Genomic DNA, 72089 nt, shown 5'->3' on the forward strand with positions numbered 1-72089 from the left:
ATTTCTAAAATATATTAAATCCTATTTAAGACTTTATTCTAATATTCTAATTCTAATTTGACAACTAATTAAAATGGTTTCCAAATTCTAAAATTAATTTCTAATTGTCCTAAACAAACTCTAATCCTAATTTTCCTAATTAATTTCTACAGTTATTGTATTTCTAAAAAACATTTCTAATACTAATCCACCTAATTAACTCTGAAGTTAATCCTAATACTAATGTATTCAATGTAACAGTCCTAAGATTAATTTCTAATTATTATTTAATTCTAATTCTGATTCTACAATTACTCAAGCAATATTCTAAAATCATTATTAAAAAAACTATTCCTAGCATTACTCTAACTATATCCTATCAATCCTACTTATTACTAATTATTCTAAATAACACCTAATCCTCTAATTACGCTAGTTACAAACTTAATTAACCTAATTATATACTAATTGATACTCTAATTAAACCAAAAACAGTTAGAATTCAACAAAAAAACTTGGAAGAAAACCTGAATTGGACTTTTGATCTGTGGGGGTGTAGTAGGAAAACGCTCGGGCCTTGGACTCAAACGGCCACAGTTGAATGGAGAGAGTCCGTGTACAACCTTCACGTAAGCTCAAATTGGACAGGGGAAAAGCACTTATTCAGAGAAGCTCTTGTGACGCGTTTGGATTCTTGGATTCCGGCGCCTTCAACCACTGCGTTCACGAGGATTTAGCACAAGCCGGGAGAAACGATCAACTCCAACACAACAATGCGTTATCCTTCTCACAGAATTGACTTCAACGATTATTACGATTTAAGGATTCAAGAACTCGCGGTGTTAAGCAATCCACCATGGTTCGCGATGTTCGATCTTTATTGATAGTTCAGATACTCGAAGATCCGCGATTCATCTCACTCCATTATCGTATGTGCGGATGGAAGAAAAACCACATCGAAATCGGATCGGAAAAACTTACCAGATTAAAGCTCCAATTACAATTAGGTACGAATCTTCCTCTTTCTCTGTTTCGGTTCCTTCTACTGCTTCTTCAATTATCGGTTTCTTTCTGATTGTAGCTTCTCACCAATTCCGTTACGAGTTGCGAGCTTCTACGGATTTTGTTGAAGATTCTTGGTGGATGATGAAGGCCTCGCTCGCATCTCCGCTTTGAGATGAAGACGAAGACGTAATACCGGTATTGCCAATCGAAATGAAGAAGAAGTCTCTTGGATCGTGAGTTTCCGATTATTCCGATCTCTTCTGGATTTCTCTTTTTTATTATTTCTTCTTTTTTCTTCTGCTTATCACTTCCGAGAAAGGAGATAATTGCTGCAGAATTGTTGCAGGATCTTTGGCGGTTCGGTTGTGATGATGATAAATTAATGTGGAAGAATTGAAGAGTGAAGATTGGAAGCGGTTGAAGGTTTCGGTGAACGGAGATTACGGTTACGGTTACGGATTCGTAGTGGTTGAAGGCTTGGCTATGGAGTTTTGGAGTTTTTGATGAAGGTGATTGTGAATTGAAAAAAAACGGTTACGGTTACGGTGGTTGAAGGTTTTGGTTGAAGGATTGGAAGAGTTTGTGATGAAGTTTGGAAGAAGAAGATTGGGAGAGAGGAAGAAATGAGATTGAGTCTGTTATGTGGAAAAATCTGGAAGTGTAGTGAGGTGAAGGTTTTGATTTTTTTTAGAGTTATGAGATTAAGATTAGAAGAAAATTCTGTTATTTGGTTGTGAAATTTTTCTGTTATTATGCAGGTATGGAATTGCATTCCCAGCTTGGCTTGTGCACTTTTTCTTATGTTGGCTCGCTCGGAGCAGCTTTTTGCTTGTGTATTTTGCAGGTTTTTTGTATCGGCTTATACGGCTTGAAATCTCATTTGCTGTTATGTTTTGCAGTTTGAATAGCAGCTTGAAGTGTAGCTTGGTTTTGATGCCTTGGCTTGGCTTGGCAGTTATTGTGCAGGATTTTGTTTTTGGATTTATGCAGAATTTTATAGCAGAATTTTTATATGCATTTTATGCAGAATTTTTGATGTGTTGCTGAATTTTGATGTGTTGCTGTTAAATGCAATGCAGAATTTTTAATGCAGAATTTTGTTCATTTGTAATGCAGAATTTTTAATGCATTTTAGTTTTATACAAATGGATATGGGTATGATTGGATAATGGCAATTGATTTTATTAATTGGAATAATAAAATGAAATATGGGTGAATTGGAAGATGATTTGGATGAATAAACTTGGATATTAACAATGAAATTGAATTGGATTTGAAATGGATATTGAAAATGGGTAATGAATGGGGATTTGAAAATTGTTTAGAAACATGGGTTAATTTGGAAAATGATTAATGGGCCAAACTTATGGACTTAACAAAAAAAATGAATGGGCTCAATGCAATCACGATTAAGTTTCCACAACCAAATCAACTTTTCCGTAATCAACTAGGATCATCCAACTCAACTTGAATTTCCAAGATTAATTCGAGAAAAGAACAAAATGATTTCTAACCTCAAATTCTTCAAGATAAGTATTTGTAATGACAAATGAACTTCTTTGGGACATGAAGGAAGCGTCTCAAACCATCTCTCGACCTCCTAGCCCTTAGTTGACTTACAATTGACTTGTATGGACCTCAGATGACTTGGTCACGCACTGTGGACTTTGAGCCTTCAACACTTGGCCAAAATGCATAAGAAAGAACCTTGGATCACGTAAGCCCTCTAGAACACCCACAAACCTTTTCCATCATGAAAATCCCTTGCTCTCTTGCACAGATGACTTCTTCTGATCAGTCTTGCCTGATAAAATGCAATATGCTATGCAATGCTAAGGCAACGTTAATGACCTAAAAAATGAAATGAATGTACAAATGGGAGGTGCAAATTTGAGGTGCTACACGGTGTATTCGTCACTTTATGGTTTATTGATTAAACCAAAAGTAAAGTATACAAAGAATCAAGTCGCCACCGCACTTTTATTTATCCAAAGGAATGGCTAAAAAGCGAACAAAAGCCTAAGAAGTTTTACACATAGAAAACCAATGAAAAGATCAGAGAACTGGGTAAGGGGTAAATTACGCAATGGGAAGGTGTTAGGCACCCAAAATGTCCTAGGTACTCCTAGGGAGCCCTTTTCACACTTGTTGTACGAAAGGTTATTTGTTTATGAAATATTTATTGTGCAAACATGGATGGAAGAGATGAGAAAAGAATACACAAGTTATTATTTTTGTGTTTGGATGGATAACCATTGCCTACGTACCTTTACAGGATCAAAACCTCGTAGTTCGGCTAAAAGATTTCCAAAATATCAGTGGGTTCATTTTAAACAAAAGCCCTAAGGTCTTTCATTATCCACGGGAGAAAACTCAACCTTATACAAACAACAAGTCCACCATGTGAGAAAAGCTTCAACTTGCTAGTGAGGGGTTAACCCTATAATAAGCAAGGAAGTCTTACAATTCAATCACTAAGGACAAAAGGTGAGATTAACATCAACCACTAAGATAATTGAGATCTATGGCTAATGTATGAAAACTTATCAAGAATGGACAAAGCCACAAAACAAATGAATGAGTGAAATTAACCAATTAGGATTATTCACAAAAGATGGTCAAAGTATGATTAGGATTCAATTCAAAAGAAGTATTATAAAAATGAAGTTTGAAAATCAAAGGCTTAAGGCCTAGGTTTCTAATTTGAAATCATGTCAAAATGTTTGCACAATATTTTCTGGTTTGGGTTAACATGCAAAGATGGAGGTTTAAAGAAACAAAAGGGTGGAGGGTGAGGAATGCAAAACTTCTTAGATGTTCACCTCTTGAGATCATATGTAGATGATTCAAGTGATTCCTTTGGAATAGGCAATGAGCAATAACAAATAAACAAAGCAAATGGACACCGGATGCCAATCAATGGACTTACACCAATCTTACAAAGCAAAGATGGATACCGGATACCAATCAATGGATTTACACCAATCTCCTAAAACAAACAGGGATACTGGATGCCAATCAATGGACTTATTCCAATCTCCTAAAACAAAAGAAACAATGATACCAGATGCCAATCAGTGGACTTATACTAGTCTCACAGGAATGATCATAGGAAACAAATGCCAATAAATGGACTTACAATTAACTCCTCACATACAACAAGCAAAGTAAATGCAATAAGCAAGAGGAAACAAATTGCCAATAAATGGTCTTACACTCGACTCCTTCCACATCATAGGAAACAATGGCCAATAAATGGACTTACAATTGATTCCTCAATGGACAAACAAAAGTGTCACAAAGATATGAGCAATGATCATGCAATGATGTACAATTAATGATGATAAATGCACAAAGGCACACATAAGCAATCATGCACAGATGAATCAAGCACTCAGACAAACAAGTCAATTAGCACACACTATACACAAGCAATAGGGCTCAAGCAAGGTTAGACTTTAAAGTCAACTGAAATGGGGTAATATGAGCTCTTAACCCTAACATTGAGAGTTAGGGTGAAGCAGATGAAATGGAGATGAGGGTTATGCCTCATAGCTCTTATCCCTGGTCAGGGAGAGCTTTGAATAATAGAAGGTGTGGGAGTTCAGAAAGTTGGAACTCTTCTCCACAAATGATTGACTCTATAGATCTTGGGTTAATATCCACAATGCATCAACATGTTATGTGAGCAAAGGGATGACACACTGAATAACAGGAGATGGATTACACATCTCTTTTATTTGCCAATTGCCTCATAAGAGGACTTTTCCTGCTTGGCACAAAAGATAAACAATCACAAGCATTGCCTCTTAAGGAGGACTTCAGACAGGTGCCTACCAATAACAGTAGGTCTTCCAGACTACATGGAGAAGAGAGGTTATACCTAAGTGGTTAAGCAACCAAGCAAAAGCAAGTTCAAAATGAACTTAAGCAACTAATGTACCTGTTGAAACATCAAACAAATCAGTATACTATACAGACAAACAACCAACAGTCAATATCAACAGTCAAACCCAAAAAGCAAAGGCATAAGCCACAAGTCAAGCTCAAATGAGTTAACAACCCTACAAAACCCACAATGTTAGTAGTCAAAGGCAAACATCAAATGCTCAAATGATGGAGCATCATGAACCATATAACTTGGATGTTCAACCTGAAATCAAAGCTCAAACATGAGAGGCAAACCACTAGGTCAAAGCCTAGGGTCAAAGATAGAGAAAAAAATTTGAAAAAGAAGCTGAAAATTAACATGAATCAACTTCAAACAAATCTTAAAACAATCCAAAAGGTCTCACATCAATATTGTAGCACCTCAAATTTGCACCTATCATTGTACATACATTTTCATATTAGGTCATAGCATATCATGGTCCATTGCATAGCATTTGCATAACCCTCAGTTGCCTCAAGAGCAAGCAAGCAAGAATTAGGTCAAACTGATCAGGAGATCAGTCAGTCAAGCAAGCAAGCACAATTCTCATTGAGCCAAGGCCCTAGGGTTTGTCCAACAAGTTCACATGACTTGGAGGTCCATTTGAAGTGTTCAAGTCAAGGGTTGAAGGCTCAGAGGTCATCAGTTCATACACAGACAGTCAAAAACCCTAGACAGTCAACAGTCAGTCAAAGCAGTGGATGGTGGCCATTCTTGTGGAATTTGGACACCATGCTCATTAATCAAGAGTTCATACAACTTGGGACATCATTTGAAGTCAAATTCTCAAGGAATTAAGGTTTGGAAGTCATCAGTCAATGAGCAGTCATCCAAAACCCTAGAAAAGTCAACTGTTGGTCAACTGTCCATTTAATCAGTGATTTGATGATTGGATTTGGTTTGTGAGAGCCCATTCATGGCCAAATAGTCCTCATATATCATGTCAAACACCATCATGGAAGAATTTGAAGCCAGATCAGAAATTTCCAAAAATGGAAACTGGGCCTGTAACTGAAAATTGCCAAAAATGGAAAGTCTTGATCCTCAAACTTACATCATGATACAAGCCTCAAATGAATTTTTGCCCAACATGAAAGTTGAAGATCTTGTTCTCCCATTTCCAAAAAGTCCAAGAACTCTCAATTCCCATGTGTGGTTGGCAAGTTATGATCGAATCGATTTCAGAAAATCTTGAACTTCAAAGGGCCATATCTCCCAAACCGTTTGGCCAATTTTGGTGGGGTTTTTTCCTACAAGTCACATTTGATCCCCTCTTTCCAAAAATATAAATTTCATGAGCCCAAACTTCACCAATCAAAATGGCATTTTTTGGCCTATCACATTTAAATGCAAGTTTGACCAATGTTTGACTTTTTGAAATAAACATTTTTCTAACATTTGGCCAATTGGAACAGCTCAGAAAAGTCATTTAAAACATGTTTGCAAGCTCAATTATGCAGTACATGGAGCCATTCTTTAAATTGCTTGAAATTTGGCAAAAGGACAATTTCACTCATTCTATCCATACTCTCTACCATGCCATGCTTTGTACTTCATCAAGACAGGACTTTAGAAGTACATTTGCTGTCATTTTGAACACATTTTAGCAGCCTAAACCAACAGAAGAACCATCCCTTGCTTGCTTGGATTGAGGGAAGGAAGTACATGTTCTCACCAAATGCATCTCATGAACCATACTTGTACCACATCACATAGCAGAATTTTTCCCTCATTTTCTGTCATGAACAAACATTATTGACTACACACATCATTGATTTTCTCAAGTAACATTCACTTGGCTTTTGGGCAATTTCCAACTTTCTGTAAAAACTGTCAAGAGACAAGGATTGCACAATACCAAATACCATTTTTCCTCACCATTTCCTGTCATCAAAATGAACCAGCAGCAGCATCAATTGCATTGATGACACAGAAATTCATTCACACATAAAACACTTTGGCCATATTTATCAAAACCTGTCAAACTCCACACCACAAGAAAAACTGGCTAGCAGCAGATTTTGATACACCATACTTCCTGCCATGTTTGGTACTGCACACAGCAGCTTTGTTCACTTAACTTTTCATCATTTGCCAAGCCTTGCCAACATAACCAACTGCATACAGCATTCTCAAATCTGACCTGGCTATTTGCTTTGCATTTTCTGTCCAAACCTGTCCTTGCCTTGCTTGATAACAGGACTGCCACACCATTTTCCTGCCAGGAAAAGAACTTCTAACAGCATACAACCCTCACTCTCAAAAATTGACCTGGCCATTGGCAAATTGGAAAAAAGCTGTTTTCTAACAGCAGGGCTTTTTTCCATCTCCTTTTTTGGCTGTCATTTTGAAACACAATTAACACAATCAAACACACTTGCAGCAAAGAGATCACTCATCCTAACTGCATTCATTGTGCCTTGCATTTTCCAAAACTCACAATGAACAAAACCATGCTCTTACCTTGCTTGGCATTTCTACTCTTCTGTCCAAACTTCCAATGAACAAACCTTGGCCTTGCTTGCAACAAGAAAAGCTTCATTTTCCTGTCATGAGGAACTAGCAGACCAAGCACTTACCCTCTTATTTCCCTCAAGCCTCAATCCTGGCATTTTCAGAAAAACAGTCAAAACTTCCTAAAGAATTGAAGCCTAGCATTGTTTCTTCACCACCATTTTCATCATGTTGAGCCACAAGACAACAAGCCAACAGAAAAAGCCTTGTGCTCTCACTCTCTCAAAAGAAGCACATTTTGGCCATTACCATTTTCTGTCAATAAACCAACCCTAAGCTAGCAGCCACAAAACACAAACCAACAGAACTGATCTCTCTCACTCATCCTAAAAAACCCTGCATTTAAACCTTGCTTTGCACTTCAAAAGAAACCTGTCCAAGAATTTCCAAAAGTCACCAAGCCTAGCCTTGCTTTGTATTCTCACCATCCATTCATCAAAAGACAAACATTACTAATTGCAGCAAAAGGATCACCCTCTCATTTGGCATTTTCCATTCTCAAAATCAAGCAAAACCAGTTCAGTGGCCAACTTCATTTCCAGCTTGATTCAAGTTCAAGTAAGGTGTCAAACAGCTTGCCTTGGACTCTTTGAAGCTATTTGGATACCTGTCAAGCATTGAAAGCATCTCCAGCATCACATTCAACATTGCCCTGTCCAGGTTAGCAACTTGCCTTCGAAATGCTTGATAGAATGATTTTCATGTCTTAATGTGTGAATGAGAAATGCTATATTCAACCCCCTGAACATGATTGAATGCCTATTTTCATCCAATTTTGCTTGTGTGTGATTTTGAGTTTTGCTGCTAGGGGGTTAGGGTTTCTGTGTTCATCATGATGTATCTCTATGCACAGTGCACCATTTTGAATTTCATGGCCATGGTTGTGTTAAGCACATGAAATAGATGAATTTTGGTTTTTGTTTCATTTGATTTCATGCACTGTAGAGGAAGATACATGTTGTTGAAGTTTGAAAAAAAATATGTTTGAGTTTGGGAAGAAGATGGAGCCAGGGCGCGCGAAGCTTTAAGTTTAAAAATTGTGCTTGGCTTATTTTGATTGGAAGCGAAATTGTGTCACCAATTGACACACAGCCCAGTGGTGGGCGCGCTGAGTTGAATTACCAGGGGGAGGGGTTCGAATCCCACCTTCCCCATTTGTGTTTCTTGCCTTTTAAAAAATGTATTTTTTTTATGCTTTCTTTTAAAATTTCCATTTTTGATTTTTATTCTTGTCTTTTATTTAACATGAAATAAATATGTGAACATGAAAAAATGACAAAAAATATGAATGTTTGACTTTGCTGACTTTTTAGGCCATTTTGTGAATTTATCCTGATTTTATGAGTTCTATCGATTAAATATCATCTTGTGTGGTTATTTTGATCTTTCAGACCTGGGATTTTTGTGTGAAATCAATTTAGGGTAGGAGCATGTCCCCTTAGACACTTAGGATAATTTTTCACACAATGCTCGATTTAATTTTGACAAAGTCCCGATTAAATGTTTTTGACCTCCTAAACTTGTCCAAATGAGATGAAATTTGACATGCTTACCATGCTGTGGGTTGTGATTGGTCATGATTTATTTGGTGATTTTTGGAAATGTTTAAGATTGCTTTTGAGTTAAGTCTTGCTGTTGACTTCTATGAGCTTCTGTTTGCCATACTTTGACCTAAATGGTTCATGAAATGATGATGATGATTGATATGCATGTGAACCCAATTGGTTGTGTTTCTTGAATGTTTAAACTTGACTTTGATTGGATATCCCTTGCTGTTTTGGCTTTCTTATTCATTTTTGACCCTAGGCTTGCCCTAGTGGTCCTGCTACTCACTTTTGAGCTTGTGATTTCAGGTTGAACATCAAATGGCCATTGAGACCAATTCTTTTGATTGAGCTTGCTTAAATACCATTGTCTAACTTGTTTGTTTTGTAGGTGGCTTGGCTCACATACCCTAAGCCTTGTGCCTTGCACATCCATGTGCCTCTAATTGACTGTTGGTGTCTGTTTCTGCTTGTTTTGTTTGAAGTTGTATACTAACATCTGTTTGACTGTTTCAGGTGCTTTAGTTGCTTAGTTCCTTGTGAACTTTTTGCTTTGCTTTGCTTGTATAAGCAATTTGCATTGAGGTATGTCTCTTTTACTTCATGTAGTCTGGAAGACCTGGCCTGTTACTTGGCCAGGCAACTGTCTGAAGTCCTCCTTAAGAGGCAATGTTTGTGACTGTTTACTTTTGTCCTTGCATAGAGTCAAAGTCCTCCTAAGTGAAGAGGCAATTGGTGGAAGGTAGGGATATGCAATCTATCCCCCACTATTCAGTGTGTCATCTGCTTTGCTCACACCACTGTGTTGATGCATTACAGATAAAAACCCAAGATCTTGTGCAATTGTACAGTTGAGTCAGTATTAAATGTGTAGAAGGGTTCCCACTTTCTGAACCCACACATTCTTGTCAAATGCTCTCCCAGGCCAGGGATAGAAGCAATGAGGCACACCCCTCATCACCTTTCATCTGCTTCACCTTAGCCCCTCAATGGCAAGGTTAAGAGCACATTCACCCCATTCCAGAGGTTTGTTTGTTGAGGTTGATATGACCCCTCGACTAAAACCTAACCCTTGTTTGAGCCACTTGCTTGTGTATAGTGTGTGCTATCTGTGTTTGTAGGATTGTTTGACTTGCTTCCTGTGCAAGTTAGGATTGTTTGACTTGCTTCCCGTGCAAGTTAGGATTGTTTGACTTGCTTCCTGTGCAAGTTAGGATTAGTTTAGACTTGCTTCCTGTGCAAGTAGGTTTTGCTTGGCTTGCTTCCTGTGCAAGTTAAGTGTGTGTGTGGATTGCTTCCAGTGTGAGCCATGCTTAGGATAGGTTGGCCCTTGTGCCATTTAGCTAGAAACCTTAACTTAGGGTTGATTTTGCATGACAACATCTAGGCTCGAGTCGTAGTCTCCCTAGAGTTGTGTCTCCCTCTGTTATCTGGTTAGGCTAGTCCTTTATCCCTCTGTAGGGGAACTACATCGCCCTGATCTTCATACCAGATGAAGTATGTAGGCAGGAGATTGAGCTGATCTCTCCGGGCGCCCTTTTTCTTTTTTGTGTGTGTTGTTTGACAGTTGCTAGGCTCGAGTGCCTGACTCCTTAGCAATTTGTTGTCTGTCTGTTTGAGTGTGTGCTTGACAGTTATAGGCTCGAGTCCCCGACTCCCTATTAACTTATTGTCTTGTTGTGTGCTTGGAAGCTGATGTAAGTCCATCGAGTGGCATTTGGGTTCCAGTGTGCGTGTGTTTTGGTTCGGATGCTGATGTAAGCCCAGCTATTGGCATTCAGGCTCCACGTTTGCCTCTTTGTGTGTGTTTTGGTTCGGATGCTGACATAAGTCCAGTGATTGGCGTTCAGGCTCCACGTTTGCCTTTGCCTGTGTTTTGTTTGTGTGCGTGTCAGCCGAGCTACGAATGCTCTGATTCTTCTCTCGTCCGAGAAGATACGTATGCATAGGATGCGATGTCCTAGCGAGCATGTGTCGTTTCCCCAGTCCGAACTACTTCGACTCTGATGTCTATGCCTGATAGACTAAGTAGGCCCAGGATGCGACATCCTGCCGAGTCAGTTTCAGTCAGTTTCTTGCGTTTCTTTCAGCCAGTGTGTGTGAGTATTTGAGCAGTGTTTAGCAACCATTTTCCTTCCTATTGTGCGTGGATCCCGTCGAGTACGACGGATGCGTAGGGGTGCTAATACCTTCCCTTCGCATAACCGACTCCCGAACCCATCCTCTTTGGTCGCGAGACCATGTTCTTTCCCAGGTTTACTCTGAGCGTTTCCTTTCCCTATTTTGGGATAAATAACGCACGGTGGCGGCTCTGTTGTTCTTCTTTTCCCGCCGGTTTTTCGCGTGATGCGACAGCTGGCGACTCTGCTGGGGAAATAGAGAAGTTGACCTATGCTGGTCCATCTTCCCTGAGCGAGTCTCTCCTAGCGCTCTCTAGGTTAGGGCTTTGGTTGCTTTGCACTGTTTTATTGCATTCTTTGTATATATTTGCATTTACTGTTTGCATTTATTGTTTGCATTAATGTTTGCATTCATTCATATTCATCTGTTCATCTGGCTGTGTTTCTCTGTTTGAGGGGTGGGAGTCACTTGAGGTAAAAGGTCCAACACCCAGACCATGAGTGAAATCTAGGATACCTAGGAATAGAGTGATTCATGGGAAGCGGGTGGTATGGCGCCACTTAGCGGAACATTGATATCACGAGCAGTTCAGACCCTGGTGGGGTATCGTCGTTACATACTTCGGGTGTGTATATGATGGTATTCTGCGAAAGGTTATTTATGCTGCGTTTCTCTCTCAGCCTTTACCCTGGCCTAGACTACACCCGTGAGTGGGGGGGATTGATCATTTTAACAGGTACAGTTGGTGACTCTCGGTACTGACGGTGACTGTGAATTATGGACATTTATTTCTGGGACGCCGGAGTTCTGTCCGTGGTTTATCAGCGGGTTCCGTTTATTTCGGATCCCCGGGTTGAATTTGAGAGTACCTGTTCAGAGGAGCTGGCTGTCATCCGTTCAGTGGATGATCCTGTGATGATAGTAATGTAATCTCCAGTTCCGTTTATTTCGGAACTCCACAAGTCGGGTTTATGGTGACTCGGTTCTCCAGATTTGGGTTCAGATGCCAGTTGATCAGATTGACTTTGGGTTTCAGATGTTTGTGATCAGAGTTCAAGCCGAAGCATTGACCCTGTGCCTTGAGACGCACAGCTTGACCAGTCATGTTGCATCATTTGCATCATAGCATGTTTATCTTCCAAAAAAATAGTAATGCATGAAAATGAAAAAAGTTAACTCGCATACACATATCCTTTTCAGGATCATTCATGATAAAATAGCATTCGCATCATATGCATATCATGTACATATCATCCTTGCATTACAGACATGTTTGGGGACGTGACTTCTCACTTTGGGTTTCAACTGAGACAGGATAGCTGATCGAAGACCGCATCGGTACTCAACCAGACTCAATCAACAGAAGAGTATGGACCAGGTTCAAGCTGAGTTGGCTGAGATGAGGGCAAACATGGCCCAGTTCATGACAATGATGCAAGGAGTTGTTCAGGGGCAAGAGGAGCTGCGTGCCTTAGCCCAGAGACTGGAAGCCGTGATTCCACCAGTCCACCGTGCTCCACCAGTGGATGTACCCGTTCATGAGAATGTTGCTGTCACTATTCTCGTCGATGATTATGCCGTGGGTGATGAATTGAAGGGGATCAGAATCAGTGAACAGCCTCTTGCTGCAGAGACTGTTAATGTCAGAGCAACCCTCGCTCCGGTTCGCCATCCTGGCTCTTCAAGTTCTTCCGGTTCTAAGAAGCCATCCTCTGGGGCACCCAAAAGGGGAGAAAGTGAAACAAATGCTGTGCACCGTCGGAGGAGTGCAAACAGAGGACAGAACCGTCATGCTGCTGCTGTGACTATTCCAGTTACTCAACAGCAACAGAGAAGACCCACTCAGCAGCATCAGCGTCAGCAACATCGTCCTCAGCAGCAGGCTTCTCAGCCTCACAATGGTAATCAAGCTGGTGCAAGTAATGAGAGGAAGAAGATCACTTTTGATCCAATCCCCATGTCCTACGCCGAGCTGTATCCCACTCTGATAGAGCGGAACTTGATTACTCCCAGAGACCCGCCGCCCATACCCGTCAACCCTCGGTGGTGGTATAGGCCTGAACAACATTGTGTGTATCATTCGGGTGCTCCTGGTCATGATGTGGATAGCTGCTTTCAGCTGAAGATGAAGGTTCAAGACCTTGTGAGGTCAGGTATTCTGATCTTGGAGGATTTAGGTCCCTGTGTTAATCAAGCATGAAGATAACAAGTCCTGGGCTGGCGCCGACTTTTTCTTCAGAAGGGTTGTTCAGAAAGCAGAAGCTGCTAATGCAAGAGATATCGACAGTTGTCATTCCTGGTGGTGTCTGTCACAATTGGGTCACTGTGGGCGTTCTTACAGTTGTTCATAAGTCAGAGTAACAATCACTTTGTTTAAAAACCCTTCTCCCATGCCAAAAGGAGAAGTGATGACATTGATGGCAACATTTTGTGCAATGATATTTTCATTCAATTAATTCATGTTAAAACATTTGTTTTCCATTTGTTTTCCCTTTTTGCTTTTTTGCATGAAATTGGTGATCACAAAAAAACCCTAAAAAACAAGAATAAAAGAAATCTTTTCATCTGCATAACGATTGTCTTGTTTGATTTTCAAAGAGCTTTTCATATCAAAATCTTTATGCAGGTTGTTTCTCAAACCCATTGAACATAATGATCGGACGTCATCTCCCAATTTTGAACTCCCTGTATTCGAAGTGGACGAAGATGATGTTGAAGGGATTCCTGACGAGATTTCCCGACTTCTTGAGCAAGAAAAGAAGATCACTCAGCTGCATCTCGAGAATCAGCAGAACAGCCAACTGGGGCACGTATCAAAAAAAGAGAGAAAAAGAAAAAGAAAGAGGAGGGTGCAAAGTCAAAAAAAAAAGGAAGTCAATCAAAATCAAAAGAAATCAAAAGAAATCAAAAGAAAGAAAAAGAAAGAAATCAAAAGAAAACAAAAGAACAAAAGCACCCTCAAAGTCCCAAGTTGACTGATGCTGAATGGATTCAGAGTCACTACGACCAAGTGAATCCGATCGAAAGAAAGAGATCAACTGCCATGTGTCATGGTCAGTCATATCAGCAGAGAGTGAAAAAGCATTCGACAAGAAGATCAAGCCTCGTGTGTTCCGAGGAACCTTGTGCTCAAGAAAGTCTTGTCTTTTATACCCGATTCCAGGGGCAAGTGAACCCCAAATTATGGATGTCCATATGTTGTCAAGAGAGCCTTTTCAGGCAGTGCTTTAACACTTACTACAATGGATGAAGAAGTTCACTCGTCCTGTGAATTCCGATGCAGTCAAGAAATACTTCGCCTAAAAAAAAAAAAAAAAAAAAAAGCAAAACAGCTCGCTAAGTTGAACACCCCAAAGGGCGACTTAGGCAAAAAGGAGCGTCTCGGTGGATTAAAAACCCGAAAGGGCGATCCAGGCAAAAGTTAGAGACATTGAAAAAAGAATTTGCATCCCGCTAGATTGGACACCTCACACTGGGGCAATCTAGGCAAAAATTAGGGATTTGGCAAGTAACTGCATCGACAAGACTATGCTCTATATCTGTCATCCGTCAGGGATTCTCGATTCGTCGTCGACTGAAGCTTTGAATACATCGCAAATTCAGAATGGTAGAGGAAAGGTCATTATGTTCGATGTAGCCCTCTCCAATATATATCACCGATTTCAAACTTATACAGATCTATGGAGTCTTGCCCTTTGCAGACTACCATTCCATCACATCAATTTGAGCTTTTCATCCAATTATTTGCACTCTTATTTGTTTCAACTCAACAAACGTTTTGCATGTTTTAATTGATAAAGTATCATTGTTTTCAAAATAAACAAATTTTTCAAAAAAATTGTTCTTAAACAAAGTGAACGTTCACAATGATGGAAGGATACTTAGGAGACCCACGGTGCTCTCCCGGGGGTGGTATGATCACCAACAGGTAAGACAATTGTTCGTATCTCGAGCGTGACTGTATCTTTGTCCTGCAGAACCTCGTATGGTCTCTCCTCAGTGAATTTGCTCAGTGCAGTGTTGGTTGAAGTTGTTTATCTTCATGTTCCCGGCAGTACAACATTCTTCCTCCAGGTCCCTGTTAGCCCTATTGTGGGGCATCTCCAATATAGGTTTGTTTGAGCCCTACCGTGGGGCATTCCCAGCAAGGTTGCTGTTGAAATATTTTTGTGGGGCAGTTCCCCAAGCAGAGTGTTTGCTGAAGACGTTAGCGTTCCTCTCTCCAGCAGAGCAGTCTTCTCCTCTCCCCGGCAGGCCTATGCTTGCAGATTTCCCCAGTTGAGAATCCCCGCTGAGCGCCTGGCAGTTATTTTCCCCGGGAGTCCCCTAGTGGAGTTTATCAGTAGACTGTTGGTGTGTTCCCCAACAATTGGTTTTGTGATGCTATTATCTCCAGTATGGCCGTGAGTGCCTATCCCAAGCAGGTTTGTGGGAATTCATCTCCAGTATGATATGACGTGTTGTCATCCTCAACAGAGTTGTTACTCTCACCACTATGGTTGATCTCTCCACTAGGATCGTTCTCCTCAGCAGAATGGTGTGTTTTTTCCTCGGCAAGTTCCCCGAGTGGAGCGGGTCTCATGAAATACATCTCCAGCAGTGATTCTCCTACATATGGATTGGTTGGGTCGTCCCTAATGGAGTAACATTTATTTCTCCAGCAGAGTTCATCCTACCAGTGGATTGGACGGGTTTTTGTAATAGACTGATATCTGCATCCTCAGCTGAGTTGAGTCTACCTGTAGATCGCGTGGGTTATCCCTAGCGGAGTAACAGACATTCTCCAAAGCAGGGTTTATCCTATCCGAAGATTGGTTGAGTCTTCCTCCCAGTGAAGCCGCTTTACCATTCCCCAGCACAGTTCCTGGAATTCCCCGGTGTTGTCTCTGAAGGAGACGTGTGTTTATGCATTCATCATTTAGATAAGTATAGCATATTGCATCATTAGTACATAGCATTTCCATGATCATGGGGCATTGTGTAAAGCAAGAAAAAACTCATGCATCAACGTTGCAAGCATATCCATTAGCCCTAGGCCGTGGTGACCAGCCGAGGTTGGGTTGTTGGAAAGAGTTTAGCATCGCGCCATTGGATCGGCTTCAGGATTGGGTTCATCAGCATGGTTGAGAGGTTGGTGTTTTCCTAACAAGTGATTCCTCAGTCGAGCGGGTATCCTCAGCAGTGTTACTCCCCAATTGTTAGCGTCTTGCCAGCTTGGGTCTTTTTCCTTAAGCAGATATGGGTGTGTCTGATCTCTCCATGTAGAGTCTACCCCTTAAGCAGAAAGTGTCAATCTTTTCCTGCCATTTCCCCACTGAGATACATCCTCGTGGATGACGGTTGCTTCCGTTCCCTCCCTAATGGGATGGGTTTTCCCTATTGAGTTCTTTCCTCATTAGGATGAGTCTTGATTCAGTCTGCCTTTTTGGATCGATCCCAAATTGGCTTCTTGTTGACTATCTCTTGTGCTGCCCTGGGGCATAAATGAATAGTCGCTCACTAACCGGCACTCATTCATTTCATCCTCAGCGGAGTTTGTTGTTGGCTTCTACCTACAAACCGGTAGTTGTAAGTCCTATCTTTGTGATTTTCTACCCACAAGCTGGTAGTTGTAAAATCCCACTTTCATCCCCTTGGTGGAGTTAACCCTTTGTGCTCATCCCGATGATGACTGGTTACTTTTCCATTGGCTTCTACCTACAAACCGGTAGTTGTAAGTCCTATCTTTGTGGTTTTCTACCCACTAGCTGGTAGTTGTAAAATCCCACTTTTCATCCCATTGGTGGAGTTAACCCTTTGTGCTCATCCCGATGATGACTGGTTACTTTTCCATTGGCCTCTACCTACGAACCGGTAGCTGTAAGTCCTATCTTTGTGGTTTTCTACCCACTAGCTGGTAGTTGTAAAATCCCACTTTCACCCCTTTGGTGGAGTTAACCCTGTGTGTTCATCCTATGCATGACTGGTTACTTTTCCGTGGTTTTCTGCCTACAAACCGGTAGATGTAATCCCCTCTTTGTGGTATTAATGGTCTTGTCCCCTCTGGATACTTGCCTTGATCAAGCAGTATTTTCCCCATTGGGTCCTCACTTTCTTTTTTGGATACTCGCTCCGAGTTAGCAACTTTATCCTCTTTTGATTGGTCATCTTTGCATACCCAGCCTGGTCCCCCGATGCCTTTCTGTTCGGTCGTTTATCCATCTCACAACCTACAACCCGGTTATGGATAATCTTCCATGCGAGTGTATTATCTACGTTTTGACGGCTATAGATAATATGTACTTATAATTTTCCGGTATTCAGACCGAAGGAGTTTCCGACGATCAGGTCGATGTACTCATGGCACAAGGCCAATTTCCCGGTATTCAGACCGAAGGAGTTTCCGACGATCAGGTCGATGTACTCATGGCACAAGGCCAATTTTCCGGTATTCAGACCGAAGGAGTTTCCGACGATCAGGTCGATGTACTCATGGCACAAGGCCAATTTTCCGGTATTCAGACCGAAGAAGTATTCTCCTCTCCGTTGGTGTCGATAAACGTCGAGTTTTTCCCGATCATCCGTTGATGATTTGGTTGTGTCCTCCTTCCCAAGTGAAGTATCCTCCTCTCCGTTGGTGTCGATAAACGTCGAGTTTTTCCCGATCATCCGTTGATGATTTGGTTGTGTCCTCCTTCCCAAGTGAAGTATCCTCCTCTCCGTTGGTGTCGATAAACGTCGAGTTTTTTCCCGATCATCCGTTGATGATTTGGTTGTGTTCACTCTCTCCAGTAGAGTTTACTCCTCTCCGTTGGTGTCGATAAACGTCGAGTTTTTCCTAGTCATCCGGTGATGTCTAGTTGTACCCTCCCCATGTGGACTTACCTCTCCGTTGGTTTCGATAAACGACGAGTTTTTCCCAGTCGTCCGTTGACGTCTGGTTGTGTTTCTCTCATTCCCATTCATCTGTAAATGTCAGGTCGATCTTTTTGGTGTCCGTAAACATCATCTTTCGATGTCTGTAAACGTCGAGTCTTCCCATTCATTAGTAAATGTCTGGTCGATCTTTTTGGTGTCTGTAAACATCATCTTCCGATGTCTGTAAACGTCGAGTCTTCCCATTCATCAGTAAATGTCTGGTCGATCTTTTTGGTGTCTGTAAACATCATCTTTCGATGTCTGTAAACGTCGAGTTTTCTCCCATTCATCCGTTGATGTCTGGTCGAGTCCCCCCAGTCATTCATTAATGTCTGGTTACCTCTCCGTTGGTTTCGATAAACGTCGAGTTTTTCCTGGTCGTCCCCAGTTAGTTACCTCTCCGTTGGTTTCGATAAACGTCGAGTTTTTCCTGGTCGTCCCCAGTTGGTTACCTCTCCGTTGGTCTTGGTAAACGTTGAGTTTTTCCCATTTCGTCCGTTGACGTATGGTTGTATCCCTTCCATTCATTCATTAATGTTTGGTTACCTCTCCGTTGGTCTTGGTAAACGTTGAGTTTTTCCCATTTCGTCCGTTGATGTATGGTTGTATCCCTCCCAGTTATTCAATAGCGTCTGGTTACCTCTCCGTTGGTCCCGATAAACGTCGAGTTTTTCCTAGTTGTCCGTTGGCATCTAGTTGTGATTGTTGTTCCCATTCACCGTCGTTGTGATGTCTGGATGTGGCCATACCCTTTGACAACCCAAAAAAAAAACAAAAACAAAATACCCAGTAATAAATATCAAACCCCAGTGGACGTTTCCATTGGTGGATCCCTGTATTGTGCAAATTCTACGGTTCTTGGTATTCAATCCCTGTTTACCCTGAAAGTCTGACAGCCGTTGCTCTCATCCATTTGGGTTCCCAGCTGATTGAATAGGGGCAGCTGTAGCACCTCAAATTTGCACCTATCATTGTACATACATTTTCATATTAGGTCATAGCATATCATGGTCCATTGCATAGCATTTGCATAACCCTCAGTTGCCTCAAGAGCAAGCAAGCAAGAATTAGGTCAAACTGATCAGGAGATCAGTCAGTCAAGCAAGCAAGCACAATTCTCATTGAGCCAAGGCCCTAGGGTTTGTCCAACAAGTTCACATGACTTGGAGGTCCATTTGAAGTGTTCAAGTCAAGGGTTGAAGGCTCAGAGGTCATCAGTTCATACACAGACAGTCAAAAACCCTAGACAGTCAACAGTCAGTCAAAGCAGTGGATGGTGGCCATTCTTGTGGAATTTGGACACCATGCTCATTAATCAAGAGTTCATACAACTTGGGACATCATTTGAAGTCAAATTCTCAAGGAATTAAGGTTTGGAAGTCATCAGTCAATGAGCAGTCATCCAAAACCCTAGAAAAGTCAACTGTTGGTCAACTGTCCATTTAATCAGTGATTTGATGATTGGATTTGGTTTGTGAGAGCCCATTCATGGCCAAATAGTCCTCATATATCATGTCAAACACCATCATGGAAGAATTTGAAGCCAGATCAGAAATTTCCAAAAATGGAAACTGGGCCTGTAACTGAAAATTGCCAAAAATGGAAAGTCTTGATCCTCAAACTTACATCATGATACAAGCCTCAAATGAATTTTTGCCCAACATGAAAGTTGAAGATCTTGTTCTCCCATTTCCAAAAAGTCCAAGAACTCTCAATTCCCATGTGTGGTTGGCAAGTTATGATCGAATCGATTTCAGAAAATCTTGAACTTCAAAGGGCCATATCTCCCAAACCGTTTGGCCAATTTTGGTGGGGTTTTTTCCTACAAGTCACATTTGATCCCCTCTTTCCAAAAATATAAATTTCATGAGCCCAAACTTCACCAATCAAAATGGCATTTTTTGGCCTATCACATTTAAATGCAAGTTTGACCAATGTTTGACTTTTTGAAATAAACATTTTTCTAACATTTGGCCAATTGGAACAGCTCAGAAAAGTCATTTAAAACATGTTTGCAAGCTCAATTATGCAGTACATGGAGCCATTCTTTAAATTGCTTGAAATTTGGCAAAAGGACAATTTCACTCATTCTATCCATACTCTCTACCATGCCATGCTTTGTACTTCATCAAGACAGGACTTTAGAAGTACATTTGCTGTCATTTTGAACACATTTTAGCAGCCTAAACCAACAGAAGAACCATCCCTTGCTTGCTTGGATTGAGGGAAGGAAGTACATGTTCTCACCAAATGCATCTCATGAACCATACTTGTACCACATCACATAGCAGAATTTTTCCCTCATTTTCTGTCATGAACAAACATTATTGACTACACACATCATTGATTTTCTCAAGTAACATTCACTTGGCTTTTGGGCAATTTCCAACTTTCTGTAAAAACTGTCAAGAGACAAGGATTGCACAATACCAAATACCATTTTTCCTCACCATTTCCTGTCATCAAAATGAACCAGCAGCAGCATCAATTGCATTGATGACACAGAAATTCATTCACACATAAAACACTTTGGCCATATTTATCAAAACCTGTCAAACTCCACACCACAAGAAAAACTGGCTAGCAGCAGATTTTGATACACCATACTTCCTGCCATGTTTGGTACTGCACACAACAGCTTTGTTCACTCAACTTTTCATCATTTGCCAAGCCTTGCCAACATAACCAACTGCATACAGCATTCTCAAATCTGACCTGGCTATTTGCTTTGCATTTTCTGTCCAAACCTGTCCTTGCCTTGCTTGATAACAGGACTGCCACACCATTTTCCTGCCAGGAAAAGAACTTCTAACAGCATACAACCCTCACTCTCAAAAATTGACCTGGCCATTGGCAAATTGGAAAAAAGCTGTTTTCTAACAGCAGGGCTTTTTTCCATCTCCTTTTTTGGCTGTCATTTTGAAACACAATTAACACAATCAAACACACTTGCAGCAAAGAGATCACTCATCCTAACTGCATTCATTGTGCCTTGCATTTTCCAAAACTCACAATGAACAAAACCATGCTCTTACCTTGCTTGGCATTTCTACTCTTCTGTCCAAACTTCCAATGAACAAACCTTGGCCTTGCTTGCAACAAGAAAAGCTTCATTTTCCTGTCATGAGGAACTAGCAGACCAAGCACTTACCCTCTTATTTCCCTCAAGCCTCAATCCTGGCATTTTCAGAAAAACAGTCAAAACTTCCTAAAGAATTGAAGCCTAGCATTGTTTCTTCACCACCATTTTCATCATGTTGAGCCACAAGACAACAAGCCAACAGAAAAAGCCTTGTGCTCTCACTCTCTCAAAAGAAGCACATTTTGGCCATTACCATTTTCTGTCAATAAACCAACCCTAAGCTAGCAGCCACAAAACACAAACCAACAGAACTGATCTCTCTCACTCATCCTAAAAAACCCTGCATTTAAACCTTGCTTTGCACTTCAAAAGAAACCTGTCCAAGAATTTCCAAAAGTCACCAAGCCTAGCCTTGCTTTGTATTCTCACCATCCATTCATCAAAAGACAAACATTACTAATTGCAGCAAAAGGATCACCCTCTCATTTGGCATTTTCCATTCTCAAAATCAAGCAAAACCAGTTCAGTGGCCAACTTCATTTCCAGCTTGATTCAAGTTCAAGTAAGGTGTCAAACAGCTTGCCTTGGACTCTTTGAAGCTATTTGGATACCTGTCAAGCATTGAAAGCATCTCCAGCATCACATTCAACATTGCCCTGTCCAGGTTAGCAACTTGCCTTCGAAATGCTTGATAGAATGATTTTCATGTCTTAATGTGTGAATGAGAAATGCTATATTCAACCCCCTGAACATGATTGAATGCCTATTTTCATCCAATTTTGCTTGTGTGTGATTTTGAGTTTTGCTGCTAGGGGGTTAGGGTTTCTGTGTTCATCATGATGTATCTCTATGCACAGTGCACCATTTTGAATTTCATGGCCATGGTTGTGTTAAGCACATGAAATAGATGAATTTTGGTTTTTGTTTCATTTGATTTCGTGCACTGTAGAGGAAGATACATGTTGTTGAAGTTTGAAAAAAAATATGTTTGAGTTTGGGAAGAAGATGGAGCCAGGGCGCGCGAAGCTTTAAGTTTAAAAATTGTGCTTGGCTTATTTTGATTGGAAGCGAAATTGTGTCACCAATTGACACACAGCCCAGTGGTGGGCGGGCTGAGTTGAATTACCAGGGGGAGGGGTTCGAATCCCACCTTCCCCATTTGTGTTTCTTGCCTTTTAAAAAATGTATTTTTTTTATGCTTTCTTTTAAAATTTCCATTTTTGATTTTTATTCTTGTCTTTTATTTAACATGAAATAAATATGTGAACATGAAAAAATGACAAAAAATATGAATGTTTGACTTTGCTGACTTTTTAGGCCATTTTGTGAATTTATCCCGATTTTATGAGTTCTATCGATTAAATATCATCTTGTGTGGTTATTTTGATCTTTCAGACCTGGGATTTTTGTGTGAAATCAATTTAGGGTAGGAGCATGTCCCCTTAGACACTTAGGATAATTTTTCACACAATGCTCGATTTAATTTTGACAAAGTCCCGATTAAATGTTTTTGACCTCCTAAACTTGTCCAAATGAGATGAAATTTGACATGCTTACCATGCTGTGGGTTGTGATTGGTCATGATTTATTTGGTGATTTTTGGAAATGTTTAAGATTGCTTTTGAGTTAAGTCTTGCTGTTGACTTCTATGAGCTTCTGTTTGCCATACTTTGACCTAAATGGTTCATGAAATGATGATGATGATTGATATGCATGTGAACCCAATTGGTTGTGTTTCTTGAATGTTTAAACTTGACTTTGATTGGATATCCCTTGCTGTTTTGGCTTTCTTATTCATTTTTGACCCTAGGCTTGCCCTAGTGGTCCTGCTACTCACTTTTGAGCTTGTGATTTCAGGTTGAACATCAAATGGCCATTGAGACCAATTCTTTTGATTGAGCTTGCTTAAATACCATTGTCTAACTTGTTTGTTTTGTAGGTGGCTTGGCTCACATACCCTAAGCCTTGTGCCTTGCACATCCATGTGCCTCTAATTGACTGTTGGTGTCTGTTTCTGCTTGTTTTGTTTGAAGTTGTATACTAACATCTGTTTGACTGTTTCAGGTGCTTTAGTTGCTTAGTTCCTTGTGAACTTTTTGCTTTGCTTTGCTTGTATAAGCAATTTGCATTGAGGTATGTCTCTTTTACTTCATGTAGTCTGGAAGACCTGGCCTGTTACTTGGCCAGGCAACTGTCTGAAGTCCTCCTTAAGAGGCAATGTTTGTGACTGTTTACTTTTGTCCTTGCATAGAGTCAAAGTTCTCCTAAGTGAAGAGGCAATTGGTGGAAGGTAGGGATATGCAATCTATCCCCCACTATTCAGTGTGTCATCTGCTTTGCTCACACCACTGTGTTGATGCATTACAGATAAAAACCCAAGATCTTGTGCAATTGTACAGTTGAGTCAGTATTAAATGTGTAGAAGGGTTCCCACTTTCTGAACCCACACATTCTTGTCAAATGCTCTCCCAGGCCAGGGATAGAAGCAATGAGGCACACCCCTCATCACCTTTCATCTGCTTCACCTTAGCCCCTCAATGGCAAGGTTAAGAGCACATTCACCCCATTCCAGAGGTTTGTTTGTTAAGGTTGATATGACCCCTCGACTAAAACCTAACCCTTGTTTGAGCCACTTGCTTGTGTATAGTGTGTGCTATCTGTGTTTGTAGGATTGTTTGACTTGCTTCCTGTGCAAGTTAGGATTGTTTGACTTGCTTCCCGTGCAAGTTAGGATTGTTTGACTTGCTTCCTGTGCAAGTTAGGATTAGTTTAGACTTGCTTCCTGTGCAAGTAGGTTTTGCTTGGCTTGCTTCCTGTGCAAGTTAAGTGTGTGTGTGGCTTGCTTCCTGTGTGAGCCATGCTTAGGATAGGTTGGCCCTTGTGCCATTTAGCTAGAAACCTTAACTTAGGGTTGATTTTGCATGACAACATCTAGGCTCGAGTCGTAGTCTCCCTAGAGTTGTGTCTCCCTCTGTTATCTGGTTAGGCTAGTCCTTTATCCCTCTGTAGGGGAACTACATCGCCCTGATCTTCATACCAGATGAAGTATGTAGGCAGGAGATTGAGCTGATCTCTCCGGGCGCCCTTTTTCTTTTTTGTGTGTGTTGTTTGACAGTTGCTAGGCTCGAGTGCCTGACTCCTTAGCAATTTGTTGTCTGTCTGTTTGAGTGTGTGCTTGACAGTTATAGGCTCGAGTCCCCGACTCCCTATTAACTTGTTGTCTTGTTGTGTGCTTGGAAGCTGATGTAAGTCCATCGAGTGGCATTTGGGTTCCAGTGTGCGTGTGTTTTGGTTCGGATGCTGATGTAAGCCCAGCTATTGGCATTCAGGCTCCACGTTTGCCTCTTTGTGTGTGTTTTGGTTCGGATGCTGACATAAGTCCAGTGATTGGCGTTCAGGCTCCACGTTTGCCTTTGCCTGTGTTTTGTTTGTGTGCGTGTCAGCCGAGCTACGAATGCTCTGATTCTTCTCTCGTCCGAGAAGATACGTATGCATAGGATGCGATGTCCTAGCGAGCATGTGTCGTTTCCCCAGTCCGAACTACTTCGACTCTGATGTCTATGCCTGATAGACTAAGTAGGCCCAGGATGCGACATCCTGCCGAGTCAGTTTCAGTCAGTTTCTTGCGTTTCTTTCAGCCAGTGTGTGTGAGTATTTGAGCAGTGTTTAGCAACCATTTTCCTTCCTATTGTGCGTGGATCCCGTCGAGTACGACGGATGCGTAGGGGTGCTAATACCTTCCCTTCGCATAACCGACTCCCGAACCCATCCTCTTTGGTCGCGAGACCATGTTCTTTCCCAGGTTTACTCTGAGCGTTTCCTTTCCCTATTTTGGGATAAATAACGCACGGTGGCGGCTCTGTTGTTCTTCTTTTCCCGCCGGTTTTTCGCGTGATGCGACAAATATCATATACCAAAAGTATTTCATGATCAATTGAAGTTCAAGACTATTTTAAAGCTCAAATGTGACCAACCAGAATGAAAAATCTCAATTAAATCAGAAATTAATCAAATAATTCCAAGAAAATTCATGCTCACTCACAACATCCATAATATGCATCACACAAAAAATCAGGACAATTGGAATTCATTTGGCAAGGCAAACACATCACATAAGATGAACAAGCAAAGGTGTGACACCAATTGTCACACCTACCTTAACATGATCATAAAACAGCAATGACACATGATAAAAATACCAAATTAACACCATAATTTCAAGCAAATTGTCTAGTTTCAACATGTAAAATTTCAGATTCATTGGATAAAAGCTCAGCATTTCACAAATGATATGGCAAGGCAATGTGCAAAAGGCATACATGTTTACAAACCCTAGCACAAATTTTTTTCCAGCCAAGCACAATTTATGGAAAAATGATCATAAAATACTAGACAGGATATGGATCATGATGCAAAAATCCTCATATTTTTTGGATCATTATTCAATTATTTATGAATTTTGGAAGATGAAGAAAAAATAAAAAAAATGCATGAGAAGCATAGTATGAATGATGGAGGGAAAAGAAAATATCATGAAGCATTTTTGAATAATTGGCACGGCCAGGAATCGAATTGAGGAACTATTTGAATGAGGGCGTGCTACACATGAAACTCTGCGTTTCATTAAACGCATGTGGCACGCCCAAGCAATTATGGCCAATCATTTTGCCATGCAGATGCTGAGGTGGACCAATACATGTTAATATACGTACAAACACATGCAATGCACGGAAAACACATTCTGAAAGATCAAACGCGACCTGGAGATTGTTCTTCATCATCTTCAAACGAATTCATCATGAACAGTACACAGTCAAGAACAAATTTCTCAGATTTCAACAATAAGCACATCAATGGATAGATCTTTCAACATACAACACGAATCCATGCATGGCTAAGGCTAATTCAACACACATTAAGAGAATCGAAGCCATGAACATTCACACATCAAACTTTAAACAATCCTAACTAACTCAATTCTTCATGAAATTTTGTGGTTCAAAGCTCAAATTAACCAGCATTTCAAGATCTATAATAACATCATAATAATCGTGAGAAAAGAGAGAATCAATTCCTGACCTCTTGGAGAAAACAGAACTGGAATTGGTGTTATCAAGGCCTTGCAATGCTCCAGACCTCCTATAGAATGCTTGTATGATTTATTGGAAGAAGATTTGAGACTTAATTGTACACGATTTCACCACAATATGAATTCACCATTGTTGCATCAAAGCTCCAAGCGTGAACAAACAGGCACTGTTTTCTTCGATTCTACCTGCAAACCTACTCAAGAACTCTTCCAGATGATGAAATGATCAAGAGAAATGGATCTTGTTTGGAAAAAATTGAAGAAAAATTTGAGAGAAAACTTTATGATTTTGATCTAGATCTGAGAATTGTGATTGTGGTTAGTTGAAAACAGTTATGATTTGCATTATATACTCTCTCCTAATCATGCTCTTAATCATGCTTAAGCATTGGTAATGGGATTAGCAAGAAATGAGGTGCATATGCCAATTTGATATTTCACCTTATGCATGAAAATTATGGATGAACAATACACGGGTTTGGGCTCAAATTCACTTAAAAAACCAATTTGGAGTTATTGGCAATGATAGAATGCTTAAACAATGCACCAATTTTAAACTTTAATTTTCCCTCCAAAAATCAAGTGAATTGGCAAGTGATTATGTGATGAGAATGCATGGCATGTAATGCATGATTTGGAAAGTATAGGTCAAAACAAGAACAATGCAAAAAGAACCACTCCATTTGGACTTTTGGTTTGAAAGTTATGCACATTTGAAGTTTAATGTACACTTGGCCAAGATTGATCCATATCTTTTCAACCACACATGAGAAATTGATGATCTTGGACTTTTTGGAAATGGGAGAGAAAGATCTACAACTTTCATGTTCAACAAAATTTCATTTGAAGCTTTCTTGATGATGTAATTTGAAGTTGAAGTTGGATGAAAACCTTTCCATTTTTAGCAATTTTGAATTATAGGTCACTTTCTATTTTTGGAAAGTTTTGATCTGACTTTATTTTCTTCAATGTTGATGTTTGAAATGTCAAATGAGACTTGTTTGAACATGAATGAAGTATTTCTAGGCTCTTCCCACCTCCAAATCCAACAGTTGATTGGGCAGTTGACTTTTCTAGGCCTACAGTTGACCTGGAAATGTTCTGATGAAATCCAAACCTCTACCACTTGGGATTTTGATTCAAAATGATATCATAGCTCATATGAACTCTTGTAAATGATTGTGGTGTCCAAAATCTCAAGATTGGCCACCATCTATGGCTCAATGACTGCCTTTGACTGCTTTGACCTATTGATTGCTTCATCTGCAAGACAAGGGTTAGATGACATATTTTTGTACTTTTTGTTAGTGGTAAAATGAAAAGCAATGATATACAAATGCAAAACATGCTTGGTGATCAAGAAATAATCTCAAAAAGATAACCCACCCAATGGAAAGGGGGCAAGGTGCACAATGATCCTTGAGGCAAATGATATGATATGATATGATGCCATGAGGGATCTTAGGGACAAAATTGGGGTCTTACAGTATCCATATTAACTCAGTTGATAAGGGTGTATGGGGTGTCATCACCAATGGTCCTAATCAAATTACAATGAACAATGGTGAAGGTATCATCGTACCAAAATTGGAAGCACAATGGAATGATAATGATAAGAAATTGTAGTCACATGATTGGAAGGTACAAAATATTTTCATATCCGTACTTGGTGTTGATGAATATTATCGTGTTTCCCATTGTGAAACCGCCAAAGCTGTGTGGAATGCATTAGAAGTTACCCATGAAGGAATAACGAAGTCAAACAAGCTAGGATCAATACCTTAACTCAAGAGTTTGAACTATTTCATATGAAGCATGGTGAAATCATTGTCAATATACAAAAGAGGTTCACACATCGTATAAATCGTTTGGATGCTCTAGCTAATCCTATTTCCAATGATATTGCTACTAATAAAGTTTTGAGGTATCTTAATAGGGAATGGCGACCTAAGGTCACCACAATCAAATAAGTGAATGATCTTAGAACACTTGATCTCACAACTTTATTTGGCAAGCTAGAAGCACATTAACAAGAACTCACTTGCTTGTAAAAACATGAGAAAAATAATGAAATGAAGAGAAATAAGGAGAAAGGAAAGGATAAGGATGTAGAAAATAAGTGTATTCCTCTAAAGTGAGCAAAGTGATTGTGAAACAAGTGATGATGAGAATTCTGATGATGAAGAAATAGGGTTATTCCTCAAATGGTACCATATGCACATAAGAAAAAAATGGAGTCAAACACTCTGACAAGAACCTAATCAACTTTAGAAGAATCTCAAACTCCTTAAAGAAAGATGGGAATAAGAAGGATAAACATAGAGGTTCATGCTACAGCTGTGGGAAAGTCGGTCATTATAAGTCGGATTATCGATTGATCAATAAAGACAAAGAGAAAGGTCATCACAAGAAATCTAGTAAGACTAGAAGAGCCTATATTGATTAGGAGAGTGAAAGTGATTCCTCAAGTGATGAAAGCTCAAGTTCAAGTGACAAATCAACCAAGCTTTGCTTCATGGCAACCAAAAAGAAGAAGAAGAATGTAAATATTTTTAAACTTGAATCTATTAATGAATTGTCTTATTCTCAATTACAAAAGGCTTTTGAAAATCTACATAGATAAGTCGTATACACTTTTAAAAAGTTAGATTCAAACAAAACAAATCTTTTCACATTTAGAAGCTAAAGTTTTAGAAACCGAAAATAATATGGAAGCACTTAAGCAATATATGGTAGATATTCAAAAAGATAAGAATGAGGATGAAGAACCTTCATGGTTTGGTTGTGAAACTTGTCACATTTGGCAAAACGAGGTAAATACTCTTAAAGTTAAATTGGACAAGGCATTACAATCAAAGGTTACATTTTCTATTGATCCATCAAAGTTTAAACGGTCTTTGAACCTTCATATAAAAAGTATAAATATGTTCAAAAGGATTCAAATTGCAAAATTACATCTCATCACAACTTATCTTATCACTATTGTTGCAAGAAAGGTCACACTATTGAAAAATGCAAGTTTAGGAGACTCTTTGTTCCTAAAGTTGTTTTTCAACGGTTTCCTAAATGCAACCAAGGTTTCACTAACCTTGAAGGATCCAATGAAGATTGGGTACTTAGCATTTTTTCTTGATCTTGCAAGATAAATGTCTTGGCTCTATGAAGAGAATATGATTTCTCGTTTGTGGTGCTGAAGACATATGACGGGTGGCATCTCCCTATTTCATTGACTTTGTGTTAAGGAAGAAGGGTTGTATGACCAAGGAAGACAATAACTAGTGTTCATTAATTGGTAAAAGATGTATATATTACTTTTAATGCTTCCTATTTGTCATACCCCAAAATCTGCCCTACTTTCTTTATTCAATTCACCTAGCTGATAGTTTTGTTCATTTGCATACTTTGTTTCTATTTGATCATGCCTTCATCGACATTTTCACATGGTAACAAATTTATGTCAAATGTTAGATGATAATAGATTTAATAGGTTTAAGTGGATTTTCGAGATGGATATTATTTGGTAATTATTCAGGTTTATTTCTCGTATTACTTGTGGTGGGGATCATCTCATTATTTGAGATTCATGGTTATTTGGGAGGATTGCTTGGATTCTAAGAAAAGGTCAAAGTTGGAATGAAAGGAATATTTCATTCATTTATAGGAAAATATCACTTCTCAAAAGTACTAAAAATCATGGGTTAAGCCACTCAAATTTCAAGTCAAAAGTGGTAGAGAAATCAAGGCAAATGCATGAAAATTCAAGTTAATTACTAGTGAATCTTTGCCTTACATACTAACTTGGTACTTTTGCTAAACTGCAATATCGTTGGTCTCTAAATATCCTTAAATACCTATTTCTCCACAAGTCATCTATTTACCTAATTACCCTTAACTACCATAACTTCCAAACTAACGCAAAACTTCAAAACAAACACAAATCTCAACTTCCATTTTTTCATTCAATCATAGTCACTCTTAAAAATTAATCCTATGGTTGACATTGGTGGTCCGCAACTTAAACATAAATTAACTTCCAGCCATTGATAAAACCATTACATGGATCACAATCTAATGGTGTTCGTTCACTTGTAAAGTCTATATAAACATGTTATTTCTCACAATTTTGGGGGTTAACTAACATAACAAATTAAACTATCTTTTCTCCCATTATTTTTTATCTAATTCTCTCTCAATTCATCTTCTCCCCCACCATCACTAAAGTTCATCTTTATCGCCATTTAGAACTTCACATTGAAGTTCTAAAATGGTGGAACTTAGCCATAATCCAATTTCCACAAATTATCAATCAACAATTTTTACATTATCATCAACAATCATCATCTAAAGTTCATCAAGATTCAACCACAATCATCATACAAAGGTCATCAATTCAAGCTTATTCATCAATATTCTACTGTCGCACCTCGAAAAATGAGAACACGACCTAGCGAAGCGCAATCGCACGCTCACGGGATGGACTGAACAGAGTCGCCACCGAACTTTATTTATTTCCAAAGAGGGAAAGGGAAAATATCGATAAAACCCCTAAAAGAAAGGATAAGATATGGTCATTACAACCAATATCTGGGTTCGGGAGTCGGTTATGCAAGGGGAAGGTATTAACATCTCTCATGTCTGTTGTACTCAACGGGAACCATTAGGTTTATTGTGTGCGTTAGTGTTAGCTTAGAAATGTTAGGCTTCTCAAGTTATTATGAGGGAAAGAAGAATATGATCAAAAGAAAGGAGGAGATGTTTTTGGATTTTGAAACGAAGGGGACTAAATCTAAGTTTTTTATTAATGGGCCTGACAAGATTTACAAATCCTACTCCTACGTATCTCCGGGTGCAATAGAGAACTCAAGGCTTACGTAGTTCTGGGTAGAAAATGTTTGTTTGTTGGTTGATTTTAGCGAAAGTTATATTGTATTAATCGACGAAAACATTGTTTTACCCAAAACAGATGAGGAGCAGACGTATACCACACATCGAATGGATTTACAAATCAACATTCGGAAAAACATCACTTATCTCAACTCAACAATTATGGCCGAAGCATTGCTTTGCATCATCTTAAGACAAGATGTCTTTCGTTTATGAAAAGGGTTTTCTGATCAATCGCACGGCGGCGAAAAAGAGTTTGATTGGTTGGATGTATTTTTGGGCTTGAAAAAGACGAGTATTTATGACTTGCAAACTCTTACAACTTGGGTCTAATACTCGGGACTACGTCTGGACCTTTCACCCAGGTAATCTTTTTCTTCCAATTTATTGAGAAAAGACGTTTGAATATTTACAAATATTTTGAAGAGAAAACGAATACTTATGGCTTGCAAGCTCTTACAACTTGAGCCTAATATTCGGGATTACGACTGGATATTCCATCCAGGGTAATCTTTTTCTTCAGGTTTAGTTATGAAAATGATTTGAATATTAGAGTTTTTTGAAAAGAAGACGAATACATAGGGCTTACAAGCTCTTACAACTTGGGCCTAATATTCGGGATTACGATTGGATATTCCATCCAGGGTAATCTTTTTCTTCAGATTCACTTATGAAAATGATTTGAATATTGGAGCTTTTTTGAAAAGAAGACGAATACATAGGCCTTACAAGTTCTTACAACTTGGGCCTAATATTCGGGATTACGACTGGATATTACGACTGCACCAACTTGATCCCCATGGATAAATCCTGTGCTTAGGAAAACTTCTTGTATGCTCCGTATGCGGTCCTTTGCAGGGACCATGGCTCCTTCCTTAGCAGAAGGCTTGTACCCCAAACCGAAACGATCATTTTTCTCGCTGACATTGATGACTTGCCCCCAACCTGTAGGGCCTCCACTTTCCACTGCTGACCTTGCACTCTTCAAAGAGGCGAACGACAAACTGGTTTTCTCAACAGGATCCTTTACTTCCGCAAGTGTGGCATTGGATATTTCAAGTGCTTGGAAAGAAGTCTCTAAGGCATCTTCATCAGCCTCGATATAACGGAAAGAGGAGAGTTGACTAATGATAAAATCTTCTTTACCCGAGACAATGACGAGCTTGTCATCGACGACAAACTTCATTTTCTGATGCAAAGTAGAAATCACTGCCCAACAACATGTATCCATGGACGTTCCAAAAGGCAGCTATAAGCGGGATTTATGTCCATGACTTGGAAACTGATGGAGAATACGTGCGGTCCGATTTGGATTGGTAGCTCCACCTCCCCAACTACTGTCCTTCGGGAACCGTCAAACGCTTTTACCACGAGCGCACTGAGTTTCATCTCCGACCCTTGGTAAGATAATTTAGCAAGCGCACTTTTTGGTAGAACATTGAGGGACAATCCAGTGTCAACTAAAACCCTGGCCAGTGCATCTTCTTGGCACTTTATGGATACATGCAAGGCACGGTTGGGATTCTGCCCTTCCTTGGGTAGCTCTTCATTGCCGAAACTTAGAGTGTTGCAAGTTGTGATATTGGCGACCACCCCATCGAATTGGCTAACCGTTATATCCTGAGTAACATGAGCTTGAGCAAGCACTTTCGGTAGTGCCTCCCTATGAGCTTGGGAATTCAGAAGAAATGACAAGATAGATATTTTTTACGGTGTTTGATGTAACTGATCGACTATCTTGTAGTCGCTTTTCTTTATGATTTTTAGAAATTCAATCGCTTCATCTGATTGCACTTTTGGTTGTACCCCTTCATACTATGGGGCAGGATTTGCAGTTGTAGCTTCCCTTGTTGGTTCTTGAGAGATTATATTGACATCGGGAGTATAAATCTGACCGTTGCGGGTCATTCTGCTAGTCCTTGCGATGTTTGTGATATTGGTGTCAACACTCTCCAAGCTTTTCTCACCTTCAACATCTTTGGGTTCTTCATCTATCACTCCATCTACCACAGTTATGTCATATTTCCAAGGCACCGCCTTGGTGCTTTCGAAGGGAATGGGGGTAGGCATACAAACCACCACGGGTGATGGATGAACAACATCTTTTCTTTCATAAGTTATCTCAACAGGCTCTAGAAGATTGAAAAAGGGTTCAATGATTGAAATTTCCTCGTTTGTTGCAGGACCACAAACTTGTAAAACACCTTGATCCATCAAGTTTTAAATATCAGTTCGTACCACTTTACACCCCCTTGGATAAACGACACATTCTTCACAATTGTTGTGACATGTATCAATCAAACTAGCTCCCACCAATCTTGTATGGAGTGCTATCAACGGAGTTTTAACATCTTCAACATTTTTTATTATACAAACATCAGAAACATCCTCAATGGCATTAACATCACCATGCGTAGGAAGAGGGTTAATTTTTATGTTGGGTCCAACATCTCAGAATGAAAGGATCTTCTTCTCAACCAGCTCTCGCACAATATTCTTCAAAGCGTAACATCCCTCTAAATCATGCCCAGAGGCACCCTCATGGAAATGACAATGGGCATCTTGATTGTAGCATGGAGGTAAAGGATTTGGTGGAGGACCCAAAGGTCTGGGAGTCGCCAACCCTTTCTGCAGCAACGACGGGTACAACCCAGTGTACGTCATAGGGATTGAAGCGAAAGGATGTCTACCTCTTTGTACCCTATTTTGATTTGGAAGATTTTGTAGACGTGGAACCTGTGCCCTTGGCTGTTGATAAGCGGGTGCCATGGGTGCTTGCTGGTATATTGGTGCTTGTTGAACAAGTTGATAAACATGAGCTTGTGATTGGCTGAAAGTCAGTGTGACTGCTGCCACATACGGTTGTTGGATATACTGCACTGGGTAAGTTGGTTGTTGTTGAGCAATTTGATGTTGCTTCTTCCACGAGTGACTCTTTCTTTGACTGGTTGACACTGCCTTTGTTTCACCCTCTTTCTTTCTTTGAAAACCTCCGGAAAACTTTTTGACATTATTACCAGATGTTTCAGTGGTGGTTATCATTTTTCCATTCTTCAATCCAAGCTCGACTTTTATGCCCACGACAACCAAGTCAGAGAACATAGGTTTTACCGTATCCATGAACCAATCTGCTAACTCCTTCTCAATAAGGGGTGGTTCGACTTGCGAGGCCACTTCCCTCCATAATTGTGCATATTCCTTAAAAGACTCGTTATCTTTCTGGGACATGCTGAGCAATTGCCTCCTATCTAGGGTCATATCCATGTTATACTTATAATGTTGGATGAAAGCATCAGATAAGTCTTGGAAACAACGAATTCTACTTTGATCAAGACTTAAGTACCACTTAGAGGGAGCACCCCTCAAGCTGTCTTGGAAGCAATGTATCATAAGTTTATCGTCCTCTACGTGCACAACCATTTTCCGATAGTACATAATGAGGTGACTTTTAGGGCACGAGTGGCCCTCGTACTTATCAAAATCCGGGGTCTTGAATTTCGTGGGAATCACAAGACCTGACACTAAGCACATCTCCCTAGCAGCAGCACCAAAGACTTGGTCACCTTCCATAGCCCTTAACCTTTTCTCAAGAATCTGGAAATTCTCTTTCATTCCTCTTATGTCTTCATGCCTTTCATCATCTTCATCAAAAAAATACGGAGCATGTTGTTGATCTTCAAAATAAGGTTGCATGTGTGCATGGACAAGGGGCGGTGCAAACGTGTGGACCACAAGATGAGTTTCATTGATAGTTGGTAGAGGAACCGTCTGCTGAGTGGATTGTACAAAACCAGGGGCGCCTTCAACTGGAGGTGTGAAGCCGGGAGGTAAACCGTAGACTGGCCAAGTGGTAGATACTGTCCTTGCAGGTTAGGGCTTAATCGTAGGACCGGTGATTTCTGAAATGACCGTCGTTTGGGTGTCCAACTCGGCCTTAATGACTTGTAGTATCTCCATGACTTGACCCATGTTTCCTCATAGGTCTTCAAGTTCTGAGCTTACTCTCTCCAATTCTTGTTCTTGATCTGCCATTCTTTGACGGGCGTTGGCTCTGGTGTTGTAGTGGTGTTGAGGACTCAGTGTGGAACTGAAGAAGACACAACAATGAGTTTTTTGTTTGAAGAATGACATGAATGTATGTTATGGGTGCATTTTGTGCAAAGCTCTTAGTTATCTTTATTATTTATTCCAGCAATGTTAAAATATATTAAATAAGAATAAAACGTAATAATTAAGGCCCAAAATGACAACTTCCATTAATTAAAATCAAATTTGAATACAAAATGATTTAACTTAAAGTACAAATGATTCAAATTCAAATACAAAAGATTCAAACACCAACAATTCAAATTCAAGTACAAGTAAACTTAAGCTCCGTCTCAGCTCTTATGATCGTAGCAAGATCTGTGGTGAGCTCCTTCATCATTTTCTTGCAAAACTTGTCAAAATTGAAAATTTGAGGAGGTGTGTTTTCTGGACACATACACCAATCGGCTTCTTGGAGTTTTTCTGGGAGTTCCAACATGTTGAGGTTAACAAATCTAGCTAAGTTGCGGAACTTGCCATTCCATTCAACATAGAGCTCTTGGAGTTTCTTGATGACCTGCTGATATTCATCTAAGGTTGCCCTAGCCTCTCTATACAACTTTTTCCAATACACACAATCATTCTTTAGGACCAAGTAGGCTGCATCACCTTCTTGGCTCTCCAAAACTTCAAACCTCCTATTAGCTTCTTCCAACTGGTACTTGAGGTGGTGACAGTTTCTTTCAGCTTCTTCCTTTTAGAGTATCTCGCAAGACAACTTTTCTTTGCATTTCTTCAGAGTGTCCTTCAGTTCACGGATTTGTGCCTCAAGGTCGAGCTTAATTTCTTTCCTTTCCATAAGAGACCTATCCAACATCCTTCATAACTCACAAATTCTATATTCAGCTTTCTTGAGCTCTTCCTTTTTGGTATGGATCACTGATGTGGAACCTATAAGGATATAATCAAGATCGTCCTTCTGGTCTTCCAATAGCCTGGCTCTCTTGTTACTATCCTTAAGTTACTGGGCTTTCCCCTTACGTTCATCCTTCAAATTTTGATTTTCCAAGATAGCTTGGTTCATCTGAATCTGTAATTCGGTATTCTCCAACTCGAGCTCCTTAACTTTAGCAGCGAGTTTCTCCATGTCCTCAGGGAGTATGGGCTTTGGCTCGGGAATTTTAGGAAAAGCTGAAGCATTAAAGATAAATGGCAAATGGATTTCTTCAACTCTTTCTTTCACCCATCGAGTGTAAGGTTCTTTGACAAGAGTGTTTCTTTTTCCAAACTCTTTACCCTTCCTAACAATCTTCAACCAAGCCTTTAGGATCACTCTTACATCAGGATTACTTGCTTGGATGTCAAAGAGCACAAATGGCTGTAAGTCCTTTGCTTCGGGAGGACCATCCATGGAGTAACCGTGTTGCATTCGAGATAACACAGGGTTATAATTGATGCAACCCTTAGTACCTAACAACGGCACATTAGAAAATTCCTCACAGCTGACAATGATGTCTGGGGTTTCCCACTCTCGGATATACCATTTGATGGAACTTGCAGTGAGAGAAGCTAGTCTTTGAGGAGATTTAAGTTCCTTTGCCATAAAAGGGCCTTTTTCGGGAATATGTTGCATGAACCAAGTATAAAGCAAAGGAGCATAGCATAACAAAGTTCCACCCCTCTTTTCATGTCGAGCGTGAAGGGCATGGCAAATGTCAGCTAAGAGAAATGGTACAGGATTTCCAGAGAGAAAGACTTCTACGGCTACATGATCCACAAACTTTTCAATGTTTGGGAAGAGCACAATCCCATGGATCAATAAAGCCAACACAACATATAATGCGTTCCAATTTCCTTTTTTCTTGAACTTCAGAGCTAAATCTTCCAAGAACATCATGGCAAAACCTTTGAAACCCCTTTTCTCGACCCAATTGTCTAGAATAGTTGGGACATTGATACTTAGGGCTAAAGCTATCTTCTTTGGGCCCGCTTCCTCTTCGAGCTTTGGAAATGGATTAAAATCTTTCAACTTGAGACCCACAATTCTCTCAACTTCCTCCAAAGTAGGAGCTAGTTGGAAATCAGTGAATGTGAAACAACGTAGAGGTGGGTCATAATATTGTGCCAAAGAGCTGATAATCCCATAGTCAACTTTCTTAGTCAGAAGGCTCAAAATTTTCCCATAGTCTTTTCCGAAGTCATCACGCTTACTGAGAGTCAAATCAGAGATCAAATCCTTTAGAATGTCAAGCTTAGGTTCCTTGTACTTAAGTGTGAAAGTGTTTCTCCTTGGAGTTGTCATTTTCAACTTCTCAATTCCTGAAACAAATAAGAGACAACTAAGAGTTTGCTTTTTATGATGTTGATGCAACGTATGTGGATGAATGTGATGCATTTTTTTTGTATAAGTTCAATAGGCTTAAGGCATAGATAAGTATGATTGCTTCATATAGAACAGGGTTCTCACCAGGTATGATCTAAGGTTTCAAAAAAAGTTCCTAAAGTCATGGATCCATTAGACTATTTGCTACCTGCGGCAACTTACTTGTCGGGCATCAACTCCATCTAAAGAATCTACTCTAAGTGAGGTTCTCACATCGATCCAACGAGAAATTCAACTCGCAGACCCATGCTACGCAACCATCTTTCCTAGTTGGACAAAGGATTAAGGTTCTATAAATGGTCCCCAGAGTCATGGATCCTAAAGAAAATATCGAAGCTTTCGACAACTTACTTGCCGTGCGACAACATCCTCTCAAAGATCTACTCTAAGTAAGGTTCTCGCACTAACCCAACGAGAAATTCATCTCGTAGACCCGCACTACTCAACCTCGTCCTATCTTATGTTTTTACTCGAGACTCGGGTAAAAAGTCTTCCCCACAAGGTTTGCAATCAGAGTATCCAAGTACCAAAGCATAATGGAACCAATACAACAGATTTATATCAATATGACAATAAAGATAGCAAAATCAAGAAAGAAAGTCCACACAAGTAAACAAACAAAGGCATATAAATGACCTAACTAGGCTTGACTCACTTAGGGAGTTATATCCCCAACAGAGTCGCCATCTGTCCCACCTCGAAAAATGAGAACACGACCCAGCGAAGCGCAATCGCACGCTCGCGGGATGGACTAAATAGAGTCGTCACCGAACTTTATTTATTCCCAAATAGGGAAAGGGAAAATATCGATAAAACCCCTAAAAGAAAGGATAAGATATGGTCATTGCAACCAATATCTGGGTTCGGGAGTCAGTTACGCAAGGGGAAGGTATTAGCATCCCTCATGTCCGTTGTACTCAACGGGAACCGTTAGGTTTATTGTGTGCGTTAGTGTTAGCTTAGAAATGTTAGGCTTCTCAAGTTATTATGAGGGAAAGAAGAATATGATCAAAAGAAAGGAGGAGATGTTTTTGGATTTTGAAATGAAGGGGGCTAAATCTAAGTTTTTTATTAATGGGCCTGACAAGATTTACAGATCCTGCTCCTACGTATCTCCGGGTGCAATAGAGAACTCAAGGCTTACGTAGTTCTGGGTAGAAAATGTTTGTTTGTTGGTTGATTTTAGCGAAAGCTATATTGTATTAATCGACGAAAACATTGTTTTACCCAAAACAGATGAGGGCGGACTTATACCACACATCGAATGGATTTACAAATCAACATTCGGAAAAACGTCACTTATCTCAACTCAACAATTATGGCCGAATCATTGCTTTGCATCCTCTTAAGACAAGATGTCTTTCGTTTATGAAAAGGATTTTCTGATCAATCGCACGGCGGCGAAAAAGAGTTTGATTGGTTGAATGTATTTTTGGACTTGAAAGACGAGTATTTATGACTTGTAAGCTCTTACAACTTAGGTCTAATAATCGGGACTACGTCTAGACCTTTCACCCAAGTAACCTTTTTCTTCCAATTTATTGAGAAAAAACGTTTGAATATTTACAAATATTTTGAAGAGAAGACGAATACTTTTGGCTTGCAAGCTCTTACAACTTGGGCCTAATATTCGGGATTACGACTGGATATTCCATCCAGGGTAATCTTTTTCTTCAGGTTTAGTTATGAAAATGATTTGAATATTGGAGTTTTTTGAAAAGAAGACGAATACATAGGGGTTACAAGCTCTTACAACTTGTGCCTAATATTCAGGATTACGATTGGATATTCCATCCAGGGTAATCTTTTTCTTCAGATTCACTTATGAAAATGATTTGAATATTGGAGCTTTTTTGAAAAGAAGACAAATACATAGGGCTTACAAGTTCTTACAACTTAGGCCTAATATTCGGGATTACGACTGGATATTCCGTCCAGGGTAATCTTTTTCTTCACATTTTAGTTAAGAAAGATTTAAAAGAAAAGGCTAATGTAAAGGTTTGAGATTAAACTAGTCGAAGTATGGAAGTTTGAAGTCAAAGGAAGTTGAAGGGATACTCTGAGAAATACTTGATATAAAAGGACCCGGAAATAAGTCGATTATAAATAAATAAATATATAAATAAATAAGTTTCCTTATTGACGCATTTACAAAATTAAGAAAATGAAAATAGAATAAAACCAACAATGTTTTAAAATAATTTGAATTAAAAAAAAGGATACAAAAATGATTTATCTAAATAAAAAAAATTACGAAAATAAAATAGAATAAAAGAAAATGATAATTCTAAGAAAATAAAATTAAAGAAATCAAAAACTACAAAGGCTAAGGATCAAACCAAGGGCCTAGTGGAAAACAGAAGATGTCTCATCCACCAAACCATGAGAAGCTAGTTGAAGGATAGGCGCGTCCGCTAATATACATACAAAACTATCAAAAATACAAAATTAAAAGAAAAAAAAAGTTGGGCTACGGGGTGGGCGGACAAGAGGCCCACTTAAAAAAACATGGTCTTGGAGCGGGTCGGACCCGACCCGACCCCAATTGACATAAGCATCACACGTTGGAAACCCTATCAAGATGAAACATCCGCCTCCTTTTCTGAATTTCTTCCTCCCACGAATGCTCAGAATCAAACGAAAAAAAGGAAATTCCTCCAACGATGGCACTTACAGACTGTCTCCTTCGTTTCAAACGGATACCTCTCGCCTCAAACTCTTTTTCCATGGAACTTCGATTTTGGCAGTCTCGTTCGATGATGGCCTCCACACGAACAATGACTTTGGCCGTTCATGCACTCGCGATGTCGTCCGACCTCTTACACACAATCGCGGCCGCGTCGTTCTCTGTGTTTGTGTTACTGTTGTATGATGAGTTGGTTTACGTTTTAGGATTTGTTTTGTGGAAGGATGCATTAATAATAGGTTAAGTTTTATGAGAAAAGATGATGTAAGGAGGGAGAGAAGATGGGAGACTAATGGCGTTAGAAGGTGTTTCAGGTGTTAGAGGTTGGGTCTGGTTCTGCCCTAACAGAAACTAAAATCAGAAGATAAGAGAAAGTCAAAAGCAATGGACAAGAGCAATGAGAATCTTACCTGAAGTGAGGGAATAAGCAACGAGACCCAAGTAAGTTGTTACTATCCTCTCAATCTGTGTAGATGTGGTTGCTAGGTCTGTTATGATGCTTTTTAAAAAAAAATCAATCCCCCTATTACTTGTTGATTTTATTGGGAAGAAGACTCTGAATTTGAAAAGTTGAAGGTTGATGAATAAGGAATGGATGCAGAGGCATCAAAGTGGTCTGCTATACTTTTGTCATTTTAATGAAAGTGTATTGCTGTATTTTTCTACACCTTTGAACACCTTTGAAGTTTTCTTGTTGTGACCAAAACTTCATTGTACCTTTCATTACTTTTCTGCAGCAGTACTCTCTATTTCCTTTTCTTTGCAAGTTTCTTGGTTATACCTCAATTTGCAACACATTTCCTACTTTCTCTCCCTTTTATTTTTTGACACTATTTGATTTGTTTTTCTATAATATTAATGTAAAGTAGAAAAAAGAATGTAAAGATGTAATTTATTTGTACTTTTTAAAGTAAATAAAAAAATGTAATTAGTTGCACTTTTTAATGTAAATATAATGTTACTGTAAAGTAGAAAAAAATGTAATTTATTTGTACTTTTTAATGTAAATATAATGTTACTGGAAAGTAGAAAAAAATATAATTTATTTGCACTTTTAATGTAAATATAAAAAATGTAATTTATGTAAAGTATAAAAAAAATGTAATTTATTTACACTTTTAATGTAAATATAAAAAATATAATTTATGTAAAGTATAAAAAAATATAATTTTTTTACACTTTTAATGTAAATATAAAAAATGTAATTTATGTAAAGTATAAAAAAATGTAATTTATTTGCACTTTTAATGTAAATATAAAAAATGTAGTTTATGTAAAGTATAAAAAAATGTAATTTATTTACACTTTTAATGTAAATATAAAAAATGTAATTTATGTAAAGTATAAAAAAATGTAATTTATTTACACTTTTAATATAAATATAAAAAATGTAATTTATGTAAAGTATAAAAAAATGTAATTTATTTACACTTTTAATGTAAATATAAAAAATGTAATTTATGTAAAATATAAAAAAATGTAATTTATTTACACTTTTAATGTAAATATAAAAAATGTAATTTATGTAAAGTATAAAAAAATGTAATTTATTTACACTTTTAATGTAAATATAAAAAATGTAATTTATGTAAAGTATACAAAAATGTAATTTATTTACACTTTTAATGTAAACATAAAAAATGTAATTTATATAAAGTATAAAAAAATGTAATTTATTTACACTTTTAATGTAAATATAAAAAATGTAATTTATGTAAAGTATAAAAAAATGTAATTTATTTACACTTTTAATGTAAATATAAAAAATGTAATTTATGTAAAGTATAAAAAAATGTAATTTATTTACACGTTTAATGTAAATATAAAAAATATAATTTATATAAAGTATAAAAAAATATTATTTATTTACACTTTTAATATAAATATAATATTATGATTATGTGATACAATTTATTTTATCTAAATTGGTAGAAGCAAGCACATTATTATCAAGTTGACTCAATCCAAATTATAAGTCAAATAAAATTGTTGTTACTATTAACCATCCTAAAAACTTTTGTTAAAATCTTAAAAGCAAAACCAAGGTAAACCAAAAAGAATCTAATTTTTGATAACTCTATGCAATGTACAATAGAAAACTTAAATGTATAATTTTTTTTAATGAAAATTAAATAAATGCCATTAAAATGAAATTAAAAAATAGAATGATTTATGAATATGAATGCTTATGAATAAAGATTATATTTTTTTATGTGAATTGGTAAATAGAAAAAATTCTAATGAAATTTAAATAAATGTCATTAAAATGAAATTAAAAAAATGGAATGATTTATAAATATGAATGATTATGAATAAATGTCATGTTTTTTTTATGTGAATTGATAAATAGAAGAAAAAAAATCTAATGAAAATTAAATAAATATCAGTGAAATATTTTTTTTTAAAAATGGAATAATTATGTCAATGAGTGGATGCAAATTGATAAATACAAATTCTTGAAATATAAATGAATGCCTTTAGACGAGGCAAAATTTTGGGTATGACATCTACATTCAAGATTTATCTTCTACATCCATTTATCATAAAAAATAATCATCAAGCTTAGAATTTAATTGGATTAAAGAAGTTTATTCTTGAAGTATTCTGGGTTTCTCTTTGACATTCCGATTTTTAATACTAACCGGAGCAAACCTCCGCTCCGTCGATAATCTTTCATATTTTCCACAATCATGCCATGAATTATTGGATGTTTGTTGATTAATTTAATCCACTATTGTGAAGAGCTTAATAGGACAACACTTATTTGGAGACAAAAAGAAAAGAAACTTGGTTGAAACATTTTATCGAGCACCCTGTGTGCAATAGAAAATTATACATTTTTCTTCACTTTTGTCGACAATCTTTCATCCACTATTATCATTTGACATGATGTTTTTATTTTAGTTGTAATTTAAGTCAAAATGTGTACCAAAACTGAGTTATAATCAAACCACAACACAAACCGTAATTATGTCGAAACCGTGAAAATGTAGAAAATTGAGCATTGTTTTTTCATAAACTTTATGGTTCTGTTTTTCATGGGTTTTATTTTTGTTTGCATTTTTTTCTTAATATTATCATGTTGTAAGCCATGAGAACTTTCCAACGTATATTTATTTGTCCATTTTCGTTAAGACATGAGCATTTTATGATGCTTTAAAGATGGCGAGTTGGAAATGCAAAATGCAGAAAATGAAGAACATCCTTTTTTCCCATAAATTTTATGGCTCTATTTTTCGTGGATTTTGTTTCGAATTGTGTTTTTTCTTAATATGATCATGTTGTATGCCATGAGACATTTCCAATGCATATTTATCTGTCAATTTTCGTTAAGAAATGAGCATTTTATGATACTCTAAAGATGGCTAGTTGGAAATGCAAAATACTGAAAATGAAGAACACAATTTTTTTCGTAAACTTTATGAATCTTTTTAGCATGGATTTTGTTTCTGTTTGAGTTTTTTATTGATATCATCTTGTTGTATACCATGATACTTTTCCAACTCATATTTATTTGTCCATTTTCATTAAGAAATGGGCATTTTATGATGCCCTAAAGATGGCTAGTTGGAAATGCAAAATGCAGAAAATGAAGAACAAAGTTTTTTTTCGTAAATTGTATGGCTCTTTTTAGAATGTATGTTGTTTATGTTTGAGTTTTGTCTTGATATCATCTTGTTTTATACCATGCGACATTTCCAACACATATTTATTTTTCCATTTTTGTTAAGAAATGAGTATTTTATGATGCTCTAAAGATGGTTAGTTGGAAATACAAAATACAGAAAATGAAGAGCACTATTTTTTTCAAAACCTTTATGGCCCTGTTTATCATTTATTTTGTTTCTTTTTTCATTTTATCTTGATAGCATCTTTTTTTATGCCATGAGACCTTTCCAACGCATGTTTGTTTGTCAATTTTCGTTAAGAAATGAGCATTTTGTGATGCTTTGGACATGTCCGGTTAGGAATGTAAAATGAAGAAGATGAAAATGTAGAATTTAATTAGACATATGTTGTTTTATTTCTAATTTTCTCTTTTAATCTCTTTTTTTTCTAATATTAAAAACACATATTTAAATAGACATTTTTAATAGATACATTTTATTTTAATTGGATTTAATTTTGGTAGAACTTAATTAATTAGGATTAACTTTTAATTAAGTTTAATTGCTAATTTTTTTTTTAATTCCACTTCGTGTTTACTTAGACATTAGAATTGACATGATTAAATTTCAATTTTTAATGTCTTATTTCTTTTCCATAATTCTATATGCTTAATATGTTTTTAGTATGATATTTGCCCCTTGATTAGTTGATCAAGTTCACCCTTGATTAATTAATTACACTTGATATTAGACTTTGTTTTGACTTTGTCCTGAAAAATTTTCTGATCCCCTTAGGACTCATATTCAATTAAGTGATCATAAGTACCTTGATCACTTGATTTAATTGAGACCTTTACACTTGCACCTGATTCTTCAAGTCATAGTCAAGTCAAGTTTCACATTCAAGACTCTAAAGACTCTGGACATGGAGGTTGGAGTACTGTTCAAGCACAACAAAGGTCAACACTTGTCAATCTTGATTCAAGTCGTGTGCCATGAGCCTTAAGCAATAGACAAAGGGTGAGAATGGAGAATTTCTATCCTCATTCTGAATATCTTTGGGTACGGGACGAATGACCCAGTTTCTCATTGTATTCACCTATATTCATAGACTTTAGCACAATTTGAATCAAATGATTGTCAAGTCTCCTCCCATAACAAGCAAAATTGCATCATCAGAATCAACAATCAGGATCTTCTATCAGCGACTTGTCAATCATGATTCAAGTTGTATACCATAAGCCTTAAGTAACGAACAATGATAAGAGTGAAGCATTCCTATCCTTTTCTAGAATATCTTTGGGTACGGGACGAAGGACCCAGTTTCTCAAGGTATTCACCTTCGTTCATAGACTTTAACGCAATTCGAATCAAGTAATTGACAATGTCTTCTTCAAGTACATCAGTCACTCTCTCCTCTTTGGATCACTAATCATACTCTCTTTGATATTCAGATGTCCTTTGGATTAATTCCCTTGTGGTCAAGTCTTTGAATCCTAATCAATCAACTCAGTCATTGTTTGCCTTATCAGTCCTCTTGTGGTTTGGCAAACCCTTATTCATTGTGAGCCTTGTCAGTCCTCTTGTGCTTAGGCCCACTCTATTCAATCATTGTAAGCCTTATCAGTCCTCTTGTGCTTTGGCATCAGTTCTCTTGTGCTTTGGCAAATCCATGCATTGTTTGCCCTGTCAGACCTTGTGCTTAGGTAACCATTTTTTTCTCACATGGTTGTCTTGTCAGACCTTGTGCTAAGACAGACCATTTTCTTCTTTGTTGCCTTGTCAGACCTCGCGCTTAGGTAAACCTCATTCACATGCATTGTTTTCCTTGTCAGATCTCGTGCTTAGGAAAACTCTTTCTTCTTGCATGGTTGTCTTGTCAGACCTTATACTTAGACAAACCATTTTCTTCTTGGTTTCCTTGTCATACCTCGCGCTTAGGAAAACCTCCTTCTCATGCATTATTTTCCTTGTCAAACCTCGTGCTTAGGCAAAAGTTTTCTTCTCGCATGGTTATATTGTCAGACCTTCTGCTTAGAAAAACCTTTTTCTTCTTGGTTGCCATGTCAGACCTCGTGCATAGGCAAACCTCCTTCTCATGCATTGTTTTCCTTATCAGACCCCGTGCTTAGGCAAATGTTTTCTTCTTGCATGGTTGTCTTGTCAAACCTTGTTCTTAGACAAACCCTTTTATTCTTGGTTGCCTTGCCAGACCTCGCGCTTAGGCAAACCTCATTCTCATGCATTATTTGCCTTATTAGACCTCATGCTTAGGCAAACGCTTTCTTCTTGCATGGTTGTCTTGTCAGACCTGTGCTTAGACAAACCTTTTTCTTATTGGTTGCCTTGTTAGACCTTACGCTTAGGCAAACCTCCTTCTCATGCATTATTTGCCTTGTCAGACCTCGTGCTTAGGCAAACACTTTCTTCTTGCATGTTTGTCTTGTCAGACCTCGCACTTAGGTAAACCTCCTTCTCATTCATTGTTTTCATTATCAAACCTCGTGCTTAGGAAAACGATTTCTTCTTGTATGTTTGTCTTGTCAGACCTTATGCTTAGATAAATCCTTTTCTTTATTGGTTTCCTTGTCAGATCTCATGCTTAGGCAAACCTCTTTCTCATGCATTATTTGCCTTGTCAGACCCCGTGCTTAGGCAAACACCCTTTTTTATCCCTTTGGCCATACCATCAATTGGTTAACACCACGCTCTTTGATTCAGATACACACTTCTTTATTCATTTTAGGCTAACCACCATCTATTGGTTCATGCCACATTCTTTTATTCTCTTTGGCTAATTACCATTTATTGGTTAATGCCACACTCTTTCTATTCAAGCAATTTTCTTCGCCTTTTGGCAACCTAATCATTTATTTCTTTCATTTCCAGTTTTTTTCCATGAACTGCAGAGCTCTAACTTTCTCATTGCATGGTGATAATACGTAGGCACAAGGCCTCGAACCCTTGGATATCACCACCATAATTATTAATTCTTCATTCTTAGTTCTCTCCCATTCATTGACCAATACCATCCTTTTGGAACCAAATACCTTATCCCTTTGGATTCTATGTATACTTTTGGGCCAATAACCAATGCCCTCCTTTGATCCAAGAGATGTTTGTCTCATTGGAAAACACTTCATTCCTTTCTTTTTGGTCATTCCAATATTGTGGTTAATGCTTCGGCCATACCACATACCGATTTATGCCTATTAACTCTTCAGTTCAGAGTTTATTCCTTCTTGGATTCAATATACCATTCTTTTTTGTTTCAAATTTCTTGTTCCTTTACAGTGATATATTGTTCCTTGTATCAATCATCATTCTCCTTTGGGTCTCACACCTATCCTATTAGGGAAATTTCAGTGCCTACCTTGTGAACCAAGAGATGTTTGCCTTGATGACAAACATTTAATTTGCTTTGTTTTTGGTTATTCCAATACAGTGATACCATTCCTTAGGCCCCTCACTTGTTGGTTTGTACCTCCTTTACTCTTGGGTTTGTAATACCTTAATTTTGACCCTAAGATCCCTCATGCTATCTCATCATATGCATTGGCTTTGGGATCACACCTTGGAATCCTCCTTACCCATCATTCATTGGGCTTTCATTGGGAGAGATCATCAAGCATATTTTATTGTATCATACTTTATTTTTCTTTGTTTACTAACCAAAATACCAAAAATATGAATATGTATAGCTTTGTTTCTTTTCTAGGTAGTGTGTGCATCCACCAATGCCTCATCAAGTTCATAATTAGGTTTTGAGACCCTCAGTGCAAGGAGATCAATTAAGATATGATTCACATTGTTTATAGACATCATATATGGATCCCCATGATCTTCATTTATCATTATGATCAATAAATCATCAAGAGTTTGAAGCTTGTTTTCCTTGGAAACCCTAATTCATATGGGTATCTTGTGTGACTTTTTCAACAAGTTTCTTCATCAATTGGTCAAATATATCAAGGTATACTCCATATTACATAATATTATGCATATATTATACTCCATGAGTCCCAAATATCAAGAGAACTTCAAGCTTACAAGTAGGTTCAAGGTGGTTGACCAAAGAAAGTCAACTAGTCAAAACTGGGGTTCCCTAGACCCTATCTACTACAATTTTTGTCATATGAAAATGATTCCAAGAGAAAAGCTACTCTTTGTGACATTAAAAACAACTTTAATATTGACATCAAGAGCTAGGTTTGCTTAGAAAGTCATTTTTTATGGTGAAAGATTATAGGTCATTTTGTCTGAATCCTAGTTAAGAGGTCAACTTCCAAGGACCGTAACTTGCTCAATTTTTATGAGATGAAGGTCATCCAAGTTTCATGATCAATTTAAATATGTCCTATCCAACTTTAATTCTTTGAGAAACTTCAAATTCAACTTGCAAGGGTATGTTCCAAGAGAAAACATTATAGGTCATTTTGGGTCATTACCATTGGACAAGCAATTTTCCTCAACCAGTAAAATGCATAACACCTTCATGCCAAATCTAAATGAGGTCAAATTTATGACCAAATTTAATATGTTTGAAAGAGCTACAACTTTGATGAAGGAATGTTTTCCATTTGAAGCTCATAGCAAAAGTTATTCAAGGTGGAAGAAGTGGATATTTGACTTGGTACTTAGAAAAATTTCAATTATGTTTGATTTTTCAAACTTCCACCTCAATATTCATCATGATCCAAGCTTTAAATGTAAAATTGTTCAACATGAAAGTTGTTCCCTTTGATATCACCTTTCCAAAAAGTTCAAGATTACTCCATTTGGATAAGATTTGAGGGACTTGTGCATGGTTACTTTGTTGGGTTTATTTTGGCAAGATTTGGATTCAAATGATCATTTCCCTTTGCATGCCCATGTGATGACCTCCGTACTCATTACACATGAATTAAAGTTGGATTGCATCATTCTTTAGGCCCAAATCATTGCCCATGCATCCATGCACTATGGTTTCTAATTTTGTCAAAAATTTAAAGGGTGCAAAACTGAATTCCATTGGCTATATAAACAAGTGCGTTGCTTCAGAAAAAACGCACACACCTTGCCCAAGCTTTGCCAAGAGATCTCAGAAGCTCACACCATAGAATTCCTTGAAGATTTCTCTAAAATCGAGTTTGAATTTTACCTTTTGTTTTAAAGTTCAAACTCCAAGGATTCATAGCCTTTCTCATCTCAATTGATCACTGCAAGAAAGAGGAGGAAGAATCAAGCAAATTCAGATTGAAATCAAGCCAATATAAAGCTACCCGAAGGTGATTTTTCAGAAACTTTGAGTCTTCGATTATCTCTCAATTCTTCACCATTCTCTTTGATTTTTGGTTGGCTTAAGTCCTACCAATGTAGGCAACAAGATTGAGTTGCTTTGAGGTCAAATCGAAGCAACTCGGATCATGAACCTCAAATTTCAAATCCATGTATCTTTCTATATACATGGAATTGGAAGAAATGGAGGTCAGATTCGTGCTTCTGAGTATTTTTTCTTCAAAAACATGGACTCACTTTTCATTTTTCATTTGGTTGAGGGTGGACCAGTCCGGTGAGGTCCAAGCCATTTGATTTGGTTCCCATGTTTTAATCCCGAGCATCCATTCTGATTACCATGTTTGCAACGCTTTAAATTTGGTCTATGTGGATAGCACGCGCGTGGCCATCAGATTTGCCACCTCAATTAATGAAGGAGATCTGATGGCCCTTGTTTTTTTGAATTTTATTATATTTTCTGATTTTTTATTTAATTCCTTTATTTTGTTTAATTCATATTAATTTCATTTTTAATCCAAAAAATATGGGATTTTCACAAAAAATCTTTAAATATTTTCCTCTTCCATATTTTGAATTAAAAATATTTTTTGGATTAATTTTGGTATGTTTCATGAATTAAATGTTTTTGTGCATATTTTTAATTGTTTAAAAATACTTCTGACTTTTTAAAAATAGTGAAATTTTTTGTCTAAGGTCCTTTGACCTTGTTTGACCTAGGATAAATCCCTTGGCCATTTATTTGGTGTTTTGAAAGGATTTTAGGTTTTGACCAAATTTAAATGCATTTTAATCCATTTTTAAAATGATTTTTAATTGATTAAATGTGTAAAAATGTTGTTGAGCCATTTTTATGGTCTTGTGATATTTGACTTTCTGTTTGGGCCTTGGTCAAGGTTGATTTGACTTTTGTTGGATCAAAACCATTGGATTTAGGGGATTAATGAAATGTACATTTCATCTCCCAAAATGAATGGAGGGTTTTGATTTGATGAAATTCCTCCCATGATTAATTTGTGTTTTTATCTTCCCCTCCCTCTTCATCTTCATCCATATTCTTCCTTATTCCCTCATTTGACCAATGAAATCTCTAATGTCTAAAGGTTAATTGATTCATCAATGACCTTGTGTCAAATGAATCAATACAAGTATGACTGAGATAGATCCTTCCCATTTTTTTAGTGTGTGGTATGCTTTAGGAGTTTGGTTCCTTGTACCAAATCTCTAACATACATTAACACCTACATTTTTATTACCCGACCTCAAATAGTTGTGACTTCTACATAAGTCCAATTACAATTGCTTAACATAGAGCTAAATTTGACCCTCAAGGCATAACATTCTAGTAAGTGAGATTGTAAGTCTCTCATTCTTCATGGTATTGTGTGGAGACTTGACCTTTTTTCCTTTCATGAGAGCTAGTGGCATACTTGTTGAATATCCAAGTTGGAGCCCTTCTCATGGAAGATGTCTTGGTTTAAAGATTCATACTTGTGAGTGAATGGTTGAGTGTTATCCAAATAATGACTTAATCAATTAAAAATCACCACTAACACCATTAACTTTTGACTAACTCTTGTTAATATTGCTTTACTTTCAAGTAATTTACTATTATGCAATTTAAATTTTAGTCATTTATCATCCATTGCCATTTACATTCCATATAACTTGTTTATGTTTCAAGTCTTCTTCACTTTGCTCATTTGAGCCATATCTCGTGATTGTATATATTGTTTGCCTGCTTTTGATTTTGTTTGTGGTCTTAGGAACTTAGAACATTTAATAACAAGAAAAACCCCTAGAAAAACATTTGGTGGACTATTGAACTTGATCTGAACTTTTGGACTTAGGATTAGTCAACATTCCCTATGCTAAAGGACTTGGCCAATGCCAACATTTTGAGACTGAGCTATCATTAATTGAGCCTTCGTCTAATGCAAGCCCTTGAGGATTTCTTTGATTCATCTGCTACTCTGTCTTGGTGCTTAATTGTTTATTTTATTATTGCCTATGTCTGATGTTTTGTTCTGAGTTGATCAAGGAATATTTCATTTGATACATTGGAAGATAATGAAGACTGGTAGCTATTGGAATTCTTGCTTGGATATGGCTATCTTTATTCGATTCCTTGATCTTCATGATGTTTGGATATTACTCATTGCTTATTGATTATTGCTTGATAAGAGTCCAAAGGAAAATGGGTTTCTATATAATATTCTTGTCTGTTGGATTGCATCACATTGGTCAAATCTTTTCAACTCTTAACTTTTAAATTTCTGCTTAGGGTAGTCTCTTCATCTCCTCCCACTTCTTAAATTTTAAAATCTCTCACTCCTTTCAAAAACTTTCTTTGCTTGTTATTTCAAACTTAGACATGTTTTAACAATTAGAAACTTTGGTTGTATGGCAATGAATTTTAAAAATCTTTCCTTAATAAAACTTGTAAATAAACTTAACCATCTTAACTTAAATTTCAAAAGACAAAAAGAATTAACAACCCCATTCAAACCTTTGGCCTTTTATGCCCTCTTCTTAAATTTTTGTTAAAATCAATTCACCAACTTTTCTTTGAAATTTCTACCACGAACCACAAGGTTTTGATCCCTCATTTTTATGTTGGTACGTAGGCACGAGACCGAAGGTCTTGTCAAACACAAAAATATAATCAATGAATTCTTTTCTCATCCCCACATTCTATATTTTATCAAACATCATTTATACCAAAAACATATGCACACATGAAAAGGGCTCCCTAGGAGTACCTAGGACACTTTGGGTGCTAACACCTCCCCTCTGTGTAACCAACCCCCTTACTTGTAATGTCTGGCATTTTACTAGTTTTGATTTGAAAACTTCTTATCTTTGGATTTTGTTCGTACTTTTCCCTTTTCCTTTGGAAACAATAAAAGCGCAATGGCGACTCTGGTTTTATTGACGTTAAGCTTATCCATAGCTTAATGGTCATGAATTTACCGCTATAGGGTTCAAAGTTCATTTACCTTTATGGGTTCCCGTGCCACCATTGTCTTTTGGTGCAAGTTATAATGTTCATCACTTTCAATCTCCTTTATTTGTTTTTGTGGTTCCATGAACTACGGAACTCCGACTTTCTCATTGCACAATGAGAATACATAGGCACAAGGCTTCGAACCCTTGGCGAGCATCCTAATTATTGATTCTCCTTTCACAATCATAATTATTCTTTCTTATGCCTTAGGGCTCCATTCATATCTTTCATGATCCATATCACACACCTTCAATCATTAAACCATTCACATCAATGACCTATTGTCTCTCTTTGGAACCAAATACCATACTTCTTTGGGATTTCCATATATGCCCTTTTAGGATAATTGTCCACCTTTGTGCTAAGAGATATTTGTCTTGATGCCAAACATTTAATTCCTTGTTTTTAGCCAAACCATATGCAGTGATACCATGCCTTAGGCCCCTCACTTTTTGGTTCATGCCACTTTTACTCTTGTTTTCAAATACCATTTCCTTTATGCATTCCAATGTACCCTTACCTTTGGTTCCAGATCATACCATTCAGTCACTTTTACCAAATCCTTCATTTCTTGGACTTTGGTTACTTTTATATGTTCCTCCATTCATCTCCATGATTCACTATTCACTATTTTCATTTAGTATTCTACCTTGTAAGACCCCGAGTTTGACCCTAAGATCCCTCATGCTATCTCATCATTTGCATTGGCTTTACGATCATACCTTGGTATCCTCCCCACCCCTCATTCGTTGGGTTTTCATTGGGAGAGATAACCAAGCACATTTGATTGTATCATACTTTATTTTTATTTGTTTACTAACCAAAATACCAAAAATATGTCTAGTATAGTTTCATTTCTTTTGTAGGTAGTGTGTGCATCCATCTGTGCCCTATCAAGTTCATATATAGGGTTTGAGACCCTCAGTGAAAGGGATCAAGCAAGGAAAGGTTTATAATGGTTCTAAGAATCAAATATGGATCCCTATGTTCTTTATTTATCAATTTGATCAAGAGTTCATCAAGAGTTCATCAAGAGTTTAAAGCTTGTTTGCCTTGGAAGCCCTAATTCATCCGGGTATCTTGTGTGTCTTCCTCAACAAGTTTCTTCAATATTTGGTCAAAATTATCAAGGGATACTTCATTATACATCATATAAAGCATATATTATCCTCCATGAGCCCCAAAGATCAAAATAACTTCAAGTTTGCAAGTTGGTTCAAAGAGGTTGACCAGAGAAAGTCAACTAGTCAAATTTGGGGTTCCCTAGACCCTATATCCTACACTTTTTGTCATATGAAAATGATTCCAAGATAAAAGTTACTCTCTATGACATTTCAAACAACTTTCATTTTCCCATCAAGAGCTAATTTTGCTTTTAATGACATTTTTTATGGTGAACAATTATAGGTTATTTTGTTTGTGCCCTAGTTAGAAGGTCAACTTCTAAGAACAATAACTTGCTCAATGTTTATGATATGAAGACCATCCAAGTTTCATGATCAATTTCAATATGTATTCTCCAACTTTTCTTCTTTAAGAAATGTCAAATTCTACTTGCAAGGGCATATACCAAGAGGAAACATTATAGGTCATTTTGGGCCATCATCATTGAACAAGCAATTTTTGTCAACTTCTAAAATCCATAACTCCATCATACAAGATTCAAATGGTGTCAAATTTGTGACCAAATTGAAGATGATTTAAATAGATACAACTTTTAAGAAGGAACCAAAGTCATTTGTAGCCCATAGCAAAAGTTATTCAAGGTGGAAAAAGTGATCATTTGACTTTTAACTTAGAAAATTTTCAACTATGTTTGATTCCTCAAACTTCCACCTCAAAATTCATCATGATCCAAGCTCCAAATGGAAAAAGTTTCAACAGAAAAGTTGTTCCCCTTCATGTTATATTTCCAAAGAGTCTAAGATCATGGCATTTGGAGCATTTTTTAGTGACTTGCGCATGGGTGTAATGCATGGCCCCATTTGGAAAATTTCATGACCAATTCTCATTTCATTAATCCATGGTTCCATGTTATTGTTTCAGGTTGATTTGCACATGATTTTGGACCCATCCACATCATTTCATGGGCCTTGTACACGCCCATGTAGGCATGCAACATGACATTGCTATTTTTGGCATTTGATGGAAAGTGTGTGAAAAGCAATTGGATGGCTATAAATACAATGCCCTTGAGCTCAGAATGAGGATCCCCTTGCCCAAGCTTTAAGATGTAGCTTCCCTAACCTCCATTACTAGGATAACCTTGAAGATTTCACTTGAAATCGAGTTCCAATTCCACTTCTGTTTTGGGATTGAAACTCCAAGGATCCAAGCCATTTGATCATCCATTTCACTTCCTGCAAGTTGTTAGAAGCAAGTCAAGCTAAATTGGAAAAGATATCGAGCTCAATTGAAGCAAACCGAATGTGATTTTTCAGAATTTTCTCTTCTTCGATTTCCCCTCAATTCTCCACCATTTTGCTTGTTCTTTGGTTGTCTGAAGACCTACCAATGTAGGCAACAAGATTGAGTTGTTTTGAGGTCAAATTGAAGAAACTCAGTTCATACTTTTCAATTTCGAATTCCACATATCTCTCTATATAGTGAGAATTGGAAACTTTTGAGGACAAATTCGAACTCTTAGCATTTTTCTCTTCAACTTAGTATACGCATCTTTTATTTTCATGAACTTTGGTGGTGGACCAGTCCGGTGAGGTCCACCAGAGAAGATGACCGGAGCCCTAGCACCGGTGATGTGTTGGCATTAGTCCCAGCCCTATGATCATCTCCCACATTCTAATCAAGTCCATTGGTTTTGATGACTCATGTTGTAGCGCGTTTGACCAGAGTCTATGGTAGTCCATAAGCGCGTGGCCATCAGATCTGTCACCTCAATTAATGAGAGAGATATGATGGCCCATGTTTTTCCCTTTTATTTTAATTATTCTGATTTTATTTTAATTAGCCATATTTTGTTTAATTCATATTAAATTCATTTTTATTCCAAAAAATATGGGACTTTCACCGAAAATCTTTAAATATTTTTCTCTTTCATATTTCGAATGAAAAACATTTTTTGGATTAATTTTGATATTTTTTGTGAGTTAAATTATTTTTGACTTGTTTTTTAAATATTTTTAAATACTTCTAACTTTCCAAAAATTCCAAATTTTTTTATCTAAGGTCCTTTGACCTTGTTTGACCTAGGATAAATCCCTTGGCCATTTATTTGGTGATTTGAAGGGACTTGAGGTTTTTACTTTTGAAAAATGCATTTTAACTCATTTTAATTTGATTTTTAATTGTTTAATTGTTTAAAAATATTGTTGAGCCCTTCGGTTGACCTTGTGATGTTTGACTTTCTGATTGACCTTGATCATGGTTGATTTAAACTTCCATTTGATCAATACTATTGGATTTATGGGGTTGATGAAATGTACATTTCATTCCTCAAGATGAATGGATAGTATTGATCAGATGAAACTCCTTATATCATCAATTTGAGTTTCTTTTTCCCTTTCCTCTTCATCTTCATCCCTCTTCTTTCCCAATCCATTCATTGACCAATGAATTCTCAAATATCAAATGTTAGTTGATTCATCAATGACCTAGTGTCAGATGAATCAACATGAGCCTGATTGAGACAGGTCCATCCCATTTTATTTTTGTGTGGGTATATTTTAAGAGCTTGGTTCTTTGTACCGTGTCTCTAACATGCATTAACACCAATATTTTTATTACCCGATCTCAGATAGTTGTAACTTCTAAATAAGTCCAATTACGATTGCTTAATATATAGCTAAATTTGTCCCAAAAGGCATATCATTCTTGTAAGTGAGATTGTAAATCTCCCATTCTTCATGGTATTGTATGAAGACTTGACCTTTTTTCCATTTATGAGAGCTAGTGGCATACTTGTTGATTTATCCAAGTTGGAGCCCTTCTCATGGATGATGTCTTGGTTCATGTCTTCATACTTGTGAATGAATGGTTGAGTGTTCTCCAAAGAATGACATAAACAATTGAATTCCTCAACTAACATTTAACTAACTTCTTATCAATATTTCTTTACCGTCAAGTTACTTACTTAATGCAATTTAAATTTTAGTACCTTTATCATTCATTGCCATTTACATTTCGTGGAAGATGTTTATGTTTCAGTCATTTTCACTTTGCTCACTTGAGCCATATCTTGTGATTTTATATATTGTGTGCTTTTGATTTTTCTCTGTTTCTGGTCTTAGGACCTTAAAATACTTAATAACAATATTGTTTATGTTTTCAACTTATACATGTTTTAATGAGTAGAAACTTTGGCCTTACGTCATTAGTTTTCAAAACATTTTCTTAATCAAATTTGTGAATGAACTTAACCATACTGACTTTAATTTTAAAATAACAAAAAGAACTAACAACCTCATCCAAGTCTTTGGCCTTTTGTGCATTTTTATTTTAAACTTTTGTTAAAACCAATTCACCAACTTCTTTGAAATTTTTACTACGAACTATGAGGTTTTGATCCCTCATTTTTATGTTGGTACGTAGGCATAAGACTGAAGGTCTTGTCAAACACAAAAATATAATGAATGAATTCTTTTCTCATCCCCGGGCTCTATTTTTATCAAGCATCTTTTTCAACTAAAACACTTGCACACAAAAGAGGGCTTCCTAGGAGTACCTATGACACTTTTGGTGATGACCCTAATGTTGTGTTGGCAAAGCCAACTTCTTGGGTTGCGGGAGGAGAAGAGAGGACATGGGGACTCATACTGGGGAGCAACGTAACTAAGAGAGCCAGCCATTCCATTTAGGGCGAGACAGAGTGGGCGGGCACGAGCGGTCTGGTGTCCGAGCCAATTGGTCAGGCGATGACTACTTCACTTATTATATTAGTATCCGCTGCTTATCCCGAAAAAAAGGGATGAAATAGAAATAACGCGAAGCGCTAGCGCTATAGTATATAAATGGATTTTGGGGGGATTTGCTTCTTCACAAGCTTATCCCCGCCCCGACTGTCAGCTACTAGGTCTCCCCATCTCTCTTAAGCTTCCCCCTGGTCTTTGGCCCGAGCTATATGAGGTAGAAACTAGCCCCACGTACGGTTTGGAGGTCGATCCCCACCTTAAGAGTGGTGGTACTTATTAGGTCAACTAACACAAAGAAGATACAATTCACTCAACAATTACCTTTGGGTTTCGAACTCCATATAGGGAAGGAACGTTGTTGTTTCCGAGGTCTCGATCATTTACATGGACCCAATTATCATTCCATTTGTGGGAATTTTATGATTTATAAACCGTCCCTAATTAACGATAGGCATAATTAAACCTCCCCCATACTTGAACTAAACATTAGCCTCAATGTTTTAGAACAAGATAGAAGGAAGGTGACTCACAGTGCCCTACTGAGGAGGCTGAGGCGGAAAGTGCCACATCATAATAACGTTACAATTATCCTTGTGTTGCCTCCCAAGCAGCGCTCCTTTATCGTCATTAGCTTGGAGCTTCATTCCCCTTGTTATGGGGGGTACTTCAACTTCCACACCTTGTTTCACTTCTTTTCCAAAACTAAGAAGCCATCTTTTTCAGAGGTATGGATTCCTTTGTGCCACAAGTCCTTTCTAACCTCCATATTCTTACCTTGTTTTTGCTTTCTTTTCTTTCTCATGGCTTTTGGAATGGAAATAGGAATTGGAGTTGCTAATGGAGGTGGTGATACTTGAGAAGGCCTTCTTGTATCTTTCTCTAATGTTGGTATGTTACTTTGCCTTCTCACCTTTGTCTTGATCAAGCCTACTTGATAATGAGGTTCTTTTTCTACCTCTAGCTCCCTATTTCTAACAGTATTTAATGTTATTTCCTCATCCTAAACTTTTAAAGTTAACGTTCCCTGGTCCATGTCTAGATTGCATCGACTTGTCTGCATGAAAGGTCAACCAAGAATGATGGGTGTCTCTTCATCTTCAGGTATGTCTAGGATCACAAAATCAAAAGGAAAACTCAAGTCCTCTATTTTCACCAGTATGTCTTCTGCTATACCATATGCATCCTTTCTCGAGTGATCCACAAACTTTAGATTTGTCTTTGTATCATCGACATTTTTATTATCCAACTTGTGATAGATTGATAATGGCATTAGACTCACACTAGATCTAGAATCAATTAGTACCTTTTTGAAAGTTCTCTCTTTTATTGTACAGGATACTGTTACCATTCCAAGATCCTTCTGTTTGTTTGGAATTTTATGACCCAGTGAATTTGCACTACACTTTTCCTTCAAGGCTACCAGCTCTTCTGCTGTTGGTTTCTTTTCGGCCATTACCTCTTTAATGAATTTTGTGTACATGGGCATTCACTCGAGTGCTTCAAACAAAGACATATGACTCTCTATATTTTTGAACATTATCATGAATTTCTCAAAGTCTTACTCTCTTGGATCCTTCTTTGTCACCAGTTTAGTATCTTTTTTATTTTTCTCTTCAGTTGGCTTTCTAGGTGGTATAACTTTTTCATCTTTAGCGGCCCTCTCCCTTTTCGTCGTAACAATATTAACATTCTCATCATTTCTAGGATTTTGAACTGTTTCACTTAACCTAATGTTTGAGAACTTGCTATTTATTGTGCTATCTGACCCAACTGAACTTCGAGATTTTTTTATAGAGGCAGTGGTGTTTTTATGATTGTTTCTAGTCTCTTCTTGGAATTGCATATTTTGAGCATCTATGTTTTCAATGGCAATCTCCCAGTCTGCTTTCTTTGGAGCTTGTTGTTGCTGCTGTTGTTGATATTGAGTTTGATATTGACCTTGACCCTGTTGTAGAACATTCCCTCTATGATCTTTCTAGGAGAAGTTTGGATGATTCTTCCAACTTGAATTGTAAGTGTTGGAGTAGGGGTTATTCTACTTCAAAAAATTTATCTCTTCAATTTATTGAGGGGTGGCAAAGCAATACATAGTCTGTTGTAGTCCATTACATATTTCGCAAGTGATGGTCTGAACAAGTTGAACTTGAGCTACCTGTTGGGTACCTATATTCATAGCTTTCAATTTCTTTTCCACTTCAACAAATATTGTATCTTCCAACCGGATTTTATTAGTTTCTAGATTCAGATTGATAACTCCCTCAGGTTTGCTCGTACACCTATCATACAATTCCAGATGCTCATTGGCAGCTATCGCTTCAATGATCTTTTTAATGTCGGTGGCTGTTGAGAAATTTATTGATCCACCGACTGCTGTATCAATCAATTATTTTGTCTTTATTTTCAGCTCATTAACAAACATCTACATCTGTTCAGTCTGATCCATATTATGAGTTGGGCATGCTACAAGGACCCTTTTGAATCTTTTGTAGGTATCTCCCAAAGACTCACCATACTTCTGTTTGAAGTTCAAGATTTCATACCTTTTTCTCAGAAATACCGATGCTAGAAAATACTCATTTAAGAACACAACTTCCATCTCTTCCCATGATGTAATACTGCCTGCTGGGAGAGAATAGAACCATTCTTCTGCCTCTTCAGCTAAAGTGAACGAGAGCATTCTTAACTTCTTTGCTTCGTCAGTATGACCATCAATTTTCAAAGTAGTACTCATGGTTAGGAATCTCTGCAAGTGCTTGTTTGCATCCTCATTTACCTTTCTGGTGAAAGATTTTCTTTCAAATTGATTGATTGTGCTAGGATGCAGTTGAAAATTAGTCACATTCACTGGTTGGTTAACAATTGTTAATCTATCACCTGATGCATTTGCACCTCCATAATTACCAAGGAATCTCTCTGGAGGTAGAGGTGGAACTGGAGGAACTTCAGCCATAGTTTCTTTTTCTAAATCTGAATCTGAGTGATTAGAGGGAGCTTATTTTTGGAATTCAATCTAGCGTGTCTGAGTCTCCGGTGAAGGGTTCTCTCGATTTTTGCATCAAAAAGAAATTCAGTTGAGGGCTCTCCTCGCATACACATATTAGTGAATGAAATTATATAAATGACAGAAAAATAATTTTATTGCAGAGCAATAAAATTTTAATTGAACTAAAATTAAACTTTATATTTTGGCAGTCCCCGACAACAGTGTCAAAAACTTGATCGGAAAAATAACAAGTGTACTATTTTGTCTTTTGTAGTAATAAAGGAGAAATTCCCTGAATGTTGATCTCAATGACTACAAGTTAATATCGATTTCAAAGCATAGTTCAATTAAACAAAAACTAGTGTTGGGGGTTTAAAGAATGCTGGTGCAACGTATCAGAGAGCCATGACCACTCTTTTCCATGATATGATGCATAAAGAGATTGAGGTTTATGTTGGTGATATGATTGCTAAATCAAGTGATGAAGAAGAACATGTTGAGCATTTGTTGAAGTTATTCCAGCATTTGAGGAAGTATAAACTCCGCTTGAATCCCAATAAGTGTACTTTTGGTGTTCGCTCTGGTATGTTGTTGGGCGCTATTGTCAGCGAGAAGGGTATTGAAGTTGATCCTACCAAGGTCAAAGCAATACAAGAGATGCCTGCGCCCAAAATTGAAAAATAAGTCATAGGTTTTCTCGGTCGCTTGAATTATATCTCAAGATTTATATCGCATATGACTACCACATGTGCGCCTATATTCAAGCTTCTTAGGAAATATTAGTCTTGTGATTGGACCGAGGATTTCCAAAAAGCTTTTGACAGTATCAAAGAATATCTGCTTGAGCATCTGATTCTGTCCCCGCCTGTTGAAGGAAGATCGTTGATCATGTATTTGACTGTGCTTGAAGAGAGTATGGGTTGTGTTCTTGGTCAGCAAGATGAATTTGGGAAGAAAGAATATGCAATTTACTATCTTAGTAAGAAATTCACTGACTATGAGTCTCGGTATTCTATGCTTGAGAAGACATGTTGTGCTTTGGCTTGGGCTGCTAAGCGTCTGCGCCAGTATATGTGGAATTATACTACTGGGTGGATATCCAAAATGGATCCAATCAAGTATATTTTTGAGAAGCCTGCTTTAACTGGGAGGATTGCCCGTTGGCAGATGTTGTTATCTGACTACGATATTGAATACCGAGCTCAGAAAGCTATTAAAGGTAGTATCTTGGTTGACCATTTGGTTCACCAACCTATTGAAGATTATCAATCATTGCAGTATGATTTTCTGGACGAAGAGATTATGTATTTGAAGATGAAAGATTGTGATGAACCATTGCTTGAAGAAGGGCCAGAACCTGGTTCCCGTTGGGGCATGGTATTTGATGGAGCTGTTAATTTCTATGGTAATGGCATTGGGGCAAGGATTATTACTCCTTAAGGCACGTATTTCCCGTCTACAGCTAAATTGACCTTCAAATGTACAAATAATATGGTTGAGTATGAAGATTGAATTATGGGGCTGTTGAAGCTACGGATAAGAATATCAAGAAGATTATTCAAAAGATGGTTGTGTCGTACAAAGATTGGCATGAGATGCTCTCATTTGCTTTGCAAGGGTACCGTACATCCGTCCACACTTCATTTCCATTTACATTTCATGCAAGATTGGCATGAGATGCTCCCGTTTTCATTTCATTTACTTAATGCAATTTAAATTTCAGTACCTTTATCATTTATTGCCATTTACATTTCATGCAAGATGTTTATGTTTCAGTCATTTTCACTTTACTCACTTGAGCCATATCTCGTAATTGTATATATTGTGTGCTTTTGATTTTGCTCAATTTTATGGTCTTAGGACCTTAAAATACTTAATAACAACAAAAACCTTAAAAAATATCTTGGTGGACTGTTGGACTTGATTTGAACTTTTGGACTTAGAATAGGCAATTTCCCTATGCTTTAAGGACTTGGCCAATTCCACTATTTGAGACTGAGCTATTCTTGGCCAATACCATTCATCTGATGCAAACCTTGAGTGCCCTTGGTTCAACTGTTATTTTGTCTCTATGCTTAAACTGTTATTTTGATCTTGTCATTCATATCTGATGATTGTTTCTATGAGTTTGCCATAAGAAATATTTCATCTGATACATTTTAAAGACATTGAAGACTACTTGATATTGGAGTGCTTGCTTGGATGTTATGGATATCTTTATTTTATGCCTTAGTATTTATATTGATTACTTGGATGTTGCTTATGCTTATTGCTTGCTTAAAAGTCCAAAGGAAATGGGCTTCTATCTGACATTCTTGTCCTGTGGATTGCTTCCCATTGGTCAGATCTTTTCAACTCTTAAGTTTTAAATTTTTGTCTAGGGTAGTCTCTTCATCTCCTCCCTTCTTTCTTAAAATTTAAAATATCTCCCCCCTTTTAAAAACCTTCTTTGTTTGTGTTTTCAACTTAGACATGTTTTAACGAGTAGAAACTTTGGCTTTACACCATTGGTTTTCAAAACATTTTCTTAATCAAATTTGTGAATGAACATAACCATATTGACTTTAATTTCAAAATGACAAAAATAACTAACAACCTCATCCAAGTCTTTGGCCTTTTTGTGCCTTTTTCTTTTAAGCTTTTGTTAAGACTAATTCACCAACTTCTTTGAAATTTTTACCACGAACTACGGGGTTTTTATCCCTCATTTTTATGTTGGTACATAGGCATAAGATCGAAGGTCTTGTCAAACACAAAAATATAATGAATGAATTCTTTTATCATCCCCCCATTCTATTTTTATCAAACATCTTTTTCAACTAAAACACTTGCACACAAAAAACGCTCCCTAGGAGTACCTAGGACACTTTGGATGCTAATACCTTCCCTATGTGTAACCAACCCTCTTACATGTAATCTATGACATTTTATTAGTCTTGATTTGAAAACTTCTTATCTTTGGGTTTTGTTCGTACTTTTTCCCTTTTCCTTTGGAAACAATAAAATCGCGGTGACGACTCTGATTTTTCACTGACGTTGGGTTTATCCATGGCTCGATGGTCACAAATGCATCGCTACATACCTCCATTCACTTCATGTGATATACTATTTCTTTGATCCAAATACATTATATCTCTGAGCTTCATTCAGTGTCTGCTTATGAACCGAAAGATGTTTGTCTTGACGCTAAACACTTAATTCCCTTTGTTTTTTGCCAGACCATATACAATGATACCATGCCTTAGGCCCATCACTTGTTGGTTCATTCCAATTTTACTCTTGGGTTCAGATTTCACCATTTTTGGAGTCAAACCATATTATCCTTTGGTTGAAACCATACTTGTATCACTCTTATTTTCACCTCCCCCATTAGTTCTATGAACTACGGAGCTCTGAATTCCTTATTGTACTATAAGGATACGTAGGCATGAGAGCCCTAATCCTCACCGAGCACTCTATCTATTCCATTCTTTTCCCTTATCCTTTCGCAAGTAATCTTTAGATATCACACACATCCGAGCAAAACAATCAAAATGATTCCCGTTGAGTATAACAGGCGTAAGGGGTATTAATACCTTCCCCTTGCATAACCGACTTCCTTACCCATTTTCTCTTTCCCCTGGGTTCTATCGATGTTTTCCCTTTTCTTCAGGAATAAATAAAGTTTGATGGTGACTCTGTTGTACCTTCGAGCGTGCGATACATTCAGGTATATTTCCGCCAACTTCACTATCCGAGAAATGTCGAAAAAGGTATTTCGTTTCATGATGCAGGTGTATCTTCAAAAGACATACTCAAGGACATCGAATAAGGTATTGATCAACCTAAGACGATGGAACCTGGGGAGGAGCAAAATAACTATCATGAAAAGGATAAGAAAGAAAGTCCAACAAAAAATGATGATCATCAAATCAATAACTCGGATACATTACAAATCAAATTATTAGGTACTTTGACAAAGACAAAAGTGGTAAGAACGTTGATGTCAAAATATTCTGTGGCACATTTTGCATTTGTTTCAACTTTCGTTCGAGAATTCCTTGTGAAGTGCATGTGCATCCTCTGTTATTGGTATGATGAGGTAATATCGTTTCAACTTTCGCTTTATAAGTAAGTCCTTTTTTTACCTATTTATTCTTCAAAGGTATATGATATACTTGGTGTATGATACATGTTATGAGTGTTCATTTCCAAAGATTTCAATTAATAACCACGATGTCTTTCTACTTCATATGTATTCTATGTTGTTAACATTTTATGCTTACATATGTGTGTTTGCATATTAATTGCTGACAAATCATGAAAAGTAATCATTTGCATTTGTCTCTAAAAAACTCTTCATGCATGTTTCAATTCGAGTCGTTCAAGGTCGACCCAAAACCTTATGTTTCAAATTTTTCACTTGTTGCACCTCATGTTTCGTATAGGTCGACTCATTAAATCAATTTTCATATTTTTTTTTTAATTTTATTTAGTATGTGTCGACATATGTATCGAGTGTGTCGACTCATGACATGTTTAGGTCGACACAATGTATCCAATAGGTCATCTCATAACGCATTTTATATCTTTTTTTTCATTCCTCATTATCTCTTCATACTTGCATCCAACACCACACCTCTTCATTTCTACTTGAATCTTGAAACTTTTCATTTGTCATAATCTCCTTCACTATACCTCTTAAATTCCTTCACCATAACTCATCCAATACTCCATTTACCAACATATCATTAAGCCTCCTCATTCAATCATCACACCCAATCATTATCCTCATTTTTCCTCTTCTATAAAACTCTCATCCTCACATCTTTCAAATCACACCCAAATCCTCCAAACTCCAAATTTGCATTCATTTTTAGGTTTCATTATCACCTTAGTGTGTTTAAGAATCTCTATCTCTGGTTTGGGTTTGTGGGTACTTATATATCCCTCAAACAACTTCATTCTTCTTTCACACATTCTATCAAACACTTACCATGCGAACTCTTTTTGAAAATTTCTTCATGGCACCAAAGATTGCAAGAAACAAGAGTTATCTCAAAGGTAAGGGAAAGGCTACCACATCCTCTATCGTTTCGGAAACTGCATTTTCGTTAATTTCTTCTACGTGTGTTCATGAATTTGAAGAGAAACACCAAAACTTCCTTGTTATGAAGCAGCGTGTTTGGAAACCTATTGTTGTTGGCTCCTTGTACATTTCAGAGGTTATTCGTCTTGTCGAGCATCAGAAAATCAACTACTTCTTGAAGCTTTCACAATATTACAATGAAGATCTCATTCGTGTATTCTACTTCGGGCTACACGATAGACGTGGCTCCACCTTCAAGTTCACAATAGGTAATACAATTTATTATTTTACTGATGATCTTTGGAAGTCACTGTTTGGAATTATTATTGTTAGTGCTGATGTTGAACCATTTGTGATTGATACCAACCTTTATCATGATTTTAAATGTAGCATTCATCTGAATGAGTTGCTTAAGTCTCCCTGGTCCGAAGACTGCATCGAAATCATAACAACCGATCAGTTGAAAATGGTTCCTCGCATTTTTCTCTAACTTATTTCTCATGTGTTACGCCCAAAGAATGGTGGTTACTCAAGGATTAACAATGCTGAAATCCACATGGTCTACATTCCTCTGAAATTTTTTGGATAAATTGGGAAATTTACTTTGTGTCCCGGATGTTTGCCATCAAAGAATGTAACAAAGGAACTTCCTTTTGTTATGTTTCTATAATTTCCAAAATCTTAAACTACTTTAACATATGGATTCCAAATCTTCAATATAGATCACCTGGTATGGCTCAAGAGTTCTCCCAGTGCACTTTAACCAATATGGGATTATTTTGGGATGAATACCTTCATGTGTATTATTTCCGTGTTAGCAAGATTGGTAAGGAAATCTATAACTTTGATGACCCTGATGAGTTTGTTGATGCTGTTGTTGAGCCATATGTGGTTGATGATCAACTTATTGGTATTCCTTATGGTGTTCCTCAAGATGATGCGAATATGCAAGATGTTGATCATGAGGATGGTCAAGGTAGCAAAATTGGTGTTGAATATGGAATTCAGTCTTCCATTATCAATATGCTTCAAAATATGTAGTTTAAGCAAGATGAGCGTGTCATGCTGCAAAAATGCCTGAGTGCATCGCGCGTTCGAAGATACATTAGCGTCGCCACCGAACTTTATTTATTCCAAAGGAAAGGGAAAATATCGATAAAACCCAAGGGGAAGAGAAAAAGGTTAAGGAAGTCGGTTATGCAATGGAAATGTATTAGTATCCCTCATATTCGTTATGCTCAACAGGAATCATTTTGATTATTCTTTGCGCGAATGAGTGTTATTATCTAAAGGTTACTTTTGAATGATAAAAGGAAAAAAAAATAAGTTTACTAATTAATGTGCTCGTCAAGGATTCAAACCCCCGTGCCTATGTATTCTCATAGTGCAATGACAAAATCATAGCTTTGTAGTTCGTGGTAGAAAATACGGATGTGTTGGTTGCTTTTAGTGAACAATTATAATCGTATCCTAGAAGTCTGTAGACGTTAGTTGATTATGATCCTTGTTTGGATGCTCTAAGCTTCTAGTATGACTGCTAAGGAATAGATTATAACAACTCTTTTATGAAATGAAATAAAATTGTTTAAGAAGGTTTGTGTGATAAAAAGAAAAAGAAATAGTTGTTTGAATTGAATTAAAAAAGAAAAAAGATGATTGAATCGAAAGTATTGTTGGGATGTTGTGAAAGTATTGTTTGAACCAGGAGTGTGTTGTTTGAATCCATAGAACAAATGTATTTGAACCAAAGAGTTTGTCGTTTAACCAATAGATGGTGATTACCCAATACAGAAGAGGTATGTTAACCAATAAGTGGTGATTAACCCATGAATGAGAATGTGGTATCTTAACCGATAGACAATGATTAACCAATGTATAAGGGGTATGTTAACCAAGAAGTGGTGATTAACCAATGAATGAGAATGTGGTATTTTAATCGATAAATGGTGATTAACCAATGCAGAAAGGGTATGTTACCAAGAAGTGTTGATTAACCCATGAATGAGAATGCAGTATTTTTTTAACCAATAAATGGTGATTAACCAATACAGAATGGGTATGTTAATGAAGAAGTGATTATTAACCCATGAATAAGAATATGGTATTTTAACCGATAGACGATGATTAACCAATGCAGAAATGGGTATGTTAATCAAGAAGTGGTGATTAACCCATGAATGAGAATGTGGTATTTTAATTAATAGACGATGATTAACCGATGCATAAAGGGTATGCTAACCAAGAGGTGGTGATCATCCCATGAATGAGAATATGGTATTTTAATCGATAAACAGTGATTAACCAATGCATAAAGGGTATGTTAACAAAGAAGGGGTGATTAACCCATGAATGAGAATTTGGTATTTTAATCGATAGACGATGATTAACCAATGCATAAAGGGTATGTTAACCAAGAAGTGGTGATTAACCCATGAAAATGTGTTTGGTTCAGAGATGGATATTTTAACCATAAAAAGGTGATTAATCCAAATGGAGGTATTTTAACCAAGAGAAGGTGATTAACCTCAAGAGTGTATAAGTGTCAAAAGGTAATGTGTTTGGTCCAAAGAGAACAATATTGTTGATGTTTATTGTTGAAGTGTTGGTCAACGGGGAAAACAACTTGAAATCTATTTGATTTGAATTGCACTAAAGTCTATGAACAGAGGTGAATACTTTGAATAACTAGGGCGTACATCCTGTACTCAAAGGTACTCAGAACAATGGTATGAATAATCCCTTTGATTCTTCTCCATTGCTTAAGGCTTGTGGCACACAATTTGCATCATAATTGACAGATGTCTGAAGGAAGAGTCTTCGTTTAGAAAAGGCAAGATCTGCTTGAATGGATAAAGCTCAACATGATCAGGTCTTATGTTCTGTCTCCAAGATCTTGGATGTGAAGTTTGACTTGATATTAACTTGATGGCTCAGGTGCAATGCAAGTATATTAATCTAATTCACTTAAGTGATCAAAGGGACCTATGATCACTTGAATGAATAGGTGTCCTAAGGGGATCATAAAAATATTTTGAAAGGAGGGACTAAATAGTCCTAAATTACAACTTAATTAATTGATCAAAAATAAATTTGATCAACTAATCAAATAAATGAAGGGGATCATGCTAAAAATTAAGTTAAGAATTGATTGAGATTAAGATATCATGAATAAAAGGTCAAAGGAAGTAAAGTGTCAAAATTAGTGCTAACAGGTAATGTTAATCCTAATCTACTTGCTAATTAGTGATTTTATTGCTAACCTAAAAAATTAAATCTACTTTAGAATTACTAAACATTATTAATTTTATTTACCTAATTAACAATTAAATGTTTTTTAATATATTAAAAAACTAAAAGAGTATGTTAAAAAATGAATGAGAAAAGAGTTAAATTCTGGGGGTGTCAGGAGTGAACAGGTGGTGTGCTTAGTGAAAGGATGTTGGGCCTGAAGCTTGAGGCCCATGGTCACTTATTGTTGGTTATTGTTTTTAGAATGGGGGTGTAAGTTGATAGTGGGAATGAATTTGAGGATGGGCGCAGGACCATGTATGATATGGCCCAAGGTCACTTTATTGTTTGGCTTGATTCAGAATTGGGTGCTTTGTTCAACCTTATACCAAATCCTTCTAGCTCTTTCTCATCGAGCACAATGAAAATGCAATGACATGTCCTTGCAGTACTAATAACCTGCCTTCCTCAACCCTTTCAATCCTCGGCACCCTCAATAATTCCAGGGAGATCCAGCAGCTGAACTTTGGCTCCACGACACGCAATCACACCTGAGATGTATGTCACAGTAGCAAACTCATAGGCAGCAACCTCTGAAAATGTCCCGGCCAAATTGTTCAGCAGAGTGGACTTGCCAATCTGAAGGGAAGCCCACAAGACCAACTCTTGCATCTCTACTCGCATAAGTTCCGTTTCTCTGTGATGAGCTACATAAATGATATACCATGGTGGGTGTCATGTAGCTACAAGCCATGGAGTTGTTGATCTATCACCTATATTGTTCACCTAGAACTGTAAGCCTCGAATGTCTTGTTCCTAGCCTGAGACTGAGATACATGCAGACATTGACATCTGTAATATCTAGTTGCTACAAGGAAGGGTTCGTTTTAGTCTCTCTGTTATTCTATGTTATCATTGTTGTCTTTGATGTGTGGTGAACAGTTTCTCTCACTGTTCCAAAAAGCATTGACAGAACTTTGTTGTGCTTGATTGTGACCGGGTAAACCGTATAGCCAAATTCAAATGCACCCTGCAAGTTACTTCGAGAAATATGAGGAGAGGATTGTTGTCAGGGGTCCTTCGCACCTTCGCTCCTGATCGATTGAACCGGATACGTTCTACATCCTCCAAAATGGCACTTCATAACAGTCCAAGACATCCAGGATGCTGCTACATCACAACGGCAAAAGCAATCATCTATTCTAAGATGACGGAATCTGTCATGGAAGTGGGATTGGCCATAAAAACTGTTTGGGTCGCCTGCTGGACCTTGGTCCATGATGCTTGACAACCCCAATTCAGGATACGATAAAGGAACTGCACATCATCTCTACTCAAGACCTCTCAACTTGTATTGTTATTTCAATATGAAGGTGCTAGAACAAATATGTGGCGATGGTTATGGTGGGACTTGGGGTAGAGTATTTGATTCGGATTCAGGTTCGGTTCATCACTGAATCGTGGTCATGTCTCAATTCTGGTTTGGATTGCGGTTTCGACTTGGTTTGTGCTTCGGTTCTAAAGTAGTTACAAATGAGTGTTTATGAAAAACAATAGTAGGATGAGCAGAAAGTTAGTGTTTCCAATGTTAAAGTATGAAATCTTAAGGTGTGCCATGTAACTAAATATGCTATATAATGCTAAAGTCAATTCCTATTGGTTACTACCTCTTGGTGGCAATTTGCTAAAGTCTACTATGCTACAAAAGTCAATTGCCAAGGAGTTGGAAAAATTATATATGTGCACAATGCCCCACTTAAAAATGGTTTGACAACTTGAGATTGAAGGAGATTTATGAAGTGGTGATTGCTAAAAATAACACATTTGGAAGTCACTAGTTAGTGTTTGGGGACTTATGTTCTAGATTATGTTAGAAATTATTATATTGATTTTTATACTACTTGAATCTGGATTTTTTTGGTTTGTTTATGGTTTGAAGGGAGTTTGGGATATGGACATGAATCAATTTGGATTTTTCGATTTGCTTAGGATATGAATAATTACGGGGTTGTTTTAGATAATGAATAGCTTGTTAGTATCAAAATTCACTAATTCTCTCTATGGTGCATGATTAAATTAGAAGAAATGAGAAGGAGGAAAGAACCATAATTATCGTATTTATCACAAACAAGACAAAGAAAGTTCAAGAATGATAAATATGCAACGAATCGGAAAGAAGTTTAAGGCTTACCAACGGAGGGGAGGATTCCTCCGGTTATTGTTACAAATAATCACTGGTGAATTCATCAAAAAGAAACCCGAAAAACTTAAAAGTAAGCTCCGTTAATTCAATTCATTTGCTGGATAATTATGGTTGAATATAAATGATGAATGTAGAAGATGAATCTTGAATATAGAATATGCTTGAATCTTGATGAACTTTGAATGATGATTATTGATGATAATGCTAGAATTGATGAATTTTGGATGATGATTGTTGATGATAATGCTTGAATTGATGCTCTAGATGATGATTGTAGTTAATAGTGCTTGAATTGTTGAATGCTTGATTGATGGTTTGTTGAAATTTGATTGTGGCTAAGTTCCACCAAATTTAGAACTTCAATGTGAAGTTCTAGAAGGTGATGAATATGAACTTTGGTGATGGTGTGAGAGTGAAGGAAAAAGAGAGAACTTGAGAAAAATGGTGGAAAAATGGTTAAAGGGGTTAAGTTAGTTAGTATAGTTTTTTTGAGTTAGGTTAGTCAAGTCCCAAAATTGTGAAAAATGACATGTTTATGTAGGCTTTGCAAGTGAATGAACACCATTGGATTGTGATCCAAGTAATGAGTTTATCAATGGTTGGAAATTAGTTTAGGCTTTAGTTGAGGATCATCAATTTTAACCCTTGGATTGATTGTTAAGAATGGTCAGGATTGAACGAAAATTTGATTGAAAATGGAAGTTAGAATTTATGTTAATTTGGTAGTTTTATGTTAGTTTGATAGTTATGGTAGTTAAGGGTTAATTGTGTAATATAATGATTGTGGATGCATAGGTAGTTAGAGACAAATGGTATTTGGTTTTTACAAAAGTACCAAGTTGGAATGTAAGATAAATGGTCATTAGTAATAAACTTGAACTTAAATTCTTTTGGCTTGATTTTTCTTACCATTTTTTTCTTGAGTTCTAGCTGAATTATCCCATGATTTTAAGTGCTTTTGAGAAGTGATTTTATGTTGAAAATAAGCACTTTTGAATGGTGTAAACCTATGAATCAAATTCTGAATTTTTGGGCATGAATCAATGTTGGAAAGTGTTGAAAAAACAAGTATTGAGATTACTACATAGGGCAGAATATTTCTTGAGTTTTTCATGAGTTTTCCATGATTTTTTGATGATTTAACTTCATGATATGAATGTCTAACTTGGTGTAACTTCTTACTTGTAGCAAAGTGAGCATTTCGGTGAAATAATGAGCTTGAAACAACATTGGAAAGTGTAGACCAAACCATGGAAGTGAAGTTTGATGGAAGATAGAATTTGTTGGAAATTAGCATGAAGCATAATCATGACATAAGTCATTTTTATGAATGGTGATGAATGCCTTGATTAAATGCTTGTAGAATAGGTCTAACAAAATCCAGGACTCAAAACCGAGTCAATGATTGACAATTGACAAAAAGTTAACAGTTGACCAAAAAATCAATTGTTTGACCAAAAAGTCAATTATTTGACCAAAAGATATAGTATTTTACCCACTTTCCTTGTGATACACTATTTTGATTTGTATCTCAAGAAATATGTATTGTACCATGAATTTCCAATAAATGAATGAAATCTTCTTTTTATTCCAACTTTGCCTTTTTCTTTAAATTCAAGCAAACCTCTGAATTAAGTGACAATCATTCCAATCCCCATGCTGACCATGAATCTAAAATAAAGAGATGGTCCACACCATAAGTAACATGG

The 72089-nt window shown here is 37.3% G+C and overlaps 1 protein-coding gene and 1 long non-coding RNA gene across 4 annotated transcripts in view; one reads left to right on the top strand and one right to left on the bottom strand.

The window, feature by feature from the left end:
- LOC127088090 (uncharacterized) overlaps positions 1-2191 on the top strand; it is a 15391-nt gene extending 13200 nt beyond the window's left edge. Inside the window, exons 4-5 of one of the 3 annotated variants that reach the window (XR_007790113.1) lie at positions 1540-1652; positions 1884-2191. This is a non-coding gene — a long non-coding RNA (uncharacterized LOC127088090). Of the gene's footprint in view, positions 1-1330; positions 1653-1742; positions 1844-1883 lie in introns of those variants that run through there. The other 2 variants (XR_007790114.1, XR_007790115.1) reach the window with 2 other exon arrangements.
- Positions 2192-35397: 33206 nt separating this feature from the next.
- On the bottom strand, positions 35398-59848 carry LOC127080074 (uncharacterized). The gene is made up of 3 exons (XM_051020404.1): positions 59672-59848; positions 36098-37308; positions 35398-35683 (listed from the first exon to the last, which is right to left on the bottom strand). Exons 1-3 carry the CDS (start codon positions 59846-59848, stop codon positions 35398-35400), a joined length of 1674 nt encoding a protein of 557 aa, XP_050876361.1.
- Positions 59849-72089: the final 12241 nt, after the last annotated feature.

This window comes from Lathyrus oleraceus, chromosome 5, assembly GCF_024323335.1.
Source record: "Lathyrus oleraceus cultivar Zhongwan6 chromosome 5, CAAS_Psat_ZW6_1.0, whole genome shotgun sequence".
Classification (NCBI taxonomy): Eukaryota; Viridiplantae; Streptophyta; class Magnoliopsida; order Fabales; family Fabaceae; genus Lathyrus; species Lathyrus oleraceus.

Excerpts from the sequence above, each read along its gene's own strand:
- LOC127080074 (XM_051020404.1), bottom strand. The coding sequence starts at position 59,848 with ATGGCTGAAGTTCCTCCAGTTCCACCTCTACCTCCAGAGAGATTCCTT. Across the intron at positions 37,309-59,671 it reads GAAAATCTTTCACCAGAAAG|GATTTGATCTCTGATTTGAC; the intron begins GTAAATGAGGAT and ends GACATTCTAAAG. Across the intron at positions 35,684-36,097 it reads GAACGTAAGGGGAAAGCCCA|AGAGGCTAGGGCAACCTTAG; the intron begins GTAACTTAAGGA and ends AAAGTTGTATAG.